A 72,089-nucleotide genomic window follows, 5' to 3' on the forward strand; every position below is an offset into this window, starting at 1 on the left:
AAAGTGCAAAATAAAGCCTCACAAAATGTGGGCATAGTTCCAATCTAATTTATCAAATTTTTTTTGATAAATGAACTTCTACCTTCAACTATAAGAATGACATGATCAGTAGAGTTGACCACAGGGCTATGAAAGCAAATTGATTCCCACCAACAGTGTAGGAGGGTTGCAAGCTGGTGCAGCCACTCTGGAAAACAGTACGGAGGTTTCTCAAAAAGTTGAAAATAGAGCTACCATATGATCCAGCAAGTGCATTACTGGGTATTTACCCCAATTATGCAAATGTAGGGATCCCAAGGGGTACATGCACCCTGATGTTTATAGCAGCAATGTCCACAATAGCCAGACTGTGGAAAGAGCCAAGATGTCCATCGTCAGATGAATGGATAAAGAAGATGTGGTATATATATATATACACAATGGAATATTATGCAGCCATCAAAAGGAATGAAATCTTGCCATTTGCAATGATGTGGATGGAACTGGAGGGTATTATGCTGAGTGAAATAAGTCAATTAGAGAAAGGCATGTATCATATGACCTCACTGATATGAGGAATTCTTAATCTCAGGAAACAAACTGAGGGTTGCTGGAGTGGTGGGGGGTGGGAGGCATGGGGTGGCTGGGTGATAGAAATTGGGGAGCGTATGGGCTATGGTGAGAGCTGTGAATTGTGTAAGACTGTTGAATCACAGACCTATACCTCTGAAACAAATAATACATTTTATGTTAAAAAAAAAAAACAAGATAGCAGGAGGGGCAGAATGAAGGGGGAAAATCAGAGGGGGAGATGAACCATGAGAGATGATGGACTCTGAAAAACAAACTGAGGGTTCTAGAGGGGAGGGGGGTGGGGGGATGGGTTAACCTGGTGATGGGTATTGAAGAGGGCACATTCTACATGGAGCACTGGGTATTATACGCAAACAGTGAATCATGGAACACTACATCAAAAACTAATGTTGTAATGTATGGTGATTAACATAACATAATAATAAAAAAAAGAAAAAAAAAGAAAGCAAATTGAGTAGCATAAGATTTGGTGTTCAGGATAGGGTAATAATTTTTCAGCCATTCAAACTGATAAATGAATAAATATATAACCATTTATTTCATAGGCAGTTGTCACTTCTATCATGGAATTTCCTTTATTTCCCCCATTCCTCCCTTCCCCTCCTCCTCCTCCTCCTTGTTCTTTTTGAAATTTCTCTCACATTTGATCAGAGAGGGACCACTTTACATTTTGCTGTAAATGAGAGGAGTTGTCTGTGAGGTCATTAGAACCATATTTCTGAGTTTTCCAGTGATGTCTTCCACACCCTTAGAGTTTGGTGACCCAGGCCATCTAACTTTCTCCATAATTTTTTCCCTCCTAAGATGACAGGGTCATGTGGGTGATATAAGGTGGGAAGCGCCTTGGCTATTTGGAGAAGGTGGCTGGGCTGGCTGTGTAGCATGAACTAGGAAAGAGACTGCAAATGCCATCATTTTATTGTTTCCTGACTGCTTCGTATGTGATTATCTGCCTGATCCAGATCTCCAGCTTTTTTCGGGTGCTACAAATCATACCACTAGGCAATTAGTCACATACATACATGAAGACTTCATGTGTCCTGCAGTATGAGAATTGGAGTGCATGTCAGTATTCATTGTTTTGCTTTTTCAGTTCTCTGAGGGCTTGATGTTTTTCCAAATAGAGTTTGGAGAAAAATTAAGAGGGAGGGTGTAGTGAATTTCTGAAATGCACTAGATCTGTAAGTATAGAGATGTCGCTATTCTCTGGTTTAATCCATGGGAGGCCTCCAGATGACCTATATAGCCTACTGAGAAACTTCAATTTAGAGAGAAAAGAATGATCTGACTGAAGGAATGGGTGATTTAAGAGAGAGTATATTGTGATATATATCAAGTACATACTCATTCAAATCTTTGCATGTTGTATTATTTTTTTAATGTAAAATATTTTTATTTATTTATTTCCTTATTATTTTAATTCCAGTGAAATTAACATACGGTGCTGTATTAGTTGCAAGTGAAAAACATGGTGATTCAACACTTCCATATATTACTCTGCTCATCAAGATAAGTGTACTCTTAATCCCCTTCACCTTATTGTACTACTTTTTAAAATTCTGTGTTAGTCTAATTAAACAAATTTGCAGTGTTGGTGATAAAGATGTAATTCAAGACTCCATGCCAATGAGTATGTTGAATCAAGTCCAATTATTGTAATATATATCAAAAGTTACCTCAGATAACATTTAGTGTGTTTTTAAAACATTATGTGTCTGGACAGGAGTAGGTAAGTTACACTACCGAGTAATGAATGATAGGGTGTTACAATGCCAAAAAAAGATATGGAAAATAATGTGTGTTTGCAGAAATATATCATTGCCACATTTTGTTCCTTCTAGGACAAAATCCATTCTGTCATCTGCAGATGAACATTCACAGTTGCAAATTTAGCTCAGTTTTCAAAAGAAAAATCTTTCAAATGTATAAATAGTATACACTGGCATAAACATATTTATTTTACTGTGCTCTTATTTTTTCATTAGGGCTAAGGTTTGTAAGTGCTGGGACTAGACTGACACCTAGAGGAAATCAGTTTTAAGTATCACTTATCTCCTGTGGTTTTCTGGTCCCTTGTTAGGTAAATTTCCCACAGTTGGGGCTTATTTACCATGTTTTTTTTTTTTTCCCCTTCTTTTCTAAGCAAACTTTGAATTTAGTTTCTGTAGAAGTGTCTCATATCGTAAGTTATAGCATAAGCCAGAGAAAAGAGAAGGAAAAATTAAAAAATCTGATCTATTGATTGATCTATATGAACAGAAATTCATACCGAAATTAAACTGTATCCTTGTTACTTAATAATGTACTATTGCAGATTCCACTGTGCTCTGGGAAGTTAGCAACTTGAAGATAATTTTAAAAATTTGAATCGTTAGTTTTATTTTTTTAAAGTATCTATTATGTAGTATATTTGGAAAAATAAAGTTTATATTGGAACAAAATTGTAATATTATGTATGTATGTATGCCTGACAGTTTAGGATTCATTGTTTTATGTCTCCACATGCTTTAAGAATTTATTTATATATTTTAAAACTAAATTGGGGAGTCAGTCAAGGAAATGCATTTCCCGTTAGCTTGGAGAACTAGATATGCATAGTCTGATTCTGTCTTAAATATATGTTCTTTTGGAGTTTAAACAGAAACATCACAGTCACTGAACAGGGTGCATTAAACGTACCAAGAAGAGTTTCAGTTTTTCCCTGGTAAAGGGACATAAATACAGCAAGAGTATGGGAGAGATCTATTTTGAGGTTGCCTCACAAATCTGTGAAAGCACAAAAGAGGCAGACGGTGCAGCCGCAAATGAGACTTCTGAAAGGAAATGTTGCCAAACCCAGGAGCTCCCACAGCTATTTGCATAAGTGCTCGCAAAGTTCCTCAGCCGATCTGGTCCTGCCCCCAGACGCAGAAAAGCAGATGAGGCAGCAGATGACCGTTTACATTGCCAGGGTGTGTGAACCAGCGAACATCCCCCACATTACTCACGAAGTAATGAGGAGGGGCCTTAGATATGTTCCACAATTCAGATGGGCCTGCCAGTTGGCCCCTGGGCTTCATTCTGTGTGATCTGTACACAGCAGAGATACTCAGGAGGCAACACAAATGAATCAACAGACAGCACGGAGGTCCCAGCAGCAGCAGGCAAGGTACTGCCTATGCAACAGGGCGTGATGACAGATAATTAGCTGTGACATGCCCCTCGATGGCAGTGGGATGAGAGCGTTCATTTGGAAACCAGTGTGCAACATGGCATCGTGAATCGCGAGATTTAAGTTTCGAGTGTAAATTCTTTTTGGCCAGACCATTTTTTATGGACATTGTTGGAAAGCATTACATTTTCATGATGGTAGGGATGAAAGTTACAATTTATTGAGCACTTACTACATTCCAGGCATCGGGGGCCGTACTTGACATACACTGCATTTTTAATGTTCTAAAAATCCCTGTTTTGTAAGAACTGCCCTTATTTTATGGTTAAGAAAACTGAGGCTTATAGAAGTATTGGAACTTGTTCAGTGACACATGGCTAATAAAAAGACATGAAATCAACCTAGGGCTGTTTGGGTACAAAGTTGGTTGGTCCTCTCATGTTGCCTATCACAAACAGATGCTGATTACTTCTTCTTCTTCTTCCTTTTTTTTTAAAGATTTTATTTATTTATTTGCCAGAGAGAGAGAAAGAGAGAGAGTGGGATCACAAGCAGGGGGAGCGGCAGGCAGAGGGAGAAGCAGGCCTCATGCTGAGCATGGAGCCTAATGTGGGACTCGATCCCAACCCTGGGATCATGACCTGAGCCGAAGGCAGATGCTTAACCGACTGAGCCACCCAGGCGTCCCTTCTTCCTTTTTTTTTTAAAGGGAATTCTGTAGAAGATCCTCACCTTTCCTTTTTCCCTTGCCTCTTTGGATTTTCTTGGCTTTGTTCAACTTGAGTTATAGAAGTTTTTCTTATGTTTTTGATATTTTTATGTCATGCTACTTTTATTCAAGTGGTTGTATTTTTAAAAAAATTAGCCTAGAGGACCCCATTGGAACAATGAGAGCATTTAATATGGACTATATAATAGAAAACTGTATTGTATCATGTTAAATTTTCTGAATCTGACAGCTGTGTTGTGGTTATTGAAGAGAATGCCATTAGTCTTAGGAGATACATGTAAATACAGAGAAAAGGTCATGGTATCCACTCCTTTCAATCTGTTCAGGAACAAAGAAATATATACTAGATATATATGGAAATAGAGTGACTAGAAAAATGTGCAAAATGTTGACAATTCGTAAATTTAGGTGCAGCGTATGTGGGCGTTCATTGTATTCTTGCAACTCTTCTATAAATTGGATTTTTTTCAAAGTCATTTAAAAATGAGTTTTCTTTGTTTGTTTTTTAACCTTCTATTAGGCCAGTTTTTCTTTGAAAGCTTTAGGTGTACATTTACAAAGTTAACCGTGACTTTCATTATTGGTAGTCTCAGTGGCTGAATGGAGCCGATTCCCACAGCTAACTAGGCCCTTTCACTCTTGTCACAAATTATCAGTGTCTTTGGTGCTGGCATAATCGTCTATTGGATGTGAAACCATTTGGGGGATATGACACTCACTCTTCACTTTGTGGCCCGGAAGGGCCTAATGATAAGTGATCACGATGAAGGAGGATAATGTATACGGGCAAGTTCTAGTCAATAAGAAGACATGTTTTGGTCATTATTATTTAGTTGAAAATCTCAGCGACGTGCAGATAACTAGTCTCACAAATAATTTTTCCACCAATTTTCCACCAAATTTCATTCAAATGAAAAATTGCATTTCTTCTGCTTTCAGGGATCACATGAACATTTTTTAAACCAGAAGAGGAAGAGCAGATGTCTCACTGTTCATTTCAGTTGGAGGCATCTGATGTTCATAATCAACATTTTCAAATTCAAAGCTGCCATCTTGTGGTAATGTTCTATTCAATTTTTAACAGATATATTGACAAGAGTCTGACTAAATCTGAAGACTAGAAGGAAAGTACATTGCAGAAATACATTTTAGGACATGTCAGAAACCTGTATTTTGAAGCCTACATACAAAGATGACAAGAGTGTATTTCCATGTGTAACATATTTAGTCTATTTGATTAATAACAGTCTTACTCATTTTGCTAACAGTTTCTATTGGAAAGGTATGACAGATTTTTTTTTTAAAGATTTTATTTATTTATTTGAGAGAGAATGAGAGATGAGAGCACGAGAGGGAAGAGGGTCAGAGGGAGAAGCAGACTCCCTGCCGAGCAGGGAGCCCGATGCGGGACTCGATCCCGGGACTCCAGGATCATGACCTGAGCCGAAGGCAGTCGCTTAACCAACTGAGCCACCCAGGCGCCCGGTATGACAGATTTTATTCATTGTCCTTTCTTTCCCTCTCCCCAGAGTTAAAGGTCTAAAGTTTCCTATTCATAGAGGAAAAAATTAGGAATAAACTTCTGCTCAGTGATATACATTTTGAAATTAATCGTTCTTTACTGAGATTTCCAGAAGACTCACTCTCTTCTTTAAAATTTCCTTTCAAATAGTCAAGATTCATGAAGAACCACAAAGGTCCTCTGCTGCCCCAATCCTCCCCCACACAAATCATACTTCCTGGAAATAATCATTTTCATCTCTTCAAGTTGCTTCTTCTGATTTTGCCTCCACATTTCTAAATAGTATATTTAAAATTCTATTTCTTATCTTTAAAAAAAATAGAGGTAGCATGTTTTCATATTCTACTGTGGATAATGAGGCCTCGGCTTTTATCTTAGCCCTGTTTGGTTAACTCTTCCAGCAGTGTTTTGTCCCCTAGTTCAGCTTAACTTCACTTCTTTCAGTCACCTCTCTAAATTAAATAGCTTCCCCTGGATTTTTTTTTTTTTCTTATGGAAAACATACTCTGTGCTTTTTTCATACTGCTCTAATTATTGTCTTGATTTTTTGCTTGTTTATTTGTTGTGGCAATACTCCAAGTTACCACAATCCCAAATTTATTCTCTCTTATTCCTTACCATTAGGATTCTGACTTTATTTAGGAGAGTAACCAACTAACAAACAAAGAAAAAAAAAAGACCCTCAATCTTCTACACTCCCTCTCTATGTAATAAACTTCTAATGAGATACAGGCAGAATTCTTGGATGGATATCCATTTCTGAACAAAAGGAAAACTTCTGTGTGAGATAGATATAAGGTCTGACAATGGAGTAGCCATTTTGCGGCCCTGACAGTGTAAATAAAAGGATGAAGACCACACGCTAAAGGTAGTAGAAGAAAATTAGAAAGAGCTTGAGTCCTTGAAAGTAGCATTGTGCTTGGACTCTCTACCTTTTTAAACTGATTTTTTGAGGCTATAATGTATTCCTAATAAAGTACATTGTTTTTTGTTGTTCTTTCCCACTTAGGTACTAAGTTCTAGGAAGCCAGGAACACTGTGAAACTTGTTTATCCTTGTAGCTCTGGATCACATTTTCTTAACCTCAGCACTATTAACATCTTGGGCTGATTAATTTTTCAATGTGGAGGCAATTTTGAATATTGTGGGATGTTTCGCAGCACCCCAATAGAGGCCAGTAGCTGTCCCACACCAAAATGACTCCCAGGTGTAAATTGCCCTCCAATTGGGAACCCCTACTTTTGATGATGGGTTCAATACTCAGGATTAACAAACTTGTTAACTAATTAGATGTGAGGATTGAGAGGGATGGTAGAATTTAAGAGTGACTTTCAAGGTTCTCTCTTGGGCCGGTAACTGTAGCATTGTATCACGTGAAAGATGAGGAAGCACCTTCTAGTTTGTCAACGTTTCCCTTAAACTGTGGTTTTAAAGTGGAGTAGATACTCCAGATGTGACGCTTAACACCATGGATTTCTGTTTCTGTATTAACGAAGCACAGCATATCTTCATTTGCCCACTACTTTTCCTCACTTTTCAGTAGCATAGCATTTCCCCCCTTTATTAGTTTCATTGCACTATTGGCTTACACTGAACTTGAAATCTACTAAAATCTCCTGGTTATTTTGTAAAGAGTCCTGCTAGTTCCTGTCTTCCTTCATCCTTTAATTTTGCACTTGTGCTTTTGAGGTGCCAGATTTTGCATTTTTCCTTTTTACATTTTATTTCTTTTATATCAGGCTCTGTTCTTGGTTTGCTAATAGATTTTAAATTTTTTTTGTTCTTTTTCTATTTCATATTAGCTATCTCTGCCCAACATGATGTTCCATTGGTTGGTTGGTTAATAAAAATTTTGCCTAGGCAAAGGACAAAATACATAACATTGATGTATAGTCGTGGGCTAAGCTCAGAACAAAGGTCTTATGACCGAATCTTGGAACAGATATTTTAACAGTCAAAATCTTTTCCCCTGCATCCAGTTTTAAAGTGAACACTGTCTCTGAAGTCTGCTTCTAGGAATGAAGATAGTATATACCTTCAGAGGGGCATAAAAGTAATAGCTTTTCATTTTTGATTATATAAGAAGATCCAGTCAGGCTTCTTACTCTGTTTAGACTATAATGCTTAGCTTAGTTTGTGGCACTGGCAAATAATGGGTGCTGATGCAACAGGGCAAAATCTATTTAAGTGGTGTGGAATGGGCTTTCTAGTGAGTGCATAATAACTTCATTGACTATGTTTTATAAGAGAACTGAAGGACTGAGAACAATAGAAAATATCCAAGATTGCAAACAACTATTATTTGAAGAGAATGATATGACATATTACAGAAGACTAATGGTCACCTGATCAAGATAACACATAAGATCATATATGACATATTGCAGAAGAGTAATGGTCACCTGATCAAGATAAGTCATAAGATCAGACAGTGCTGTAAAATAAATCGAAGTCTTTGAATGGAAGAAAAATAAAGCAACATATTTAGGGAGAAATAATCAAAGCTACAGTTACAATATAATGGGTGTAGCTTTCTCTTACAATTAGTTTTTAAAAATTATTTATTTATATTTTATTTTAAAGATTTTATTTATTTATTTATTTAGACAGAGAGAGAAAGAGAGAGCACAAGCAGGGGGAGAGGGAGAAGCAGACTCCCCGCTGAGCGGGGAGCCCAATGCGGGGCTCCATCCCAGGACCCTGGGATCATGACCTGAGCTGAAGGCAAGCACTTAACTGACTGAGCCACCCAGGCACCCTGTTTTTTTGTTTTTGTTTTTAGAATTAATGTTTATGTTTAATGATAGGCCCTCCTCCTCTTTCCCATGAACTACTTTGATATTAACTAGTCTCTTCGCTTCTACTTTAACCATTCCAAATTATTCTTAATAGATGTTATTTACAAACATCACCACCATCACTATCTTTGTAAAACATCCTTTATTTGTCACTCTTCCCTGCTCCCTCTTGCCTGTAGAATGAATTCCAAATTTTTTAGGACTTCATAAACGACACGGATTTTATTCCCAATTTATCTTTCTGCTCTCCCCATGAAAACTATACTCTAACCACTCTGACCTACTTTTATATTTTTGAATGTTCCATGCTCATCCAAACTTCTGTCACTTTGCTCCTGCTGTGATTTCTGCATGGAGTACCCTTCTCTACTCCTGTATTTGGTAAGTCCATTAACTTTCCTTGAAGCCCACATCAAATATGACCTTCTCAATTTTATATTCCTTACTTTCCCCTCCCCAAATCCACAGTACCTAGAACTATGTCTGAAATCCAGGATAAGCCTAATAAATGTTTATGAAATGAGTATTTAAAAAATCTCTGGGGGCGCCTGTTTGGCTCAATCCTTAAGTGTCTGCCTTCAGCTCAGGTCGTGATCCCAGAGTCCTGGGATCAAGCCCCACATTGGGCTCCCTGCTCAGCAGAAAGCCTGCTTCCCCCTCTCTCACTCCCCCTGCTTGTGTTCCCTCTCTTGATGTGTCTCTCTCTGTCAAATAAATAAATAAAATCTTTAAAAAAAAATCTCTAAAAATATGATCTGGTAGACTTGGTTTTATTGATGTTTATATGAAAAGAAACCTTACATTATACAGTAAGTTATCTGAAAAGCTATGAGTATATATTTTAATAAATCAAATGTATTCAGAAAATCAATTCAGTAATGCTATTTGAAAATTTAAAAGATACTGTTAGTACATGCATTCTCTTTCACTATCACATTTTGTCTATTTATCTTGTGTACATAGCCTTAAGATTGCTTAGTATAGGGAAAACCAGTAACCAATTGTTTGTACATCACCTTTTTTTAAGTTTTTAAAAAATATTTTATTTATTTATTTGACAGCAAACGAGAGAGCACAAGCAAGGGGAGCGGCAGACAGAGGGAGAAGCAGGCTCCCCACTGAGCAGAGAGGCCAATGCAGGACTCGATCCCAGGACTCTAGGATCATGACCTGAGCTAAAGGCAGACACTTAACTGACTGAGCCACCCAGGCACCCCTGTGTGTATATAATGTTAATCTTATTTCTTTTTCTTGAGTTGGGAATATCAGACTTCCCATTTTCTGTAGTGTATGATTACTATTGTTAGTATTTCTTTTTGCTGATTTTATTGAAAATGTTTGTTCACAGTGACCAGCCTTTAAAATTCTTCTTTGGGAATATTGTTTCAGTAGCCCAAGATCAAAAATAGTAAAAATATTTTATGTTAGAAGATAGAAAGAAGAAAAGAATTAATGACAGTCTTGCATGAGTGCATAGAAAAGGGGGCTGAGGAAATAATATTTTTAATATTTTATTTTGAAAACATACAAAAGGCTGGTAAGTGATAAGAGAATGCTATTTGGAGTCAACACAATGAACTGAATGGTAACTGTAGAACACCATATCGTGTGTTCTCCACCTTTGTGGCTGGCTTGTGGACCTCTAAGATACCGGAAGATGAACTGGGAGGTGAAATGTATAAATGGGTAGTTCCTTTTTCAGTGAATTGAGAGGTAGAACATAGTAGCAATCAGACACAGTATCAATTTTTCACTTATAAACAAAGTGAAGTTTTTATCACTTCAAAATGTGACAATGATTATGATTTTGTTGTGACTTTGACCTTACACTAAAATGTATGCCGATGCCCAGGGGGAATTCTAGTTTGAAAAAGTTAATTGGGATCCCATTTGTAGCTCCACATAATTGATTTTAATTAATAAATGTGGCTTCCTATATATCTGTTGTTCATTGTCAATGAACAAACGGAAAGGTATTTACATTTTAACATTGTAGAAATTCCTACTCCTGTATTTTAATCGGAGATTTACTATCATGATTTTTCTTTATACACAAAGCACAATAGCTTATTTACATTGTCATATAGTTGACTTTTAAAACGTGCCCAAAATCTTCACACTCTCTGCTTAAATACCATGGAGTTGGTGCAACCTATCATTATTTTTTTTTAATCTCTACCTTCACACCCATTTTCAGAAATACTACCAGTTCTTAAATGTTGGGGTCTTCTCTAGGATAACTAGGCTGCTTCTCAGCTTTTCTTATCATGTGTTCAAGAAGCCACTTTCTCAGATTCAGGGTTAGGGTTAGGGTATGTGCTTGATATTTTGCCATTCAGGGACCTCTCCAGAGGGTTAGGGTTAGGGTTAAGGTTACTGTTAGGGTTAGAGTTAGGATTAGGGTTAGGTTTAGGGTTACGGGTTAGGGTATGTGCCCACAACCTACCATTTTATTTTTTTATTTTTAATGTTTCAAGTTTTTATTTAAATTTTGGTTAGTTAACATACAACCTACCATTTTAAATAGAGTTGAAACACAGAACCCATTAAAAAAGGTTTTGACTCTTCCTAGTTTTGAAAAACAATCCTTAGAGCTCTAATTCTAATGTGCACGCATAAGGAAGAAAGTAACAGAGGGAAAGTAAATGAAGGAAGAAATTTAACCTATTATTTTTCAACCAGGTGTTTTTGTGATACAATTCATAAGAGAATTGGTCATTTGTCATTAGACCATAGACTGATTAGGATTCTCCATTTTTTCATAGTCTTCAACATAGTGTTGATATTGATCCGTGAGAAGAGGCTGATTTGCTTCATCCATGTTGTTTCTGGCCCTAATCAGGCAAGAAGCACCCCCAAAAATGACTGCAACCAGTAATAAAGCAGCAACTACTGCTATGGTAACAATCTCAGAAATACTAAAATTCCGACCTATTGGAAAAATAAAAGGGAAACAAAGAATAAACAGTAAAATAGTGGCCACTGAAAATCGGATACCCTAAACTTAGGCACTGTTGCAGGCATTTTACCAAATTCTTCATATATAATTTTTACTGGTCACATTGCTGATGATAGCACCTGTCATCTTGAAGGCACTTCCCAATTTCTCATAATAAGTGGATCCTATTGGGATAGTTATTGTTAATTCCATTCTAAAGTTTAAGAAAATGGTGCTGTAGGGTTTGAGCCACTTGGGTCACTTGGTTAGTAGGCACTAGAGTTGGTTTGGGGCACAAGTCTTTCAGAATCCATGTGCTGTGCGCTCTTCCACCCTACTGCCTTTGTTGAGAAGGGACTGGAAATTAAATAAGAAACTTTTCAATTTCAAAATCTCAGAAAAAGCAATGAGGAGTATCTCACTCCATTTTTTTTCATAATAAAGATAATGAGGCACAATTATGTAGTAGAAAAATTGGGGCATATTACATAGGCCTAAGCTCAAAGTTCATTCTCCCTGCCTACTAAAAATGTGATCTTTGACAATTACCCTTTCTAAGCTAGTCATGGCTAGCCCCTTCTACCTTATTTGTAAAGTGAGGATTACACTTGTTACCTCAGAGAGTGGTAGGGATTAATGGGATAGTGTGCTATATAATCAACTTAATTCCAGGTCAGAGCAAGCTCTCAACAAATATTAAATTCAATCTCTTTATCCTGAAATAAAAATCCACATAACATCTTCTAAATCTAAGTGGAAAATAGAGGCCACAGAATACTGTGACTACCTTAAAAGGCAACAGATTTGCTTTGGGAAGTTTCCACAGTAAAGGTACATTTTCAATACTCACTTGGCCATTGAACTTCATAAGTATAACCCAAATTATCTGGAGCAGTAACAAACATTTCTATGTTGGTAACTGGGGGCCAGAATGGCACCATGTTGTATTGTCTGTTGTGCCCAATTGGGGCATTTTCCAGTGGAAACATGGATACATCTACAATATGCCAAAGACATCTTGTTAATAGACATAATAAAGTTAGTATTAATAGATTATTATGTTCTGAAGGTGACCTGAAATATTCTAGGATAACATAAAAACTTCTTTTATATTTTACACTGCATAAAGACATAAAAATAGTTTTGCTACAGCAGAACAGGGAATTGCATAAAACAGAGTTCAAATGCTTTGAATACAGCACTAGCATATCATTCAATAGATCAAAAAAGTTTAAAAGCAGGGAAGTTTTAGTATTTTATCATCTATGATGATCACTAATTGTTTGATTTTTAAATTACAAAACTTATTTGAAAAAACTCATTGAACTTATTTTTCCAAAGATGGACCTGTAGTTTGCTGTAGCTTCATCTTAAATTTAAATTTGAGAGGTACTGTATCTAATGGAAGTTTGTCCTTGAATGTGAATATATCTGTTTAGTATTCTTCACTTTTTCTGTTTATTCAGAGATATAAATATTAACTTATGTCCAGATTTTACTCTGTTAGAAAAAAACACAATTTTAAATCAAGGTCCTGGAATATTATTTACTTCCTGCCACCTCTCCTCTTTCTACTTAAATGCAAGTTACAGGTGTTTATATTATTAGTGAGTTTATGTCATCAGGGATAAAAGGACTGATATGCTCTTTGTGGCAAAAGCTTATTCTTTTATGCTATTGTTGTTCTGCATTTATGTTGATACAACTAAACCAGATGGGATATCTCAAAACCAGAGTTGGAAGCGGGCTTGGGCAGGACATGAGTGGGAATATATTTAGAAGAGCTGGAATATGTGAGAAGGCTAATGGAGTATTAGATTTTTCTGTTTGCAAGAAATATATTATCTGAACAGTCACTGTGATCCTGGGAAGCACAGAAGAGTGTTTTAGCATCTACTCTGAAAAAAAAAATCGATCATAAAAATGGTATGTAGTGTTTATATTTTTGTGACTTTAAATTTACTATGTATTAATGCTAATTAAATATTTATCTATTCAAATCCGTTGAGCTTTTACCAATGCCAGATACTGGTCTAGCGATGGAGGTGATGGCACTGAACAAAACAGATAAAATGCCTGGTCTCAAGGAACTCACATTTTGGCGTATTATTGTTAATTATTTATTAAAGTTAGATATTAAAGTTAATAATTCAGATAAAATTTTAACTTTCCATTTCACCTTTCTACTAGAACCTGACTTGATCAGCCTCAACTCAGTTCAGCATCAGCTGTGTGATAAAGTCATACCCATTAAAATGAGTGGAGGAATAATCATAAAAATAACAAACAAAAACAGTAGAATTGTCATGAAACTTTCCTATGCAAGACCCTTCAGTGGCTCTCCATCTCAGAGCTTCATCCAACATCCCTCAGGATCTCCCCCTGTTGTCCTTCTGACCTTATTTCCCATCATTTTCTTTCCACTCTGCTCCAGTCTCAGTGGGCTCCTTTGTTCATCTAGGGATGATCTTCCTCCATGCATTTACCTCATACTCCCTAACCCCATTCCTGATTTTCTTTGTCTACAAAGACCTTCCCTGATCTAACATACTATATATTTATTTACATATTTTTACTATCATTTCTACTAACAACTAAGAGAGTCCCAGGAGGGAAAATATTTTTGTGTGTTTTTTATACTACTGTATTTCTGGTACCTAGAAGACTACGTAAGGAACAGTAGGTGTTCATACTATATTTTCCAGCTTTACTAAGGTCCACCTGATAAAAAATTGTCTATATTTAAGGTGTGTGACATGATGATTTACAAATGGTCAGCAGGTATGTGAAAAAGTACTGAATATCACTAATCATTAGAAAATGCAGATTAGAACCATAATGAGAGATCACACGTCTTAGGATGGTGATTATCGAAAAGAAAAGAGATAACAAGTGTTGGCAAGAGTGTGGAGAAATGGGAGCTGTTGTGCACTATTGGTGGGACTTGGTGCAGCTACTATGGAAACAGAAATGGAAGTTCCTCGAAAAATTAAAAATAGAACTACCATATGATCCAGCAATGCCACTTCTGGGGGTATATGTAAAAGACATGAAATTAGTATCTCAAAGAGATGTCTGCACCTGTGTTCATTGCAGCATTATTCACAATAGCCAGGATATGGAATCAGATAATATTTGTGAAAGGATTTGAGTGTCTGTGTAATTACTTCATTTCTCTCAGGGCAAAATAGTAGTGATTGGTCCTAGGAAATATATAAACTGCTTCTTCTGAAAAAACTGAACTTCTGGAGTACTATATTTAAAACTTAATTCACATAATTCTCACTTAAAAAAAAGAGACTTGAATTAAATGTGCACATGGATACAAAATGTTAGTGAATAAAATTTAACATTATATTAAATAAAGTTTGAATGTTCTATACTGTTCTACCTCAGGTCTAATGAGAGGATTTTGTAACAGACATTACCCTGCCAATGACCATAATTTCCTTCAGCTGTAAAATGTAACTCTTATTCCATTCTGACCCTAATAATTTTATAACCCTATAATTTTTGAAGAGTTCTCATTATCTATAAAAACCTTGAAGAATAATTCCATCCTCCACTCATAGAATCATTTTCAACAGAGACTTCTGCAATAAGGATAATTTTAGAAATCTTCCCAATCATTTTATTTTTTTCTCTAACATAGTTGTTCTATGACATTGTTTTTCAAGGGACATTTGCAGATACATGGAATATTTAAGCAGGTGGTTAATTGTTAGTGTTTAGTGTTCATGCAATTTGTAAGTGTTTACATTGGCTTGTCCTATAATTTTATGGCCATATTTTGTCAGAATATGCTCCAGGTACCCTATTTTTCATTTATGGTGCTTTTCCCTCCACTACTCTCCAGGTAACTGAGAGATCTTATGCTATTTATAGCACAAACAAAAGGAGCAGGAAGAAAATAAGAAGAAAGGTGTTTATCTGGTTCATCAGTGACTTTTAATGGATTGTTATGAATGTGAAATAATGATCTTTTCAATCAAGATATGTAAGGCAAAGGAATACTTGTTTTCATGGTTGAAAGAAAGCTCCCCTTAAGAGACTTGCCAGAGTAAGCAAGATTCTCCACTTCCTCTTACTTCTTAAGTAAGTGCTAAGTAAGAAAAACTTACTAACAGCCCTGGCATTGTGAATGGCTGCATAACTACAATTTGTACATGGTTGTCTCGTTCCCAGAAGTGTATGTTTAATGGAAGTTTTTGTTCATTCCTAAACCTATGAACTCCAGTTTACTTGTTATTGTCATAAAAGTAATATAGCTAAACATATGTAAAATGATAATTATGATTGTGGAAAAAGAGGGATTTTGTGTTCTATTAAATATATGAATGCTTAGGAAATATTTGTTGAAGATGAATGCCTGAGATATTGGGTAAGAATTAGGAGTGAGTACTATGGTTGTAAAGATAAGGTAGGCATTATGAAAATCTAGAATAATACTGCACTCATCGCATCTCAAGGGTTGTTAATTTCTTGTCTTGCTTAAAAAATAGACATTGTGAATTGTAGATAATTCATTATGGTTGTAGGTATGTATGTAAATATGAATGAAATAAGGTGGCACTCCAATCAGTGAATTCATAGCAGGTGATGAATGAATATTTACATGTAAGTTCTTTGTTTCTTCAGTGATTTTCTGATGGAACATATGATTTTGATCAACACATTAGTTAATTCTCATAATCAGGTTGGATTAGAGGTTTCTACTGTACACACACACACATAACACACACACACACATACACACACAAAGAAATAAGAGACTGGTCGAATTGGATAGATAAATCAATAGATAGTTAATCCCCAACATTATGTTTATGTGTGTGATGAAGTAAAGGCACAGAAGGCAAAATTTAGAACAGTTTTGAAATATGAAAATGTATAATGTTTTAACCAATAGAAGCACTGTCATTATTTGAAAAGTAATGTGAGCCTCTCGGCTGAATAGAAGTGAAGCGAAAATGGCCTTTTAAATAATATTTTTTTAAAAGGCATTAAAATGAAGTTGAAAGAGATTTTCTATGCTGTGATAAAAACCAACATTAACTTTTCAAGTTGGACAAAATTTCCATTTATAGGAGGCCAGAAGTAATAAAAGTCAAAACATGTGGATTGTGAGTATAATTTTTTGTCTTTTAGGTATCGAAGAAGAGCTCAGTATGATTTTTTTATTCACAATGAGAATGTTCCAAAAAAAAAAAAAAAAGACAATGCCAATGTTCATTGGAAGATATGGGGAAGAAAAAATGGGGCAGCATGATAGTCATCTTTTCATACTAAAAATGAGAAGAGATTACGTGCTTAGTCCGAGTGAATGCTAGTAAATATCCTCTTCTAAACATTGTAAGGGATGTTTTGTCTGCATTTGCAAAGTAGTTTGGGATATTTGGAAATGGCTAGATATCATAGCTATTTTATCCTTATTTTGAAGTGCAGTTTAGATGTGTCAAGTGCTTAGTCTATAGTGATAACTATAGCACCTAAGCAGTCTTCTTGCTGAGCCTGCAAAAAATCATATGAAAACATCTTACCAGCATGATATCTTCTCAGCCATTCATCAAAGACCGCATCAGTGAAAGTATGTAGGAGGACAAAAATAGGGTCATTTGGAGATAAATGGGTTTGTCCCCCTGTTCCATTCAGAAATAGATGAGCCAGATTGTGAAGGCTTCGAATAGCAGGGTCATACTTTCCTGTGGGATCGCTGTAACCTAGATATAAAAATAGGGATGAGAATAGTAAAAACCGTCACAAACATCTTACTTTTCCAATCAGCAGCAGTGATTATATTGGGAAACAATTTTTCCTAAGCTTGTCAGGCCAATTTTTACCTTAACATAGTAGCATTGCTTCTCTGTACCTATGGTTGGTGACATTTCCTGCTATGCCCGAAGCTAGGTTAGCTTTAAGCTAGTGGCCTGACATGCTAAATGTAGCCTCTAGGTTAAAAATAATGACCTGCAAAGGATACCAGTCAAAATATATAGAACACACTCTTTTGACAAGGCAAACATTGGTCTAGTGGAAATAAAGACGATGGAAGTCTCTAGCTCCTTCTAAAAACTGCTGACACAATTGGGAGAACATCCCTCTGATTGTCCTAGAACTTACATTGTCAGATGTTACTTTAGTTTCCTACCTTATTCCTTTTGACTGTCAGCAGATTTATTTTTGAAAATTATCTTATTTTTGTGGATAAGTCACAATTTCTCAGAGCATTCTTACCATGTCTGTACTAGTTTTAAACATCTGGAGAGCCTATTGGTTGAAACATTTATATAACTTCTGGTAATTATAGGTATTCTCTATATATAATACATTTCCCATATTCTATATGATATACATATGCTATTCCCATATAATATGTACATATTCCGTATTACATGTATTATATATATATTTTCATGTTATATATCCCATATTATATATTATATGTATTTTCCATACATATTTTCATATATATTATACATATTATATATATCATGCATATATATATTGCGCAGAAGGTGAGGATAGATCACAAATAAAAATGGAGGTTCTATGATGTGGGATGAAGTTATAAGTGTGCGTGTTTGGCTTTAAGAAACGGGTGGGAGAGCAGGGAAAGGTTACATATTATAAAATAAAATTAGAATTTAAAATACATTAACCCATTTGTATAATTACACTCACTCATTTATTTAGCCATGTTTCACACATTTATTCCATTATTTTATTTACAAAATGTTTAAAGATTGCCTATAACATACAGGGTATGTTGGTAGGCTCTGGTCCTTTCATACGTTCTGTCAGGAAATCAGAATAATTTGTCTTTTCATTGGGCTTCAATAAGATGCAATCTACACATTCTTTTAGAAATTAGCGCTTATGGCCTTAGTTTATATACACCAGTTTAGTCAAAATAGAGCGATTATTTATTGAATAATCTCCGAATCAGTGCATTCATATTTAATTATTAAAATTAACATAAAGATAGAAGAGAATGGCATGCAGTTTTGATGATAAAAGGGGAGAGAATTGAAAATAATGATGAGATATCTATATCAAGTATCTCAGATCATGGGCACAGAGAGATCCATTCCCATTCTTCCTTAGGGGGAAGAGTCTAACATGTTTAATGCTATATATAATGTGAATTTTGACAGTAAGAGGTTTATAATACGTTATATGTGATTCTGTTGTTTTAAAACTTTAAATATGTTTCAATAATGATTTAGAGATATCAAAATTTATTAAAGACACTGGACTTAGAAAATTTGGATTTGAAATTGTGCTCTGTTACTGAGTATCATGGGATATTCATTTTAGCTCTTTGGTCTTTAGTTTCCTCAGCTTTAAAGTGCTTTGACTTAAATAAGGAGAATCAAATTAAATATCATTATATGGTAGTTGAATTTTTATAGACCTTTAAAAAAAGTTACAGGATGATACAAACTTAAATGAAATATATGCGCCAACCAGGCTTTATTGGCTGTCAGCTAACTGTTTAGAATTTTTTGTTATTTTTTAAGAAAAAATTTTAATAAGCTCTCAAAGTCTTCAATATTATTTGACTCTATTAGAATTTGATATAGTTATACACCTATTGATCAGCCACCTAACAGATTTGAGTTTAAATACTTTTTAGGTACTTAAGAGATTGAAGAATAATTTCCAAGGGCTTCTCCTATGATAATTAAAAAGAGTTTCATGGACTGACACTTTAACAAGTTCTTTCTTGAGCAGAGAATTGTGACTGCATAGTAATTGGAGGCAACATTCATGTAAATTCACAGGATCAATGTGTCTTTCAAAGATTTTTTCAAAGAGATCTGAATGTGAACAGTTCAGTGTATTGTGATAACCAGATGAATTCAAAGCACTGATTTCTTTTACTTACCTTCCACAGTGTTTCGGAAACTGTTTGTAGAATTGGAATAAAAAGGAGGGGTGTCGAATAAACCAACTTCCAAGCACTGAGCGACATCCTGTGGTTCTGGAAGACGTTGCACCATTGGTCTAGCCACATTTCCAGCTGGATTTCTCCTAATTGGCCCACCCTCGGTACCTGGAAAAAGGATGGGCTATGTAAACATTTATAGAATATTTAGAGATCCTATCTTTGCTCTTTAATTTTTATACATAGCAAGAACATGGAAGGATAGGTTCTCCTTGGTAGAAGAGAAAGTTTTAAAAAATACATACTTAAGGGCATTACAGTGAGAAAATTTAAGTTATCATGCAAGCAGAGTTAGATTTGTGATACATAAAATCACCGGAAGGAAAAAAAGGTCACAAAACAGAGGTTCTGGTATTTGTTTAATCAATGTATACTTCTGTAATTAGAATATATTAACATCAAAATTCCTTGGAAAATTGAATTTTACCAAAATAATCTCATAAACTAAATTCCACACTGAAATCTATATTTCACATATATGTGAAATTTTGTACTCAAATGCTATTTGTTTCAAGCCTTCAGAGAAATAAAGAAAAACAATCTAAAATTTATTTGGGAGGTGGTCTATATTTCAATTGATTCATATTTTACAGCAATTGATGTGAGCAAATAATTAAACTTTTTAAAAGGCAGTAGGAAAAACAGGCAAACAAAGAGCTGTGATACTAGGGGTAATAAGATAAGTGCCTTAAGGGAGAGAAGGAAGGAGAGAAAGAAAGGGGAAGAGGCAGACAGGAAGGTAGAGAAGGGGGACAGAGAGAGAGAGAGACAAAGAGACAAAGAGAGACTGAGAGAGAATATCAGTCCTTTCCTCTTAGATGACCCCAGAAGGGCGCCATTAAAGAAGAGAGATTTGCAAAGAGTCCTGAAGGACTGAGGAGAATTTTCAGGTGAAATAGGAGAAATGTTACAAGTCAAACATTTTAGGCAGAGGTAATAACGAGAGGTGCTAAGCTTTCTCCTATATGTAAGATAAGCTCTGTCAGAGCAAGAACTCTATCTGTACTTGCTCACCAATACATCCCTTAATCTTGGCACAGTGCCTGGCATAGAATAGATGCTAAATCATCATTTGTTGTATGCTGATGTATGGAAAGATCGTGTTGGCTGTAAAAGAGGTCCGTGTGGGAAATGGCTTGCCTGGAGTAGAGGGGGATGTAAGAGAGTAGTGGATGGTGAGAACAATGAAAAGCTAAAGAGCAATAGGAGAAAGTTATATTTAATTCAATAGGAAGTGAAGAGAAGTCTTAGGTAGGTGGAAGGAGAGGAGATTGGTTAGGAGCATTTTGCATTTGTCTATTCCAGTGGTCTCCAGAGAAGCGTGTGTGTCCTAAGAGTATATGCAGAATAATCCACTGGGGTGAGAAAGGTGATATTACAACCTCCACTTGTATTCATTTTATCTCACTCATAAAGCTTACTCTGTTGTAATGTTTATTATAATTAACATAACGATTAGTACCTGATGAATTAGCATAGCAAATTTATTTATATAATATAAAAATAAAACATACGCCAAGATTGAGATTTGGAAAGTAGATGTACATTTTTTAGGCATACATTGTTATGAGAATTTTCAGATACCACTGGGTAAACTATCAATTCAAGTTTATGTTTTAGGGATTATTGTTCGGGAGGTGTCAATAAATTCCAAGAAAAAATTATAAATTACATGGGTTTCAAAAACACTACATTTCTAATTTGCTCTCATGGAGTTTCATAGTGGAGAATTCCAATAGTAAAGAAACTAGTTTAAACCAGTTTAATTTAACCCAGGGCTATTTAGATTTGTTTGCACATGGACAACCTCTGCCAATGCGCCTAAAAACATCGTATGGATTGGAGTCTTGTGGAGTTTTCACGCAGGAAGGAATAAAAAGTTCTGAGTGTCTGGAGGAGAAAGTAGATTTAGGAAATACTGTGTAGAAACAACATTTTTCTTGTGATGAATCAGTGATGATATCTTACTGATTAGAAGACGCTTAGGTGTCACTAATTCACTCTTTCAAAGTTACCAAGTTTGGTGCATTAATGGGACATTGGAGAGACATCGTGCAACAAGCCCATGATAATACAGGCATGGGATATGCAAGGAAGATTTGCCCTAAAAATGTTCATGCATGGCTGTCCTGTAAAAGATGATCAATGGAACCATAGGAATGGATTATTTCATCCAAAGACAGTAGAGAAAGGAAAGAATCTCTAGGATAATTATTTTTTTTAAGATTTTATTAATTTATTAGGGAGAGAAAGAGAATGTGCAAGCACAAACAGGGGAGCAGGGCAGAAGGCAGAGGGAGAAGCAGGCTCCCCGTTGAGCAGGAAGCCAGACACAGTGTTAGATCCTAGGACCCTGGAACCATGACCTGAGCAGAAGACAGAGGCTTAACCAACAGAGACACCCAGGTGCCCCTTTCTAGGAGAATTATATAAGCTATCATATTAAAGCATTTGGTACCGTATCAGATACATAGTATGTGTTGAATCAACTATTAGTTTCCTTTTATCTTTCACTGGCCTAATAAATAAAATGCTTGGTATTTATATCTTGAACTAAGACAAGGAGTAATCTTCAAATTTGTTTCATTTAAAATATATAATCTTAATTTTTCATGAAACTTTGTGTCCTGTTATGAGACTTAGACTAACTGACCAAAAGACTGTGATGAAACAGTATCTTCTTTCCAATTATCCACCTAAGCTGTGCTATACTTTGGTATCCAATCATCTGTATGAGCAGAAAATGTCTGGAAAAAAATCCCAGGCCAAAATATAATAGCCTGCTGAGAGATTAATGTTTTGGTATCTAAAGATATATTGATTCTCAATTTTATTTCAAGGGGGGGATCACTCATTCAGCATGCCAAACAAATAAGAAATTTATTCTAAGTTTTAAACTTCTATAGAAAAAAATTAATACACTGTCACTTCTCTTTTCCGTTATTCTTATACACAGGTAAACAATCTTCTAATGTGAAAAAAATCTACTGATTTTTTTGTTCTATTTAGAATATTCTTTTTTTAAGAATATCCTTTTTTAAATTTATAAAGGAATTTAATATTTTAAACTTAAGAGAATATATGTAAAATGTACTATGAAGATGTTAATAAAACAAATTTCCAAAAATCTAGTTTTTACATGGAAGAACAAGTTTAAAATAACTGAGCATGCCTGAAAAAGAAAAATAAGACGAGGTAGGGAGACTCTAATAATTAAGACCTTGTGTTAGTACCACAGAGACTAATAATGTGATCCAAGTAAGAGAATGATACACTCAGGAACAGATCCACATATAACAGAAACTTGGCCTAAGGCAGAAGTGGCATTTAAATCACTGGAGAAAGGATGCTAGCTAGGACAGCATTCTCTTTACATGTTCGCTTTGAAAGAGATGGAAAGTAGTTGTAGTTAGCAGGCAGACATTTTCTGTATAGTATCTTCCTTTTCTTTTCTTTTTTTTTTAAGATTTATTTATTTATTTCATTTATTTGAGAGAGAGAGAGCACCCAGGGGGAGGGGCAGAGAGAGAGAGAGAGAGAGAGAGAGAGAGAGAGAGAGAATCTCAAACAAACTCCCCTCTGAGCACACAGCCTGATGCCAGGCTTGATCCCAAGACCCTGAGACTATGACCTGAGGCAAAACCAAGAGTCTGACACTTAACCAACTGAGCAACCAAGGCACCCCAGAATCTTCCTTTTCTTAAAGATATCGTTCACATCATCTTTTGGTTTTGACCCTCTGACTAGAATTGTACTCTTTGGGCGCTTCAACTCTTTCTGCACATTTCACATTTCCCAGGGAAATGATTTTCTATGAGATTCTAGCATAAGACACATGACTACTAAGCAGTGCTGAGTGTGCTAAAAGGATGAATTTTATATAACCATACATTTCCAAAATAAGAGAGTGAATGTTTACAGAATAAGAGAGTGAGCAATGCACTAACCAAATTGCTTAAGGGAAGCAATATAAAAATGTATAGACACTTTCTGTCTGCCCTCGAACCTTAGAGATTGCCTTGAATAGCCCCAGTGTTCAAGGAATATATCTGTACATTGATTCTCTAAAGTAAAAGTAGATTTTCTTCTGAAGTCCTTAGTAGAATGAAGGGCCTTCAGGCGACACATTTAACCTCTTTATCTAGTAGGGAATTCTGAATCCTGGATGTCATTTGGAACTTACTATTACAAAGGGTTCCCAGGGTATCATAATCCTCCAAGGATTCACAGACCACTCGCCATTGAGAAAAGACTGAATTCAGGCTGATAAGAGTGGGATCAAAGTTGCTTCTGGATCCCATCAGGTCATCGGTGCAAATGTCACAGATGTTCCTCCCAGTCGCAAAATTCCAGTAGGGAAGGGAGAACGAAGGATCCTGCAACATTTCCTAGATCACAGAAACTCTTATTAGCATTCTCTGCTTTTGTTTAAAATTCTCCCTCTTCGCTTGGTTTTCTCCCCAGCAGTCTGTTTCTATCAGCTCTCTTGGGGCAATTAGAACCAGTGAGTATATCCGTGGTGTCTGAGGAGCCAGAGGAATTAAATACCTTTTTTAGCAAAGCTTCTCATATACTACAAGGAGTCAGTGAGGCATTAGAGAGAATGAAACTCAACTCATTATAGAGAAGTTTCTGCATAAGATTTTTTTTTTTTTTTAGGGGGTGGGGAAGTCTTCCCTTTCATTTTTAGGCAGGTAATTACATTTCTATTGGTTATACCAAAAAATGTCAATAATAACTTTCACTCCTTGACACTTTACCTCCTTCTGTTTTCATATCTTTAATTCAAGCATCACCAAGTCTGGGTCTGTAGCCAGATCCAGGCTTTAAATATGTTATGTAGAGCAGTACTTTTTGTTTTGTGTCTGTCTTTTAAAATTTAACTTAAATGACTTTAGGCAGTTGGAGTCTGGTCTTTAAAATGTTTTGGGGGTTAGCGAGGGTGGTCGAAGAAGCCTACGGATTAGAGCGAGGCAGACCTCAGTGGTACATTCCAGGTTTTCCAAGCACCAGATATATGGATTTGACTTTTCACGGGTTACACAGGCTCTTTCACACTTACCTTATCTGCCTGGGCACTGAAGGTGTTTTACTTAAAGACCCCTGCTTCAGAATCTAAACTGTGAAGCCTTGGGTTTCTGCTTAAAACAAATACCGTCAGGAAATATTAAACGGAAGCAAAATATTTCTTTGTGCATACTGTTCTTTAGCCCAGGAACCAAAGTTTCCCTTCAGAGCTGACCTCAACAATTTTAAAAAGTACTGGACTCAAGATCACATGCTTATTTTATCGAGTTCCCTAAAACATGTATTTATTGTACTTGTTCTCATTCCCTTAAGCCTTTGGGGAGTTATGTTTAGAGTGTAGAGCGTGCCATTGTTTTATCTCACCTCCAAAGCATTTAGTACATTTCTGCTTTTTTACTCTAAGCCCTTTCTAGGAAGCATCTCCTTGTCCTCGGGGTATTTTAGAGGACCAAAAGCTTTCCAAGGTATCCTTGGTTATTGATCTCCAAGGCTTTAGAGTCCTTGTTTAGAAGCCATTGTTCTGGTTCACAAAAATTAGTGACAGCTTCCAAGGGATCATTAAGAGTCAGTTTGTGGTTCAGAACTGACATTTGGGAGCTGGAGCATATTCATGTGGCATTTCAACTGTGCATTACATTTAGATTGTAATTTGTTGGATTCCTTGTGCTGTCGGGTTTTAAAAATGTAAGTCACAGAGGTCGAAGTTTACACAGGAAAAATCGAAGCTTTCAGATACTTTCCACCTGCCCTTTCGTTTTGGTGTGCCCATGGGAAAATGACTTGAAGGCACAGAGATCTGGAGTTGATTACAAATGACAGATTTATCTACTCATGATCTACTAAATGTCTTACTTGTAATCAGAGCTATAAAATATGAAGTTCAGAGTAGCAGATGAATTAATTTAATCACTCTCAAACTGCATATGTTTGGACTGCTTTCATACCAATATTTTATTCTGTATTTTAGGGCATTAATTCTCTCTCTTCTAACCATTTATTTTCTTGTGATAATGCTGAACACAGGCATACTGCAAATCAATAGATGAATCTAAGCACCTTTTCTGCCCTCAGATATTTTTCAGATTAATTTTTAGATTTCAATTTGAGGGAAGGAATCCATTTCACTTAGAAAACAGGTTCACTTTATGGATTTCCTAGTTGAGATCTAATAATTTAAAATTTCATTTGAAAATTCCAATACTTTTCTCAAGAAAAAGCAATTGGCAAAAGAAACTATAATAATAAAGTATCTGTGTTAGCGGGATGTTTTAATGTGGTTTGAGACTCTCTGCTTAAAAATAAGCAGGAGATACTTATGTTTGGGTTGAGGTTCACTTTATGCCAAAAAAGTTGATGCTTTTTAAGTAAAAATGCTATCTGACTGATGAGATATTTTATTAGGTTTCTTCCACAAGCCTTGAAGTGGCAGGGGGCATGGGAACAAAATGGCATTCAATGAAAATATGAGAGTATAAATGGAAAAGGTTTTTTTTCATAATTTGAACCCTGTACCATATTAGAATCATCAGATGGTCTAATGGGGGATGTATTTGGGACTTGGTAGCCTGAGAAGTGTATGTACACTTGTTTCATCCAAACCAGGAGGAGGGGGAATTGGTTTACATTCAAGAAGGAAGACACAGCAAGTGATATTCTTTTGTTGCAAGCTATATGAAGATCATTTTTTTCAATTACAGAATATGTAGAATATGCCTAACACTTTAAATCACACCTACAAATGTCCCAACTGACTCCCTCATTGTTGATGTTATTTTCTTTTCCCTTCATAAAAGATAAAGATTAATTAATGAGTAAGTAATCTGTACAGACAGAAACTTCACAGAATGTCAAAGGCAGATTAATCACATGTTTAGATCATTGAGAACCAGTGAATTAAGATGACTTACAAACTGGACCTGAAAACTGAAATGTTTCATGGATACCTGCATGTCTCTCTCCAACTGCAGGAGGTGGTACCTGTGCCACGTGAGAAAAGCTGGTCCTTCATGAGAGAAATCCACTTCACCAAAGCTTTCCTGGCCTGGCCCAAGGAAAGTGTTTTTGACTGAGTAATAGTGTGTCCAAACAAAGTAGTTATAAATGGAAATGTTCTCAAATTGTGGCGTGTTGCCATCGGGCCCCAGTATTTCTTCTGATCTCCTGGTCGCAATGACAAACTCAGGGTGAATTGTGCGCTTTGCCATATCTAAGGCCTGGACGAAGTGGTTCTTCTCTTCTGCACTCAAGTCCAGAAGGTTTCTCCTGACTTCAAGAAGATTCAAACATGAAAACATCGGCCTCGTGAGCATAATCATAACACCATGTCCCATTTACCCACTAATGATAATTTGCATGCATGCTTAAATCATGTTATACTTTTTAAAATACCCCTTACTAAAATGCCTTCTTTAGGTCTGTTTTCTTACCCCCCCCCCCCAGGATTTCTGTTAGCTTTCTTTAATCTGACTGTGGACTTTATGATTTTGTGATCTTGTATTTATTTCTGCTCATCATGGGCATATTTTGGGAACTTTCTACCTTCTTAAAATCATAAACCTTGCAGAAACATGGCAGAGTGGTTAAGACCAGAGACTTATTCTACGACTCTGCACACATTTTTCTGTCTCAGCTTTTCATCTGTAAGGTGTGTGTAAAAACAATATCTGCTTTACATAGTTGTAAAGATTAAAAAGGACACACATAAAAATTATATCAGAGCCTGGCTCATAACAAAGACTCAATAAAAGTCTTGTTAGACCCTTGGTCCAATGTTTGGCACATAGAAAATAACCAAGTATTGCTGGATTTACTCTTTAGAGCTTTGTTATTTATTATTATTTAATAGGGCACAGGCGAGGCTTGTCATCTCAAATGGCTAAACTTGATCATAACAGTGGGCAGGTCTATTGTGGGTTAGCAAGGGCAGTGGAAGAAGCTCATGGTTCACTGACCTCAGGGGTGAATTCCAGGGTTTCCAGGTCCCAGCTCTATGGATTAGACCTTTCTGAACCTCACTTACGACAATTAACATAACTACCTTGAGATGTTTCTGAAAGGTCTAGTCATAAACACCTAGCACAGTTCCTCGAATAGCGTGATCGCCCAGTAAGTGTTTCAGAAGAAAATCCCATTACTCAGATCTGAGCCTTGACTCTTTAAACTGTATAAACTTATTAGCCTCTCTAGGACTCAGCTTCCTGAACTGAGTTATAGGATTTCCAGGCATTCTTCCAGTTCCAATGATTTAGTTTTCTCTTAAACGCACTGAGTCTCAGGAAGAACTAACTGTGTCTCCACTCATATCCCCACTTACCTGTGAGAACCCTCTGGTCACAGGCAGCTCCTCTCCATCCAGGACGGCAAGTCCCACAGTTGTGTCCTGAGAAATTGCCATTGCAGAGGCATGTTCTGTTGAAGAACCGTGTGGGCCAAGCCTCCCGATCATCTCTGCCGTCGTGGGGGTAATGGGGGCTGTGGGGTCGGAAGTCTGCAGTCACTGCCTCACACCTGCCCCGCCCCGATGAGGAACCACAGCGGTCAGTCCCGGGCCTAGACAGGGGGGACAGGTCTGGGCAACACACACCATTTCTTAAGGCCTCAACAGTGGCACACTCTCTTGGGAATTGAGCCCAGGTCTGATGAAAAAAAAGCAAGGGCAAGAAGATGCATCCTAGAGAGAGGAGTTTATGAGCTTTCATTCTGCTCTAAGCAAGAGTGAAGAACAAATCTCTGGTTTGCAGCCCTTTGTGCAGAGACTGAAGCACATAAAATAAAAACCAGGCTGAAAAGGAGAAAACACAATGAAATTATCTAAGTTTTCCTTCTGTGCTGTTATAAACAGGCATGAGCCCTTCCCAGCCCCCTTCAAAATGCTTTTCATATCTGTAAAATGACATTTCTAGCGAATCATAAAAATAGTAATTTACCTTTAAAAACTTGACATATTTAATACCTACATAATTAAATCCCCTGTCCTAGCATTCAGCTTTCTTCATCTTAAATTTCTATTTATTAAAAAAAATACTCATCATAGGTGTCTCTTATCAAAAGCACTCATTAACAGGTCACAGCCATTAATTACATTTAACCATGAAGCTGGAAGAAGAATTGGAAGCAGATCTTCAGCAAGTTCATTTCCGCGACTTGAAGTCTCCCATCCTAATGGAGCTTTGGCGAGAGTCCACCCACTCCCCATAGAGCTTCTCTCCAGTACCTTACACTCCGGAGGGGATTCTCTGATGAACCCCTCTTAGAGCTGAGTGTTTTATATTTGCTTCTCCCCTGATGTCAGAGCTGTTAATTTCATGTGGGTTTCTGCTTGATAACTAATCCTGAATCTGCTCACCCGAACTGGGAGGGGCTGGTCCTCTTCCCGAACCTTTTACTAATCCCCTTTCACTCCAGTGAGTTTTTCTGCCCTTTAAGTACTTGGTTAGCACATGATTCCCTTCCCACTGATTTCCTTGTGATGCTTAAGGTTTTAAGAAAAGGTCAGAGGCACTAATTTGGAATACAAGTCAGAGAAACTAGAGAGCTTTTGTTTGCATTGTAGAGATTTAGATTTTTCCCCTTTGATTTATAACTTCAGAGGATGAAATGAGATTAGTTACATTTTCTTAGTGACACAAGGGCTAGACTCTACTTGTATCTGACGGTCGCTTTTGATTGGGCATGGTCTTGAAACAGATGCTACCATTCTTATAATTTCTATGGAGAATAATTGTAGTAGAAAAGTCACCAGATACAATTACATCAAATCACATGGCATTGCCTTCCATGGTGCCTGCTGGTGTTGACAACCGGGTGCTCCAGCTCCCTTCCCTCCATTGGGGTAGGGTCCATCTCTGTGGCAGAACATCGAGGGTCACTACTACTTCTGCTGTTTAGGAGATGACCACTGTCTTCTTCTTTCCTGCTTTCTCTGCAAGCAGTCTTGAACCAATGGCACTAATTTTAAATTTTAAATATGTTGTGGGAATCTTAATGGCTTCATACAAACATTAGTCAATATCTCAAGTTTTCATATGCACTCGGCATATTTAAGGACGAAAAATAAGGTATATAGAATGATATTTAGATAGTCTTTTGCTTATTTTGATTTTTTAGTCTGACTTTTTACTGGATCAAAGTAGATTATCATTTTTCTCTCTCAAATAAAGGTGGTAGTACTGTACCATTGGTGGTTTCTTATTTTTGACAAAGGAACCGAGGCCTTGTATGGTAACATTAGGAGAACGGAATGATGGATATATGGAAACTCTATTATCTGTGTAACTTTTTTTTAAAGATTTATTTATTTATTTATTTATTTGAGAGAGTGAGAAACAGCATGAGAGGGGAGAGGGTCAGAGGGAGAAGCAGGCTCTCTATGGAGCAGGGAGCCCCATTGTGGGACTCAATCCCAGGACCCTGAGATCATGACCTGAGCTGAAGGCACTTGCTTAACTGACTGAGCCACCCAGGTGCCCCTCTGTGTAACTTTTCTGTATATCTAAAGTTAATACAAAAATACAATGTTTATTTTAAAAAGCTATTTTAAAAAACTAGGTAATCTATTCATATATATCCACATATATATTCATGTGTGCAGATATAAGTATATCACAGTGTGTCACATTATGTTGAAAGAAAAAAAATGAGGCTTTACCCTTTACACCTTCTGGTTATGTAATTCCTACAGTTACCTCAGGATACCCTGAGTGCAGTGTGATACGTGATAGGCACAATGTGAGGGCATTGGTATCAAATCATGTAGTATTAATTAAATACAAGAATAAAATATAAAAATGACGTTCTGATCTTTTCTTTCTGGACCTCATTTGGAAATTGTGAGAATCCCACCCTGGAGATCACTACTAAGGGTGATCTCATCATGTCACATGGAATCCATCTATGGGCTGGTGAATCCCAAATTAGGAGCTCTAATAACACTCCCTCCCCAGAGGTCCTGACTTAGATATCTAACTGCCTGCTCGCTAAATCCACTTTGGTGCCTAAGAGATTCATCAGACATTTATAAAATGTGTTCCTCTATCTTTCCCATCTCAGTAAATGGAATCACTGTTCATCCCGTTGCTTTGGGAAAAAACCAACACACAGAAGTCATTGTTTTTTCTTCTTTGTTTTATGCAAACTGCATTCATTAGTGGAACTAACAGAGTCTAACTTGAAGCCGTCATTAGCTCTTTCCTGCCCTGTGGCCACTAATTTATCTCCTCACCTTCCATGCTTAACCACACAGGAGTCTATTCTCCACACAAGATTTTATTCTCCACTTAGCAGCCTGAGAGAACTTTTATTGCTGATACCCAATTACCACCGCTCTCAATAAAACCCTTCAATGGCTTCCAAACACACATAGAATAAAATGCAAATGCTTACAGAAGTCTACATGATCTGGCCCCTTCTATCTCTGACAACCTCTTAACATCTTCCCTGTTACTTCTTTATTCAATCGCAAGCTTATTACACCCTCTGCCATGGCCCTAGGTCTTTGTATGACTCGCTGTGTCACTTCATTCAGGTCTCTGTTCCAATGTTACTTCTTCAGAGAGGCCTTGCCTGACAACCCCACCTGCTAAATCCTAACCCCATCATTCATCATTTCCTTTTTAAGACAACCTTCATAGTACCAAACACTGCCTGTAATTTTTATTACCTCGTAAATTTTCACTGTTTCTCTCTCATCAGAAGGCAAGTTTTTGTCTTTCCTTTTCAATATTGACCTGAGAGATCTTTAGAGAGCCGTTTTTTTTTTTTTAAAGTGAAGAAGGACTAAATATCTGATTTATTTACTCCCAGCCTAGTGATTAATTCATATTTCCACTAAAAGGAGTAGATACAATCTACCTCCAGTATTTTTATTACTTACTATTTTTTTAAGATTTTATTTATTTATTTGAGAGAGAGAGAGAGACAGAAAGTGAGAGAGAGAGCACAAGTGAGGAGGAGAGGGAGAAGCAGGTTTCCTGCTGAGCAGGGATCCGGACAATGTGGGGCTCAATTCCAGGACCATGGTATCATGACCTGGAGTCGAAGGCAGACGTTTAACAGACTGGACCACCCAGGCTGCCCTTTATCACTTACTACTAATGCACATCTATTACTTCTTAAGTGTATTACATACACCGTTATATGTTATACGTTATATACACTATATGTTATACATTAAATGTTACACATGCATATATCATTTTTTAAAAATATTATTAAAATATTACTTTTACTCCTGTTTTGCAGATGAAGACACAGAGACTTTCGGAGATTAAGAATTCTTTAAAAATCATGTAGTTTGTAGGTGGCGGTTTTAGGTTTTGAAGTCAACTTAGCTTTGTTCCAAAACTAAATGTTTGTGCTTTGCAAGTACTGCTCACATTCTAAAAAAAGAAGGCTGGAGAATGGAAAAAGCGCTGTACTTTGAAACATAAAATATACCAACTTTGCCTCAGTAAACAAGTACCTTCATTTCTCTGAGTCTCTGTCCTTCATCTGTAAGTTATATATAATAAAGATATATTGTTGGGGCAAATAAACTCAGATAAAAATAACCAGCAGAATGCAGATAATCAATCAATACTAGTTTAATAAGTAAATGAATCAAAGGTAGAAATCTTAAAGTAGATGAAAAATACTGAAATTAATACCTTATTCATAACTATCTTAGTAGACTGGAATGCATTTTACAGTGTCTTCATTATTAATACATATCCAATCAATGTTACGAGTAGTCCTGTGGAACAAGAATTTCAGGCACTGAAGAGAGAAAAATCTGAAATGTCAGTGTCTATTAATTGTGAAAACCTGGAAGTAGATGACAAGAAGTATGTTTTACTGCATATGCTGGCGTCATTTCTTAGCTTACTGGTGTTTTCTAATGTGGGAAGCTGGTGCAAAATGTGAAAAGAAAAAATGTACTTATGTCTTTCCTCTTTGACTGAACATTGTGGAGTGGTTAAAATGCCATCATCTGGCAAAATTATTCACAGCATAGTTCAGAAATGAATGTTAAAATATGTGTGCAATACTCCTTGACCCACTACAGAAATTATTGCTTAGACTTCTTTAATGGAAATTAAATTTTATACAGTAATTTTTTAAGAACTGGGCTGTTCAGAAATCCACATGTTACCAGCATAAAAAAACTTGTCAGGAATCACCACTGGTGGGTGTGACTTACACTCATGGCTGATGTGAAAATCATATCTCAGGAGAAAGGACTGATTCCGAGCTTCCTGTTTTTCCTTTCAAGTCTTATGTATGTCAATTATAAAATAAGTTATCAGAAATCTAAATGATAAGGACCAGGAATTGAGGTTAAATTGAGGAGAAAAAAGTTTTAGGAGCATCTTAATTTTCTCATAACAATTGCTAATGAATATTAATATTTTTTGTGATCATTTGTGGCAAATGATTCTGAATATATTCATTGTCCAATTGGATTACATGTTATTAAATTGTGTGCTTACTTGTACCAAGCTTAGATTAATGGCTGGAATTCCAAAGGCATTAAGGCAACTCCAAGTCATCTGTTAGGCTGGTCATGTGCTTTTACCTCATGGAGAAGCTTAAATTCAGTGAAAGCAAAGCGGAAGAATGTTAGGCCTGTGTCTTTGTGTCACTAAGCAGAGTTTCAGTCAAACATAACATTTCTATTTTAGGGCAGAATATTTGAAATTGAGGTCTCAGATAAAATGGTCTCTGATAAAACCTGCCATTAGTTTCTTATTTGAATTTTCAGACCTTTACACAATATTGCAAATACTGGCATAGGACAGTTAACAATAATTCAATTTCCTTATGGTGAAATCCTTTCTTGCTAAGTTAATTTTAAAACATTTAAAGTATTTCTTTTGCTGATGGTTTATATTCTTCTTGTTTCAGCCAATGATATTGTAAGAGTTCCCCATAGAAAAATTTCTAAAAACATGTGTGTTAGGCATCAAAGTCAAAATAATCAGAGATACTTATGTTGGACTTGAGTTAAGTAGTGCATTTGTTTGTAGTTAAAATTATTGTGCTTATTTCCAAAGATTATGTCTGCACTGTAATATTGGTAAAATATAAAGTTTCTTTTATCTTGACATTTCTAAACTTATCTCTGTGGTCATCATCATAGTCATCTTCCTCTTATTTAGCATCTACTGTATGCAAGTAGCTGGACCAGGGCTGATGCTTAGAAAATGATGGGTAGTGTGGCCATTATACTCCAAATGCTTATAAAAATAGTTAAATGTGCATATATACGTGTGTGTATGTGTGTATATATGTATGTATATATATGTAGAGAGAGTGAGTCAGAGTGCATATATTGGCTCATTTATTACTTTTTAACTATATTTTGAAATTATGTAGAAAAGAGCAAAATACCAAGCTTGTATAATCTATATCAATAATGTTGACACTGTTTTTTGCTTTAAGTTCTATTACAATATTCATAATATAAAGTAAAGGGATAGTGATAAATTTTACTAGTAAAAAATATTTAAGAAGGCACATAGTGAAAGAGATGTCAATGTGTACATAATGAATATTAAACCATATTTTTCTTGCTCACTTCTTCAAAAATCTAATGTGTATGCTGTAATTTTAATTTATACATATAATGTACTATTTATAATAGTTACATATATAGATGTCTAGTATATAATAGCTATATATCATATATGGTAAATAAATAGTAAGTAAATAAATATAGTATGTAATGTATAATATGTATGTGTATATACACATATGTATATGTATACATATGTATGTATGTATATGTTTATATATAATTTGCAGAAGTGACTGCTCTGGAAATTAGTCTCTGTGTTTAATTTGATGTGCATGTAAAATGGACATCGAGGCTTTTCCTTTTTTTTTAAGATTTTATTTATTTATTTGAGAAATAAATAAAATTCTTTCTCATTTGAGAAAGAATGAGAGCACGAGAGGGAAGAGGGTCAGAGGGAGAAGCAGACTCCCCACTGAGCAGGGAGCCCGATGTGGAACTCGATCCCGGGACTCCAGGATCATGACCTGAGCCGAAGGCAGTTGCTTAACTGACTGAGCCACCCAGGCGCCCGAGGCTTTTTCTGAGATATACCTTACATGCGAGGTCCTGTAATGTCTGTGGTACACTGATCGGGCTTCGTGGATGAGGGTGAGGCCTGAAGCTGGTTGGTAACATTTCTTCCTTCTCTGCTTTCAATAGGATAACTTGTGCAGTATATTTTTCTAACTCTACTTAACAGTTATAGACAAATTTCACTCAGTAGCTTATCAATTTCCTCCTCATGTGATGTGTGAAATGGATGTTTCTAACCACAGTGGTTCTCCTTGAAGAGAGAGAACTTATATTCCTTCCATTTATGAGTCTTTCATCTTTAACACAATGGCTTCAAAGATCACCATGATTTGCATTAATATAGTGAAAAGGAAAGGAATATGGAGTATTATATGGGAATTTTTTTTTTTAATGGGCAAGACCTGAAAGGAGCTTTCATCATTTCCTGCAAAATTCCATTGGCTAGAAACTAGTCATTCGTCATTAGTCAGTGGTCCACACTACTACAAGGGAAAATGCAGATGAGTTATATGCCAAGGAAAAAGAAGAAGTACACATAGCTAGTAGTCTCTATTCCACTGACCAACCATTAAGTACTTTTACCACTCCAAAAGAGCCAGCATAATAATTATAAATATAAATTTATTAATGTTGCATATGGAAGATTCATATTTTTGAGATGTAGATTTCATTAGTGATTCAAGTGTTTCACTTGATCCTTTTTTCTTTGACCTATGGTCATGCCACTCATTAGAAGTCCTGTGAGAGAATTTCTAAATAGTTGGATATATCTCATGGGTAAAATTCTTCATATACCAGTCAATGTCTAAACCATAAAACAAAAGTAGGAACTGCCCCTCTTCCTCAATGAGCATACATCTAGCTGAGAAAATTATGATCCCCAAAATACATTTGCTGAAGTACCTGATTGTTACTACATAAGACGTGGACATTTGGCAAACAGTGAGATCATTATGAATTGATGTATGATCAGTGTTCTTTTTCAGAGCAGAGTCTGAAGAAAACAGTATTGGAGCTTGGGGATTGATTGTAGCGTGCATGGCTCTGGTGCCAAGATGATATTCTGAGCTTATGTTGCTGTTGCTTCGATGGAACGGATATCACATGCTTGCACTACCACTAAAAGTTTGTTAGCACACTACCTAACTGCTTCTGTGGTAATTGTGTCCACTGAGGAAGAAGCCCAGGAGGAGGTGAGGAACTCAGTGACCCAGGCGACAAATAGATGTTGAGTAAAAAATGTGACATTCAAGCCCTGGACTAGTATGCACATTTGGGGAGAATTCTATGGGCTAGAGAAGCTGGGGACATTTTCAACCGTGAGAAATCAATGTTCATTCTCTTAGGAATCCTCTACCAAACCAGAAGCCCAGAGATGGGTGAGACTTCTCAGAGGTGGCAGAATCATTTTCCCGTTTCACAACACTTCTGGTCCCCCTTCACAGATAATGCAATGACAAGCATTAAAAGATGTACAAAAGGTTGTGGCTGTTCTCTTTAGAACACTGACCAGACTGCTACATTGATTTTTAGAAGTATCTTCACTAAAATGCAATAAAATGGGTGCTACCAGAAATTAAATACTGCTAACCAAAGGAGATGCCCTGAGTTTTGGATTCAACTCCTGCTTCTTACAGCCTACTTGAAGAACAATTTTTTTTCTTAACAGTTTTTTATAGAAACTGCCCCTATGCTAAAGGACATGAGATAATTCTGAGGTCAGAAAAAATGATTAGTTTTGGGAAGTGTCAGAGAAACTTTCAGAGAGAGAGCAGTTCATGAGAACTTACTGATAAAGTGGAAATAATATGTTCCAGAGCAGGAATGGGAGGAATTTGGAGGGAGAAGTTCACTGCCTTTAGGGACAGGTTGTTTACTTCCTTTAAAAAAAAAAAAGACTTTGAAATCCTGTAAGAGGTTAAAGCTTTTTAAAAAAGTAATTCCCTTAAAAATTAAATTTAAACTGAAATATGCAGATGCACAAGTGAGGCTGTGGAAAGGTTTTATCATAATCAGCGTCAAATTTACTAAGAAAATAGGATGAAATCCATATGCAGTCATGAATTGAGGGAAATCAAACTAGCTTATCTGCATTTCAAATAAATTTTTTCATTGAATTAACATTATAATTTTCCTATTTATAGAATGGGAAAATGAAACATTAAAAAGTTAAAATTAGGGGATTCAGAGAGATAAATTAAAAGCAATGTCAACATCAAGGGATTTGTGTTGCATGTGTGATTACTGATATTGTTTCTTATAAGTAGTTTTGATATGTTTTGAAGGGTTATCACTCCTCCCTTTTCCCCTTTACACAGACACACACTCATATGTAGACACATTACTTCCTTACGCTGAAATTTGTCTGAGGGGATTTTGGTAATGTGAATCATATTTAGAGAAGACAGATTTGCTTTTTTTTGTTTTGTTTTGTTTTTTATTATAAGAAGTTTAAAAAATGTTTGAAGAGACAACTAATATTTGGTGAATACTCACATTAAAGATATCCCTTTAATTTTTAGATAACCTTTGAGACGTGAGACAATGGTGGAGTATTCCCATACTCTTTCTACTTCTTCCCCAGAACCAAAATTCACCCTCTTTTCCCTCCATACTCCCTCTGATAATCCACAGGGGAGGCTGGACCTCAGAAGTTACACCACAAGGGGAGGGAATGAAGAAGTTGGCAGATCTGAAGTGCTGGGGGCCAGGTGGAAGGTGGTAGGGAAGGGTGCACAGAGTTCTGTAAGGTGACATTGGAGGACCAGGACGGTGTCAGAAGGGTGTCCCGAAGCTCATGTTCTACCCTGGAGAAGGCATTCCCAATTGCTGCCACCCCATGGACTCTGTATGGTTAAGAAATATCCCTTATATTTAAATTAAGCAGATGGTTAAAATGAGTTCTGTCTAAAACAGAGTGAGTTTTATCAGTTAAAGCTTTTATTTGGGAGTGCTCAACCACCTTGCCCTTGCAAATTAGGGTCACAGCAGAGTTACAATTGTTATATCTAATGTAAAAGAACTTTCTGCACTTGATTATTTTCCTGGAATGTTCGGTGTGAGGGTGGACGTATGTAGGGAACATAGTCTTATTTTTTTTTAAAGATTTTATTTATTAGAGAGAGAGAGAGAAAGAGCACAAGCAGGGTTAGCGGCAGACAGAGGGAGAGGGAGAAGCAGGCTCCCCACTGAGCAGGGAACCTGACATGGGACTCGATCCCAGAACCCTGGGATCATGACCTGAGCCGAAGGCAGACGCTTAACCTACTGAGCCACCCAGGCACCCCGAGGACAGTAGTCTTCAGGCAGAAATGCACACCATAGGGAAAAGTAGAAGAAAAAAATCTGTTGGTTTTGTGGGTCACATTGAGTAAGTGAGGCAGATTGTAGTACATGACTCATTGTAAATGTCATACCTGTTTATTCACATGTATTGCTTCCAGTATCTTTGAGATTTTTGAGATTTACAAAAAGGTTTTGTTAATGTCAACGGTGACTTCTTACCTTTTTAAAAAGTTTGTAAAAATTCCTAAGTGGGATTCTAAGAAAAGTGCTTATACAGACCCTATAGGGAAAGGTCTTTTGTTTTTATTAGGAAATGACCTATTAGCACTGCTTATTTCATATTTTATATCTTTCAAGAGTTCATTAATAGTCATTTTTCAATTTTTATATTTGTCTTTTGTTGTTCCATAATTTAACTCTTGTCTGGGCTGTTGGTAGTAAAAACATGCCTCGCTTAACCGTTCATTATCTACTCTTTTGTTTCTGTGGACATCAGTTAGGGAAAGGAACTCACACTCAAAAAGTACTTATAATATTGGGGGCACATTTGTAACCCATTTTACAGTTAAGTCTCACACAAACTCTATAAGATACATATCCTTACCCATAGAAGTTCATAAAACTGAAATGATTTGCTTAAGTTTGTACACCAGCAAATAGGCAATCTGGGATTGAATGTGTTTTACTAGTCCCATTTTCAGCAATATTTCCATAACATTACAGCTATTGTGTTGTTATATAGTTTGTGTTATTATATAACTTGAAATAAACGGGACAATTGTGGCAGGATATGGGGATGAAGGGAGAAGAGAGGGAACTATTAAAAGCTGTCTAAGGGACTGAGATATTGGTTGATAGAAGACATGTTTTTTTATTTATGAGCTCTTAAAACTATAAAAGGTCATAGTCCCATAACCTTTTAATATCAAACTCCTTGTCTAACCACAGTGCAATGTTCCAGGTGTCATTTGAGTCTCCTTTCTGTCAGTGGTCATTATTAAATGTTTTCCTGTATTTGGAAATGAGCTCTACCACTGGATTGTTTTCTTATGCAGAACTACAAGTAGGTCAGTAAAAATAGAGCTCTGTATTCTTTCTGAAGTGCTCAGTGATTTTCCCCCAACATGCATAAAAGGTTTAAATGAACAAAATAGGAACTTGATGAGAAGGAAAATTAAGCCCAGATACTAATCAGTAGGAAAGATCAAATGGAAGCAAACAGAAGTTTTCCTTTGAGTAGATGAAGCATAGTAATCCAGTCACAAAATAATTTGTGTTCTCTATTCATGGAGGTATATATTAAATACTCTGATTATTATTTTGATCCCTGCATTTAAAAAAAAAGTCAGGTCCTTAAAACATTACGTACTTCTGCCACTGCAGTTTATTATCATTTTTAAGACATAATGTGGTAAACTAAATCTTTTTACCTGGATAGTAGATTAAGAAATTTAGCCTAAAATTGACCAAAGCTATTAAATTTTTTTATTCAGCTGGAAATTTTCCACATAAGAACTATTCTTTCAAAATAAAAATGGAACATACACTCAGCAACCCAAACAAAAAGCAAAAGGAAAGGCATTAAGTACCTCCTGCAGAAGACTCACTTATAAGAAATTAAGAAGAAAACTCTGATTATATATTGTGATTTTCCTAAGCTTTCTTAATCTATGTTATATAAATGGAGGTCTTGGTCCTCTGATTCCCTAGGAGAAGATTTAATGGGGATCCGCAGGTGAAGAATGACAGCCAGAAGGAAAGTAGCAAGCACAAAGCAGTTTATTAAGGGGAAGGCACACTCTCCAAGTGGGAGAGGGCACAGGTTCTGCAAGGTGGAACTGGCCCTAGGTTGTTTCAGGATTGGAGATTATTGGGTCTCTCTGGGCTGGGAGGAGCTGTGGGGTGGTGTCTAGTGAAGGCTGCTTTCAGTCATTTGGGGACACTCCTCTTGCAGGTTGGGAGAGAGGGAGTTTTTGACCCTACAAGTTTTATACCTGACCCCTCCTCCTGGCAGCCCTTTCCATCAGGCAGGGCAGTTCCCGTAGTGCAAATGCATTATCCAGAGTCTAGGGGTTACCCTGGGGCAGAGGAGCAAGCTCTGCACCTGTGGCTCTTGATCTTTCTGGCCTAAGATCTTGGAAGCCACAAGCTCAGGATGTTGAGCCCCCAGGCTTTCAACGTGTAGTTTATTTATCATTGTCCTTGCCTCCAGCTCAGGTCTCTATCACTCCCCTTGAAGGACATGGGACTCTGCCTCGGGGCATTCCTTCCACTGCTTTTGTCTAGCTTCTACCTAGCAATACCATGATGAATATTGGGATGAAGCTTTCTCCCACTCTTGGTACCGTTTCCCCCCAGGCATGGGTTTATATTAAGCTGCCCCCTGGTAGCTAAGTAGGGCTATGCGATGAGTTTTGTCTGTGGATCATGTATGAAAGTGAAGTGTATCACTTCCAGGCTGAAGCATTTAATTATTGGCACAATTCTTACAGCTTTCTTGCTTGTGCGGGACACTTATGAAGGAGGCTCCATACTGAAATAAATGGCAGGGCTACAAGATCCATGCAGTCTGGATTACACAGGATACCTGGAATCCAAAGTGGTACTGCAGGCATGAGTTAGGAGACTGAGTTGGACATTGTTTGTACAGTATCTGCTTAACCTTACCTTGACTAATAATATGCCTTTACATTTATCTCAAAAGCTGGGCTCCTGAGTGGCTCAGTCCATTAAGTGTCTGCCTTAGGCTCGGGTCATGGTCCCAGAGTCCTAGGATCGAGTCCCACATTGGGCTCCCTGCTCGGTGGGAAGCCTGCTTCTCCCTCTCCTACTCCTCCTGCTTGTGTTCCCTTTCTCGTTGTGTCTCTCTCTGTCAAATAAATAAATAAAATCTTAAAAAAATTATCTCAAAAGCCATGCAAGAAAGATTTGTTCATTCTAATTTTCTATATAAGTGAGGCTCAAAGAGGTTATAAATAACTACCAAAAGGTAGTCCAGGAGAAAAATTGGAATTTGAACTTAGGGTAGAGTTGCCAGATAAAACACAGGACTCCCGGATAAATTTGAATTTCAAATAAACAATTTTTTCATTGTAAATATATTGCATGGGGCATACTTTTTTACTTAAAAAACTGTTGTTTATTGATATGCAAATTTACCCAGAAATCCTCTAACTTTATTTGCTAAATCTATCATTCCTAACTTAAAGTCATAAGGCACATACTGTGTCTAAGATTCCATAGTCAGAGTAGATGCTATTTCATGAAGAGCTGTGTAATTTTTTTCCAGATCAAAAGGTAAAGAAGGAATTGCTTATTATCCTTCCAGATTATTCTCAAACAAAGAATGTGGATAATTTGATCTGAATAAAACTGATACAGTCATTGCTCCTTAACTGAAGTACAAAGAACCAGCTGCCACCACTTGGCCTGAGCCCGCATTTGATAACAGCACTAGACAGACCATGGGGCCCCTTTCCCTGCCAGCATTCACCTCAATGTAGGACTTTCACCAATTCATCACCTTCATTGCTGTGGATGCTGCATTGTGTCAACTTGTTAAAATATCTAACATAAGCCATCTATGTGTCCCAAATCTTTGGTTCTCTGAGGTGGAGCAAGATTTAAGCTATCTGTAAGTTCCATAGCATAATCAATTTTCCAGCTTTCTAGAAGTTGGAAGAAACATCAGACTTAGGTCATAGTATTCTTTCTTTGTCTCCTAATACAAAGTATTTAAAATATATAATTAGAGAAACTCAGACAGCAATGTTTGTGGTTTGTCAGTACTCATTGCTGGATTTTTCATATGACTTTACCGTGAGATTGTGCTTTCAGGCAGAAATAATTTGCATTCTTTTCTTCCTTTTTTCACTGTAACTCATATGATCCTGGAATATGCCCAATGTTTTGAGACTGAGATCCAGTCTCTGAGTAGTTAAGTATCTCAGTGTCTGGCCAAATAATCATGTCTTTGTTGTCGGAAAGTAGTAGAAGCAGCTTTCTCTGTCTTCCATTCTCATTTCAGCTAACATTTAGTAACTTTGTCTGTGGGTTTGGCACCAGGTAATGGAATGGCACACAAGAAAATGAGGTGTACCTTCTATTCCCAAAGAAGCTCAAATCATTAAAAAAAAGGCACAAATTATTAATTGCTAAAATGGAGGTAAATGACAAAAGAAATGGAAATACAGAATATGGAGTGATTAATTTTGGTTAATGATCTAGGATTATTATTTTCTTCAACAAATTATTGATCACCTATGTTAAGCACTGTGAATACAAAGGGACTACTGATTTGTACAGTGCAAAAGTCGCCTTGGTCTCAAGAAGCTTGTATTCTAGAAAAAGAACCAGTACAAATATGCGCACGCGCGCGAGAGAGAGTACAAGTAAAAAGTAAGTCCCAAACCCTGACAATTCAACAAACTGATGAATGAATTAAAAACATTGCAAATTGTGATTCTCAGTATGAAGGAAAGAGACAGAGGGTTGGGAAAGAAGATCACAGGGGAGAGTTGGGAAACCTATTTCATTTTTAATGAGGAGATCAGGAAGGTTTTTGTGAAGAGGTGGCATTTAATATAAAACTGTTAAAATGCTGCTTACACTGAATTTCACATTATATCCTTCATATATCATCTGTAACATAGGTAATTAATTTCATTTTTCTGCTTTCAATATAGAAAGAAGAAACACTTGAATTTACTTGACCCAACTTCGCCAGCTCACAGAATGGTATTTATGTGGTTACAGACATAATAGTTGCTACATACCAGTAGAGTTGCTGCTAGTTACTAAAACATTGAAACATTTCTCTATCAGTAGGCAAATAGTTCCCAGAGCTCAGTCCCACTCAAGCTCCTTTCTCAGGACCCTGCATACCTTCTCACCGTCTAACAAGTACTGCATTAAAGCCAGGCACTACAGGACTCTGTTATTTATATCTGTCCAATTGATCAGTGAAGCTTTCTCATTGCTATTAAATATTTTGAAAATTACTCTTTGTCTCATCCAATCAGTATTAAAAATAATTGATCTATAATGGGATACTATGGCTGACTCTGATACAGAAGGCCCCTGGAATATTCAAAGAACCACAGATACTGGTTTTATAATCGTATAATCAGAGACTGAAGGCAGAAATTGCAAATTCACAATTAATTTCCTCTAAAACTCATAAACGTCAGGATTTTACATTCATTACCTTACCTATGGATAGTTTTATTCCTTTTACTCCCTAGTCCTAAAAAATAGTCTGTACCTTCTATACTTTCTTCGCTAATTTGCTATGTATTTTTACGTAATGTCTTGTATTTTTTCTTAAGTAAATGACATTTATAATAAAAACGTAAGTCATCAAGGCACATACTGTGTCTACGATTCCATAGTCAGAGTAGTTCTGAATTTAATAGGAAGAAATTCAAAAGGCAATTGTGATTTATTAGTGACTTGCTGCCACAATTTTTGTATGATTTTTAGAATAAAACCATACTTTCAGACAGAAATGATTTGTAAGAGATACAATATGTTATTGAAGGAATAGTTTTTTTTTCTTAAGATTTTATTTGAGAGAGAGAGAGAGAGAATGAGAGAACGAACAGTTGGGAGGGGCAGAGGGAGGAAGAGAGAGGGAGAGAAGCAGGCTCCCTGCTGAGCAGGAAGCCTGATATGGATGGGGCTTGATCTTAGGACCTGGAGATCACGACCTGAGCTGAAGGCAGACGCTTAACTGAATGAGCCACCCAGGTGCCCCTGAAGGAATAGTTTTCATTTGATCTTAATTTATTTCTCTCTTCCCTCACATTTGAGTAAACCAGGTTCTGGTATTGAAAGGATTCCATTTGATTTACTGCAAGAGAAGAAAGGGGGGTATCTTTAAGAAGCTGTTGAAAAAGATGCATTATGTAAGGGAATAAGGTAGGTGGAGATGTGTGGGGATAAATTGAGCGTTATTTAGGCAGTAATGGGTACCTCAGAAGTGGGTAGAAGAAGAGAGAAGTGGTAAATGAAGGAGAAACAAGGAAGGTGGAAAGTCCCACAGGGGTTGGTAGCATGGTATACCCAAGGAGGTAGGACTTGGATCATAGGATCCTAATATTTCTATACCCAATGTGTGACAATACGTGGAAAGCCACATCATTTTGGGTAGTCATTCTGAGCTAAGAAAATGAGGGTGCCAGCCGTGATATATATATTGTGTGTGTGTATAAACATACATATATGTAAATATGTGTGATATGTTTTATATATATACACATATGTGTGTGTATATATATATATACACACACATAGAGAGAGAGAGATTTAAATATTAAACTGACAAGACTAGAGAGCAAAGAAATCAGAATAGAAGATCAAGATGGAGAAACTAAGACTGTACATGCTTATATATACATATCTAAGATTTCTAAAGAGTTGACAACATTATAGAGTGATTGATTGTTTTAAAGACAAGACATAGATCATGCTGTCCCCTGTTTAAGACTCTCAAATGATCTCTCCTCACACATGGAATAAAGCCCTGATTACTTCTTCATACTACAGCACTGGCATTGCCTTTTCCTGCCCATCTCTCTGACCCACCTGATTGCACATTAAATCCAGCCACTTTTGTGGCCTCTTTCTTCTCCTCCGCTTTTCTTTTCTTTTTTTTTTTTTTAAGATCTTATTTATTTGTTTGACAGAGAGAGACACAGCGAGAGAGGGAACACAAGCAGGGGGAGTGGGAGAGGGAGAAGCAGGCTCACCGCCGAGCAGGGAGCCCGATGCGGGGCTCGATCCCAGGACCCTGGGATCATGACCTGAGCCGAAGGCAGATGCTTAACGACTGAGCCACCCAGGCGCCCCTCTCCTCCCCTTTTCTATCAATGGTTTAGATTGTTGACTTTCTTGGGGCTTTTGTTCTTGCTGTTTGCTTTGTTTAGACACTCTGGTCCAGAGCTTTGACAGTCGCCCTGAATTAGGGCTCAATTCTCATCTAAAATGCCAGATTCTCTCAATCATGTCAACGTATTTAATTTCTTTCCTAACATTCTCTTTACAGAAATTATTTTGCTCAGTTATTCCTTTTCTTCTTTGTTTCATCTTTCTCCTTTCCGGGTCCACAAGAATGGATGTTGCAAGAGAATGTTCCTTGCCTGTCATTTTCACTGCTGCATTCCCAGTACCCAGACCAAAACGGTTTCTGAACTGTACTGGACATTTATAATAATTCCACACAGAATAAATGAGTGAGTGTGTGAATTCTGTGTTTGCAAGCAATAGAAGGGAAAAGGGGGATATGATGAGTTACAGACATTTTATTGTCCAATAAAGAAAAGTTCTCCTGATGGAGGGTGAAAGTTTTTCTGTCAATAATAATGAAGACATTTCTCTGATGGGGCTTCATATTGGGCAAAGACATTGTATGTTACAATGTTTTCAACAATATCCTGGAAACATTCTTTTTTGTTTTTTTTTAAGATTTTATTTATTTATTTGAAAGGGGAAGAGAGAGAGAGAACAAGAGTAGGGGGAAGGAGAACCAGACTCCCCATTGATCAGGGAGCCCAACACGGTGGGGGTGGGGGTTAGATCCCAGGACTCTGGGATCATGACCTGAGTTGAAGGCAGACATTTAACTGACTGAGCCACCCAGGTGCCCCTCCTGGAGGCATTCTTTGGTTTCTTAAATAGTTATCCAGCCAGGGCTTAAGCTAATCAGATACAGGCAATGAAACAGGGATTTTTTTTTTTTCTCTCTTATTGTAGGTACAGCATTTAAAGTTCATCCACAGAAACAGATTAAGTCTCTTAGTAACTTCTGCTCCATGGTGTCATGTACAGCATCACAAAGGATTGGACCAGCTTAAACTGGGATGGCACTGCAGCTTCATCTGCCCCCACCTACCCCTGTTTTCTTTCTTCTCCACGATTATTCCATGATTATATATACATACACATATATACATACATACATATATAGTTTTTTTTTTAACTATTCCATTTCTAGGACTATACTCATATCTATCCAACATTCTCCCTCAGGTCAATGCACCGTTTAAATTGTAGTACCCAGCATTATGTCCAGGTCTTTAAGCATGTTCATCCCACCATGGAATAATGTGGGACTTCTGTCACCATTTTTTTAAATCCTATTCTTTAATTAAAATAAATCCTAAGATTGTGTTATTGTTTGTTTTAGCAGCTTCATCATCCAAACCTGAATTCTTTATACATGGAGCTGATAGAGAAATCACTTCCTTCAAATTTCTTTTACCTTAGAATTCTGCTGTCGGTGTTTGATTGTTCCTGTTATATTTCACTTGTTCAATTTTGCCAATTTTTATGGCCTGATAAGATCCATTCTGAGTCGACACTATTATTTTCTAGAATTTTTATCCAGTTCTATGTTATTTGTAAATTTGGTTTACATATCTGTGTTCTCTTTATTCAAAATTTTGACACAATTTTAATAGTTAAAGTTAGAAGAGAGTTATTCTTCCATGTAGACCTTGCCTGGTTTTAATGACTCATTAAATCAGCCACTGAAAAGCCACTTAATACTAATTCAGCACTCATTATTTTAGTTTTTGCAAGATGGAAAAAGACTATCAAAAGGACTTACTCAAAATCAGCCGCACTATGCCTATGACATCCTAGTAATCTTACAATCCAGTAAAGAGGTGGATATCAAAACACGGAGTTGTTAAATGTTTATGAAAATTGTGCACACAGGAAATTTTATGACAACTGAATAAAATTTAACTAAAAAGAATGAGGGGCGCCTGGGTGGCTCAGTCATTAAGTGTCTGCCTTCGGCTCAGGTCATGATCCCAGGATCCTGGAATCAAGCCCCGCATCGGGCTCCCTGCTCAGCTGGAAGCCTATTTGTCCTCTCCCACTCCCCCTGCTTGTGTTCCCTCTCTTGCTGTCTCTCTATCAAATAAATAAATATAATCATTAAAAAAATAAAAATAATGATACAGATTATGTATCTGTAGCTTCTTTTTGCCAAAAGATACTTTATACAATGCCCTCATAGACAGTAGTACTTGATTAAGAGCATCCCCCTCGATATGAAGGAAGACTAGTGAAAATAATAGTTATTGAACACCTACCATGTGCTAGGTAATATGAAAGTATTTGCAAACCTATCTTTTTTTTTTTTTTTAATTCATGAGAGACACAGAGAGAGAGGCAGAGGGAGAAGCAGGCTCCCAAGGAGCAGGGAGCCCGATGTGGGACTTGATCCCAGGACCCTGGGATCATGACCTGAGCCGAAGGCAGATGCTTAACCATCTGAGCCACCCAGGTGCCCAAACCTACCTATCTTTTAAAATTTTCCCACAATTTTATGAGGTTGAGTCTATTACCATCATTATTTTCCATATGAAGATACACAGAGTTAGAGGATTTAAATAAGCTATGCAAGTAAAAAAACAAAACAAAAAAAAAACAAAAAGCAAAAACCCTGAATTTGCCTTCAGGTCATTAATGTGAACTGCAACGCCAATATCTTCTATCATCTACAAATTATAGTATGTTACACAGGGTTTTTCAGATCTTGGAAACCATGGAATACATGGAAGCTATTTATTATGAAGAAACTGAGACTCAAAAGACGTGAAAGGAATTAATTATATTGACCAACTCAAATTGGAGAAATTCCAAAGAATGAAAATTGAAACCATTCTACTTTTTTAAAATTGAGGGAAATGCCGAGGGAATACATGCAAAAGGGAAATAACTGACTGAATTGCATAAATGAAGTTCTCATGGATGCTTTGATAACTTGGCATTGTTCATTGAGCCAAGTGACGTTAGTTATGTACGCACGCATATGTGCGACTAACCCATGACCTGCAGGACAAAGAATGCAATATTGTGTTTCCCTCACAAGTTTGAAAGTCCCTCACCAGTTTAAACTTTGAAAAGGTTGTGTTCTCACAAGTCCAACAGGATCATATTTCCTCTTTTCTAATTAAGTTTGCCATGCCTCAGTCAGGCACCCAGTCAGAGCCTTTTCCCTGGGTCTTTATCTGAGATTTAAAGGCATTAATAAAAAAGTAGCACCTTGAAATAAGTGCAAATAGTTGGAGAAACAGATTATTGATTTTAAGGACATTCTGCCAACTACTTAAGCAATACCTTACCTTCATATTAGTTCACTAATTATACATTCATAGCAATTAACTTCTGGAGAATAATTAATGCCAATCCAGAAATCACGTTAGTTATTTAAAAGGAATATGGTAAAACTGTACTTTTTAAGAAAAATAAACTCATTCTATATAACTCCAGACTGGAAGTGTTACACTATTGAGTACAGGGAGTTAAATAAATAAGGAAGGAAATGAAACAAAAAACAGGTAGTATGTTGGTACGGAAAGGCAAGTATAAAATCTGTGTTGTATGTTTATTATGTCTTATTTGGAGTCCAGTTCTCCATTAATGAGATACCTTCTATAAAAGAAAAAAGAGAGAGAGAGAAACCTTCTGACTCAATGTAAAAAAAATATTTTATATAATTACATAAACATATTTATGGTTGTTAGTTACCTGAGACTAAACTCTCTGCCATACAAAATAATATTGCATGTATTTTAATTTTTTATTAAAAAAATTTTTTTGCACATATTTTTAAATAATAGCAATTTTTTAGGTATGGAAAGATTTCTTTGGAGTCCAAATGCCCTCTTTATTATTTGATGAGAGATTAGGACACCCTGATAAACTTAATTTTTATGATTATTAAAAACTTGTAAGAAAAATTGGGATAATCCTAGTCCCAGTTGTGTTCTGTCACAGAAACACATTGTGTAGATTTTCACTAATCCACCAAATATTTTCAAACATCTTTCTACTTTTGATAAAATTTCTCATCTATAAATAGAAAGATGTAATTAAGTTCATACAGTGATTTAAGATCAGTGAAAACTATTAGCATTCTAATTTATACTATAAACATTGAATTTTTTCAAATTTTTTACATGAAACTCTTTAATCTCTTAATCCCCAAACCTCATAAAGATAGCACATAAAAACAAAATTATAGACCGATCTCATGTAGGAATATAGATGCAAAATTCAAAATAAAATACCCAGCAAATAAATTCCAATACCTTACTAAAATACAATACATTTCAATCAAGAATTTATTTAGAAATACAAATGGGAATGTAATTTTAAGAAAATTTTAAGAAAAGTAACAATATATTCTATAAGTAAAAGTAAGAAACATCATGGAGTTCTTAGTAAATGCTTAAAAGACATTTAAAAAAATTTAATACTTTTCTCTGATCAAAATAAAATTTTGATTACCGAATAACAGAACAATATTTCTTTAACTTTATTTAAAATACATATTTAAGGGGCATCTGGGTGGCTCAGTCGGTTAAACTCTGCCTTTGGCTCAGGTCATGATCTTGGGGTCCTAGGATAGAGCCCTGCATCAGGCTCCCTGCTCAGTGCAGTGAGACATAGGGCTCCCACCTAGTGCAGTGAGACATGAAATAGAAAAAACATATACTTACTGGAAATAAAGAGAGAAGTTTATGATGCTGCTGCTACTCTGCTGGTGGTAACTACAGGGGAGAAAGTCAAGTTAGATATTTATATACTGAATCAGTAAGAACAGTAGATTAAATGGATTAGTTAATGTAAAATATAAATCTCTATTAGAAAGAGATAAATAATTGACATAAATAGGAAAGTATTTTCTAGCACACAGCCATTTTTTTAAAAGGAAAATATTTACAAAAATTACAAACTAAGCTATAAAATTGCACTTATAAATCCATAAAAGATACCATCAACTGACTAACAGGCAAGTGCTTTGCACAGGATGTTTAAATAATAGAAATATGTAAGAATTTAAGAAAATTTATGCAATCTTATAATCAATACATTAATTGATGATTTCAAATTTTTTATGATTAAATTGGCAAAGGCTTTTAAAAACCTTTATATCCTTGAGTGTGTAATACTGTCCACATTTATACACAGCAGGTGGGCATAATGGATACTTATGAAATTCTTCTTTAAAGAAATTTTGTGTTATGTATCAAATATATAAGCTTTACATGCTTATTTATGACATGACATTTCAAGAACTCTATCATTAAGTAACAGTCAAGTATATGATGACATATGGATTTTATTGCACTTTCTTATTGTAGTGATAAATAATAAATAGGTTTTCAAAAATAGTGAATTAAAGAACTAATTATGGTGAAGCCATATGAGCTACCACAAGACCCCTAAGAACAAAGATCTCACCTGCTTGTTCCCTGCTGTATTACCTGCATCTAGAATGGTGTCATGAACATAGTGTGCCCTGAATAAGCATTTGTTGAATGAATGAATTAGAATAATATAAAAGCATTAACAGTGGTGCTTGTGAAGATTTATGGGGAGAATAACTATGGCTACAGTGTTCGTTCATTGACTGAAAGAACCAACTTTGATTCTGATGATCATATTTCAGAATCAACTTCTTTAGGCCAGAATACCTTACAAATAAATATCTTACAATGAATTTAGTATTGTGTCAACTCAAATTATATACTAACCTCATATTGATTTTATTTACATCGTCCCTTCAGATGTTTTATCAATTTAATTTTGTGAGATGCTAAATTGTTCTTGAAAATTGACCTTGACATTTTTTATGATTAACAAATAGGCTTCTCTATGAGGAGTGGTTTTATTCCTTTCATTAACAGGAATCTCCTGGATCTTCCACATTGCTTGCTGTCACAATATTTTTCTGTTGTGATAATTGTCATCAAGTCTGTCCATCAATCACTCTGACTTCTCTGTAGCCATCTATCTGCTTTCTGACCTCTCCATAGCCTGTGATTTCATGGTAGAAGGGACTACCTGTTATTTGTCTTTTAATCCCACATTTTAACACCATCTGTAGCATACAATAGGCTAGTTGTTTGTCATTTTCATCACCAAACAGCAGTCAGTGTTTTTCTAGCCTATCAACAAATTCTATCAGTAACTATTATATCCTTAATATAATATTAATTATTCCATAAATAATTTATATATTTCCACTAAGGAGGAAATGCTGATGTATATGAAAGATTAGCAAACAATATAGGCATGAATAAGTGTTAAATGGCATGAAATAGACCACAAGGGTCATTGAAGATAGGAGGAATTGGTGGCTGACATTCATCAGGGCTGCCCTCAGAATGGAGGTAAATAGAAGTGTAAATTGAAGTCTACTTGCTAGACTCCAAGTGTTATTACAGCCTGGGATATTGATTGTTAAAGAAATCAAGTGTCTCATTCACTTTTGAAAATGAAATATTAATTAGAGTTCACAAATATCCTTCTAGTGGGTAGATACTAAAATGTTCATTACATCACTAGTGTTGAATTTTAATCAGTAATTCAGAAATGGTATGTGAATTTTCTGATGAAATTTTAATGGAGCATTACTTTCTTGCAGTGTCCTCTGGTATCATAGCTGATACTGAAGTTCTAGCACCGATGGCAAAAATTCGAGTGTAAAATATGCTGTCTTGTGGGTCCCTTCCACACGTAGTAAATTATCTCCTCCAGGGAACCATGAACTGATATTATTGCGTATACTATGTCTGGTATACTTTCTTAGGATCTCACAGTGCCTCACTTTTCAAACATCTTTTTAAAAAATATATACTTACGTAAATGAGAAACTGATGGAAAACATTTTTCCTTTAGAACTGCATATTTAATTTTTGATTGATAATTTATGTTAATTATGTTAATATAGGAAATTATTTTAGCATCGTATTCTACAATCAGGAACTGTCAGTCTTTTCAAGTCAAATTCTCCAGGTACCATCAGTGACTTACAAGTAAACCTACTATAAATGATGAAACTTTGAAGTCTAGTAATATTACATACATTTTAAATGTTTGAAATATGTAAAACTGTGTGTATAAAATGTGAATGAACTCTTTTCTTTGGACCGCTAGTGATAGAGCTTATGGTAGATTTTTTTTTTTTTGTCTCCTGTTATTTTATAATGGGTCAGAGGTTACTTGGTCCTCATATGCATATTTCTGAAAGGGCAGCATGCATTGAAAAAATGTCACTGCATTAATGTGTGCCATTCTTGGCTTCCTTGGCCATGCCCACTTGTCACAATTATTGCCAAAGCAATGCCATTGTGTGTCCTGTGATTCTCTGCCCATGCAATTTAGACCAACCCATTTCCATGTTCTTAAGGTAATTATGTCCCTCCAAATGTCAGCTAAATGACTTTGACATTCAAGATTTGTAACAGCTCTTGAACACCATATTATCTGTGCTATTTGTAATTCATATTCATGCAAATCTCCAGCCCCAGACACATTACACCATCCCATCTGCTAAGAAGGTTCCCACTCCTTCCGCCTTTGAATTGTAGCTGGCTAGAGAGGCTATATACCTTTTGAAAATGGTTTTAAGGTATTTATTTTTTTCTATAGATTCTACTACAGGTAAGATATTCTGACCATTGTCAATGAGAAAACTCTTTTTTAAAAATTTAGCAATTGTTCTCTTATGAAAATACATACTATTTTCTTTCTTTGGGCAGTAGCAATAACTTTCCCAGATTATGCTTTGGCTTAGTTTATCTTTGGTTTATTAGTAAAATAAATAAAGATGTACTTGTAAAAAATCTCAAAAGAAGAAAAATATGTGGAGATGTGTCAAAACAGGGGGATCACCTCTACATTCTTATATGACACATGTAAAGTATGTGTCTTTGGAAGATACACATACATATGACAACTTGCTCGATGTAAACCAGAGAGTTAGTGAAATTATGTGGATAATCTAGGCAAGCTATTGTGGTTGTCATAAGATCTCTGTGCTACATGTGTTTTGAAGTCCAGTTAATTTTTTTTTTAAAGAGCAGTCATTGTATATTACTAAAAAGTGACCCAACAACACAATGTCATGTTCATAGATGGCTAAACCCTTGAGAATGGCTCTTTCCCATAACACAATTATACACCCCTCAACTCTTTTCTTAGCCATTTGAATTTATGTTTGATTAGCTGACCTCTCCAGCCATTCCGGAGGAAAATAATTTCCCATCATAAAATGAATATATTCCTGATGCTACTCACTAGAGAAATATACTTCATCGAGTTGCTCATGTGAGCAGCAGGTTAATCACAAATCAATGCTAGTAATTTTCTGTCTGTCCTTGTGAACTACAATTTAAGGCTCATATTGGAATCATGCCATTTACTTCTGATTGGGAAATACAAGAGCCTCTCCTATTTCTCCTACTTTTAATGTTAATTGTCTTATCTCTTTTAAATGTAACCTTCCCTTGCCCTAGATCCATGCAAAGAAGACGCAGTTTATGCCTAGAAGTAATTATAATAGAAACAGAAAGAATCTTAGTAATGGCTTGAGAACATCAGTCTCTAACTCACAGATTCATTTTTCAATCCTTTCAGGATTGAATTGTCTAGTCCAGTTAGACTTCCATCACTCCTAAACTGTTTGGAAATATTTTCTATTATATATTTTAGCTATTGTTCTTTAACTATATTTATTTAAAAAACAAAGTAAAAGAATGAACTGTTATGCCCCAGATATTAATTGTATTGCAATGATTAAAACAGATTGTCCTGGTTCACCTTAATGGAAAGCTCATCATTGTTCAAGCTTTTGCTATTTGACCACTAGCACAGTGATTCTGTTATACCTTTGAATCATACTTTATGAGGAAGTCATGTTATTAAAAGGGATTATATACCACAGTGCATTTCTCACAGAGAATTCTGTTATAGAATGAAAGAGGCAGTTTGCTGTAAATCCCTGCATGTTAAGCATACAATTAGCTTGTGTTGCTATGAAAATAGTATTTTTAAAAACATGCTAGTTCCAGATACTGTACTAGGTTATATATTCATAATCGATGTTATACCATTTATTTCTCACAATCATCTTTTAGGTTTATTGTTGTATATATATTACATGGCAGGCAATGAGTTAGATACAAAGGATACAACAGTAGGATCTTAAGATCTGGTGCTCTAGTCTCATGGAGTGAATAATCAAGAACTGAAAACATAGATAGATACTCACCTATGTAACAACTACCTAGAGCCATATATACAACATTCCCAGCAGACCTTGAAGGCCCCCACATGCCTCCTTCCAGTTAATATGCCTCTCTAGCTAAAGACTATTCTGAACTCTTCACTCAGCATGCCTTTGAGATTCATCCATGTTGTTTTGTGTAGCAGAAGTTGTATTCTTTGTTATATCTACATATAATAAATAATTATATACAAATACATTCTACAGTTTATTAGTTATTCAACTTAAATGGGCATTTGTATTATTTCCAGTTTGGGGTTATTACAAATACACCGGTATGAATGAACATTTTATGTATTGTATTTGATGCACAAAAGTTTGCATTTCTCTTGGGTATTTACTTCAAAGTGCAATTGCTTGGTTATAGATTATGTGCATTACAAAGTTAAGGGTTATTGCTAAGTTTTTCCTAGGACAATGTACAAATTTATTGTATTTAAAATTTTTTTATTTGGTATAGTTGACACAATGTTACATTAGTTTCAGGTGTACAACATAGTGATTCAACTAGTTTATACATTGTACTGTGTTCACCATAAGTTTGAACCATCTGTCCTAATACATCAGTATTACAATATCATTGACTATATTCCTTAAGTTGTGCCTTTTATTCTTGTGACTTATTCATTCCATAACTGGAAGCCTGTATCTTTCAATCCTCTTCACCCATTTTGGCCATACTCCTCTTCCCTCCCCTCTGACAATCATCAGTTTGTTCTCTGTATTTATAGATCTGATTCTGTTTTTTTTTTTGTTTATTTTTTTTTTTATGTTCTACGTGTGAGTAAAATCATACGGTATTAGTTTTTCTCAGTCTCACTTTATTTCACTTAGCATAATACCCTTTAGGTCCATCCATGTTGTCTCAAATAGCATGATCTCGTCATTTTTTATGGCTGTAAAATATTTCATTGTATATATACATCTTCCTTATTTGAGAATGCACAAATTTAGACTCATACCAAGCATTATATGGAACTTACTGTTTGCTATACACCTTCCATTTATTTAGGTCTTTAATTTTTCCATGTTTGTGATTATTAGTTTAATAGCCTTATATATCTTTCTTTATTTTTATTGATAGATATTTTATATGTAATGATGGGATTTTAAATGACATTTTAAATTTTTTCTATGTTTTGTCTCTTGTATATAAAAATGCAATTTACATGTACAAAGTCATTTTTAGTTCTTCTTTTCAAACTCCTTCCCTTTTATTTCTTTTTCTAGCCATACTGCATTGATAAGCCCCTCCAACACAGTGTGACTGGAAGTGGTGATGGTAGGCATCTTTGTCTTGTTCTTAAATGCAGGTGGAAACGTTCAATATTTCACTAATAATTATGTTACTTGTGGATTTTTTTAGTAGATACCCTTAATCAAATTAAGGGAATTCTTTTCTATCACTGATTTACTGAGACTTTTTAAAAATTTTATTTTATTTATTTATTTGAGAGAGAGAGAGAGAGCATGAGTTGGGGGGGGAGGGCGAGAGGGAGAGGATCTCAAGCAGATTCTGAGCTGAGCTCAGAACCTGACCTGGGACTCAGTCTCATGACCCTGAGATCATGATCATGAGATTTAGTGGAAATCAAGAGTCAGATGCTTAAACCAACTGAGCCACCCAGATGCCCCTACCAACAATTGTTAAGATCATAAAAAGAAGTTGAATCTTTTAGAATCTTTTAAGATTATTATGTAGATTTTCACCTCTATTCTGTTACTGTGAATTACATTGATTTATTTTCTAAAGCTAAATCAATTTCGCTTTTATTAGATAAACTCACTATGTGTTTACTTATTATATATCACTGGATTTCTTCTGCTAATATTCTGTTTAGGAATTTTTTTTGTAAATATGTCCATGAGATAGGTTTACCTGTTATGTTATTTTATTTTCATATCCTTGTGAGGTTTTTGTGTCAGTATTATAGTGGCTTCATAAAATGCACAGTGTCCCCTCTCTTCTCTCAAGGAGTTGATGGGATATATTAAAATTCACCTGAGGCTCAGATTTTTCTTGTGGAGGATTTTTAATTATAAATTGAGTTTCTTTAAAAAGTTATATTATTATTCAGATTTTGTATTTTTTTGTCACTTCTAAAGTTGTACTTTTAATTTTCTCCAATTCATCTAAATCCAAATATTTTCATTTCTCCTTGTGGTCATAAGACATACTCTATATGATTTTAGTCTTATAAAATTTGTTTAGGCCTGATTTACGACCCTGGATATGTTTTGATTTCCAGTAAATTTCCATATGCACTTGAAAAAAAATTATAATCTGTACTTTTTTATGGAATGTCTGATAAATGTCCATTAGGTAAAGTTGGCAAATATTGTTCAAATCTTCTATATCCTTTCTGACTTTTTAAAAGCCACTTTCTAAACTGTGCAAGAAACTTTACAATAAATTAATTTCTTTTTTCCCTTCTCACATATTTTGGTATTATTGTCTTATATCGAATTCTATGGTTTTATAAACTTCATTTTTGAATAACATTTCATTACCTCTAATATAAAATCCTAGGTTGCCATTTTCTTCCAGCATTTTGTTTATGTAGTTCCATTATGTCTGGCTTCTAGTTTCTAGATAAGTCACTTATAAGTTTATTGCTCCTCTTTTGAAGGTAATGTGTGCTTCCCCCCCCCCGCCCCCGCTTTCTTTTCTGTGGCTGCTAGTAAGGCTTCTTTTCTTTAGATCTTTGGTTCTTAAGAGTTTCACTATGAAGTTTGTATATGTGTGGTTTTTACTCTGCCTAGGATATGCTGAGCTTCTTGAATCTCTGATCTGTCTCTCTTTAATCTTGGACATGTTCCAGCCATTATATCCTCAAATATAGCTTCTGTCATATTCCTCCATCACCTTCATTCATATTTATCCTAGCTGATAAATCTTGACTGTCCCACATAAGTCTCTCATGTTCTTTCTTGATTTCTTCTCCTTGTTTTGTATGTGTATTTTGTTTGTTTTGTTTTTAATCTCTGTTTCATTATGGATATTTTCTATTTTCTGTTGATCTCTTTTCCATTTATTTATTTATTTATTTATTTATTTATTGTTCTTAAGTAAGCTCTATACCCATTGTGGAGCCCAACATGGTCTTGAACTCCCCACCCTGAGATCAATACCTGAGAGGATATCAGGAGTCACACGCTTAACCTACTGAGCCATCCAGGCATCCCTCCAATTATTTAATCATGTAGTCCATTGTTCCACTCAGCTTTTAAACTCATTTAATTAACTCTCAGTTTCAGATATTCAATTTTTCAATTCTACAATGTCCATTTAAAAATCGATTCGGGGCGCCTGGTGGCTCAGTCATTAAGCGTCTGCCTTCAGCTCAGGTCGTGATCCCAGGGTCCTGAGATCGAGCCCTGCATCGGGCTCCCTGCTCAGCGGGGAGCCTGCTTCTCCCTCTCCCACTCCCCCACTTGTGTTCCCTCTCTTGCTGTGTCTCTCTCTGTCAAATAAATAAATAAAATCTTTAAAAAAAATTGATTCTATTTATCTTTTGAAATTCTCCATTTTTCAGATATTCTGTTTTATCTTATCTTCTGCTTTTTGAAACATATGAATCCTAGTCAGTGCATAGTCCTCACCTTCTAACTGTGATATTTAGGTTATCCTTGTGTCTACTTCTACTGTCTCACCTCTTGACTTTTATTGATTTTTTTCTTGTCTCTAAGTATCTAGTAACTTTAAAAATTTTTTTCTAGATATTGTGTAGTAAAGAAAACTAGAGGTTATAGATGCAGTTGATGCCCCTGGAGGGCCCCCAGGCTCAGCACCAGCAGGGTTCTTGGCTTTGCATGAGAAAGAATTCAAGAGCAAGCCATTTAGAGTAAGGGACAAAGATTTATTGAGTATGGAAGTAAGACAGGGGCTACTTCATAGAGTGTATCACTCTCTCTTCCTAGGTGAGGAAGAGCACCCCCCTACTTTGCCTTTAACACAGGATTTTAAAGTTTTTAAAAATTAGCTAACCATACAGGGAGGGACTTACTCTTTAATTTGAAACTTATCATTTACATTAGGTGGTTAGTTTTTCCAATGTCTTAGCATTGTGTAATTACCCACAGGGAGCAATTTCAAGAATATCCAGCCTATCTGGCTTTTACTGCCAGAGGGAGTGGAGTCTTACAGTTTTTCATGAGACAAATCTTATGAATTTGTTTATGACCTGCTGACTTTTAGGTTAAGAGTCAGCCTAAGACCAAAATGGGATTACTTTGGTCAACCTGTCTCCTGAAACTTCTTTCCCTCCTGCCTCACTATTATTACTCACCAGAGAAATTTTTCTTTCCATTTATAAGCATGTAAGATAGAGAACTGATCACCTAAATCCAATTGGAGATTGATCTATTACAAAAATATGCTGATGTTTTAGTATGACTCAGTGTACCTCAGTTCATCTGGAGTCTGGCTAATAATCTGTCTCCTTAGCCTTGAGCTATTAGAGGTCCCCTTCTGCTCTTGAGGTTTCCTCAGCCTAGCTCTCTAGATCCCTGTACTAGTCAAGGTTCTCCAAAGAAACAGAACCAGTAGAATATAAATATATATATGGACACAGATACAAATAAAGATGTATAGCTATTTATTCATCTATCCACATATAAACAGATATCTATCATCTATCTATCTATCTATCTATCTATCTATCTATCTATATCTAGAAAAAAGATTTATTAAAAGGTATAGGCTCATTTGATCATGGAGTCTGAGGAGTCCCATGATCTGCCCTCCACAAGCTGGAGACCCAGAAAGGCCTGTGGTATAGTTCAAAGGCCTGATAGCCAGAGATCTGATGGTGTACATTCCAGGCCTAATCAGAAGGCTTGAGAACCAGGAGTGACAAGGGCAGATCAGTGCCCCACCTCAAGCATCAGGCAGAAAAAGAATACAACATTCCTCCCCTTTGAGTTCTGTTCAGATCCTTAAAAGATTGGATGATGTCTACTCACACGGGGAAGGCCACCCACTTTCTTCAGTCCACTAATTCAAATGCTAATCTCTTTTAGAAACATCTTCAGGGACACTTCCAGAAACAATGTTTAACCAACTGTCTGAGCATCCCTTGACCCATTCAAGTTGACATATAAAATTACCATCATAACCCGCTCCCCTCATAGTTTTAAAATCTGTCAGATACCTTGAGAGACTGGGAATGTGACTGAGGCATGACCTCTCTCCCAGAAGTTCTGTGCTTAGAATAAGCACTGTGAGACTGCAGGGAGTTCACTCTGATTTCCTGTCTCACATGGAAATCCCACATTTCAGCAAGGGTCTAGAGGGTAAAGCTGAATATGCATTTGTGGCCCACCAATCACCCAGTTACTCCCAAGGGGTCTGTTTAACTGCTAAAAACTTAACTAGTTTTCCTCAGTAGAATCTCTCTGCCTTTTAAAGTCATCCCAACACACAGCCTATGCTTAGAATTAGCAAATGCTTCAACGGGAAAGATGGATGGGATTAACAGTTGAGCTTGGAAGTTGAGCTTAGAATTTTAGGTCAGCTATTTTTTTAAATATAATTTTTGTAATTTATCCTGCTTTCTTCATTGATTGTCATGGGAACAATAGTTGATTGCACCCTACTTCTTCTTTTGAGGAAATAGCCAGATTGATTTTTCTTAGAATAAATGATTCAGATCATCAATTTGGGGTGATTTGGAGGGTTTGGGTACTCTTCTGCCTAATCTCAGCTATCGTCTATAATTATCTGAATATTTATGTTAGAATTTATGCAGGAGTTGACAATAAAAGGATAAATAGGAAATAACCTCTGTCTTGAAGGTAATTCTAGTCCAGAGGGTGAGAGAAATATTGCTGCTAATCTCCATTTGGTGTGGTGTGAACTATGATAAAGCTCAACACAGGCTGTGATAAGAACCTAGAATAAAGTCAGGTCCATCTTGGAGTATGATAATGCTTAGAAGGAAAACTAAGGTAAAGTGAAGGTGAAGAAGAAAAGGGCTGACATTCTAGATAGAGAAATATGAAAAATAACATGTGCCAGTGACTTTGAGAAATTTAATATCACTGGGGCATAAAGAAGGATAACGTTTCCAATGAGTGGCTATACTAGAGAAATAGAGGCATCGCTTTTATGAATTGTTTTTGTGGGCACCAAGGGCCAGTGTGTTGAGTACTCTGCTTCAAATTTGAAAAGCGTATAGCTCAACCTCCAATGCCATTTGACATGGATTGTGGTACCATAATGGGCAGGGGCAGAATTTACTACTTATTTTTTCCTGTTGCACTTGGAACATTTAAAGTACCCCTCTTCCCAAAGAAACAGCTAAATTCGGAAGAAGACACTTTAAAATTAGTTTGGGGAAGATTACTCCTAAATTCTCTAACTTCCTCCCATCCTTACTACAGGAGCCTCTTCTATTTTTTCATCTTATGGGAATATATGTTTCTGTGTAAGACTTAAGAGGAAAACTCTTATATATAGATATAAGCCATATATATATATACCAAAAATTTGGCATAATAAAATCCTCTTTGTTACTTTCCCAACATTTTTTCCCTAACCATTCTTGTCTTTAATGTCTCCATCCTGACCTTCTTAATTTTTTTGGCATTCTGGAATGCCTTTTTCCTAAATATTTTCATACTTATGTCATCCTTCTGTGAGAATATTGCTAAATATTCTATCTAAATAATCACTGCTTTTCATCCCTGTTGGGAATTATTTTTTCTCTAGAGCACTTAATATACTTTACTATCATATTATATAGCTACTTATTTATTTGTTTACTCATATCTCCCAGTAATATTTGAACTGCTGCCTAGGAACCTACAAAATCCATTGAGTAAAAGTTATGTAGGCAAGGATTGGTTTTGAATTCTTTACCAGAGTATCTTTGTTGTCTATAACAGTACCTAGAGTAGGGATTGGTATGTAGTAGGTACTCAATAAATATCTTTGAAATTAAGGTATGGAAAAATAAAAAAGAAATAAAAATAAAAAGAATGGAAAGGAAGAAAGAAAAAGAAAAGAAATGAAAAATGAGAATTGAGAATGGAGGGCAGGAAAATAAATGATTTAGTATCTGTCTGTAATAAACTATTAAATTACACGTTCATATGCATCCTGTATGTTCCTTTCCCACTAGATTATTTTAGATATGGATCATTTCTCTTTTATCTCTCAAGTAATTTCAAGTGACATTATATGATATGGGAGACCTTAAAAGAAGGGTAGAGAGAATAGAATAAACAACGAATGATGCAAGAAATGTTAGAATGTGAAGGGAATGGTCACTCTTAGTTTCAATGAAGCATAAATTTCATAAAGGAAGTTGTAAACACTAAGATAGATGTCAATTTATAGATAGATAGTGTTTGATACCAGGAAATGTATTTAGAACTTTATTGTTTAGGTCATGAAAAGGTCACCAAATATTTTCTTCAGGGAAAATACTTATTAGAGAGTATTTCCATGTGATAGCTTAGCTTTCTTATTGTATGATATTTGGAAAACTTTTAGAGACTGTCTAGGAGAATCAGATGTTGAAACCCCAAAACAAGAAAACAAACCAAAACTAAAATTGAATTCATAGATGCAGAGAACAGATTGGTGGCTGCTAGAGATTGGGGGATGGGGAGTGTGCAAAATGGGTGAAGTTGCTCAAAAGGTACAAATTTCCAGTTATAAAATAAGTCCTGGGATGTAATGTATATGATGACAATAGTTTATAATACCATATTGTATATTTGAAAGTTCCTAGGAGAATAGATCTTAAAAGTTCTTATCACAAGGAAAAAATGTGTAATTAAGTGTGATGAAAGCTATTAAGTAGACTTATTATGGTGATCATTTTGCAATATTTACATGTATTGAATCATTACCTTGTACACCTGAAACTAAAGGTTATATGTCAATTATATCTCAAAAAAAACCCCCACATAAGATTACTGATAATTTTCTAGTGCAATATATTAGCCATTTGGTAGACATTGTAAAAAAAAAATGTATTATTTTGTTGTTGTTGTTGTTCATTTGAAGCCTCTTTTTCATTGAGCTTCAATTGTTTTTATAAATATTAAGCCAATGAGAGAGATGTTTTAGAGTCTTAAGACTTGCTTGATAAAATAAATCATGGGTAAGTAGAATTTCATAAAATGTTGCATCATTTAAAAATTAAGTTGCAAGTTGTAGCCAAGAAAGGGCTGCAATTTAATTTGATATCATAGAAATTGTCTCAGTACTCTCATTTTAATGTGGAACAATTACTATAAGCAATTTCACTGTAATTCTAGAATATTATTTCATTACAGAAAATGCTCTATAATTTCCAATAGCAATGTTTGGGTGGATATTTTAAGTATTATAGAAACAATCTGGTCTCCATATGTAATCATAGATACTTTATTTTTTGCCCTAACATATTCTCCCTAATCTCAACCCCCTTAGCAGCATGTGCATATTTTATAGTAATTTGTGTTGAGAATTATTTTACTGATCTCCATCTGCATATTATATTACAAACATTTAAAGGCTGGAAATATGTCTTATTTATATTTTTAAATCCAACACCTAATAAATAGTGGATACAGTGAGTATTTTTTTAATAAAGTGCATGTTTGGAATGGATTGTCATTCTCTGAAATCAGGTCTAAGTGTACACACATTTTAATAATTGGTGGAATAGGCTGATTTTTCAATAAATCAACATTTTAATTCTATTATCGCCACCATCACTATTACCACTAAGACAAAAGAGTCTACAGTTTCTTTTCTCCTTTCTCTGACTACAGATCAATTATGGAGGGCTTTCAGCATTGAATACTGTGTGAATGTCTGTGTCTCATTTATTCCTAACACCAACCCTATGAAACGAGAACTGTCATCATGCATGTTTCACAAGTGAGAAGACTGAAGCCTAGAGAAATTAAGAGTCTTGTCTAAGGCATATCGTTATGAATAGTAGAAAAGGGAAGCAAAGGCTGTGGATATCTGGGGTTGAGACTTTTATGAGCACAATGTTCAAGTATATGCCCTTGCTCTCGAGTAGAAAACACGGAACTTTTTATAAAGTAGGGTTGCTTTCATAGCAGTATGGGTGAAGGAATACTGATTGAGCAAATATGTAAATGTGTCAGCATTGTCGGGAGATAGAGCTCTCACTGAGGAAAGAGGGAGAGAAAAATATAAAATGTGGGAAGACAAGGGTGAACCACGTGAGGATGGATAGCAATTGAAGGATGAGAGTGAACTCTTGATTTCTGAAATGTGTATGTGTATATTCAGGTATATGTTTATGTATTTAGGTATCTATATATTTGTATATGCTTATAAATTTATGTATGTTGGTGTATGTATGGCTTTATAAACATGCATAGGTTTCCTAACTCTGTCCACTGAAAAAGTCTAGAAACAAAGACACCTGGGTATTCAGGAGCACACGAAGCACCCAGATGTTGGTTTCTAATACCACACTCCAGTAAAAGGAATCAGGATTCCTTGAAGGGATGTTGAATACAGCGCTGGGGCAGAGAAGATAAGCCTGGAACATCTTGTTATGCTAGAAAGTAAGAAAGTACTAAAAACAATGATGAGACCTGCCACACTCCCTCCGCCAAAGCAATGACAATTTGAGCATTAAAGAAAAAAGGAGAGTAATTAATTATAAACTATTGGAAAAATTAGAATCCATGAGTCCTTATTTCCACATCAATAATAGATTAAGAATAAATGTGGGAGAAAGGAGAATGGGGATCTTGTTCACAGTAGATACTAATGGTGACTGCTAAATATGGGGGAAGTGTTAGAAGTGGAAAAATCCCCCTTTTTAAGCTATTTCAGTAAAAATTGGGTCAGCAAGAATCATCAATAAATGCCTAATCTAAGAGAAATCTTGATGAAGATCAGGATATGTGTTTGATTTTAAAGAATGTCACCCAGGGGCGCCTGGGTGGCTCAGTTGGATAAGCGTCCAATTCTTGGTTTTGGCTCAGGTCATGATCTCTGGTTCATTAAGATCAAGCACCGGGGTTGGGCTGCACGCTAAACGGGGAGTCTGTTTGAAGATTCTCTCCCCCCGCCTCTCCCCACACTCACATGTACATGCTCTATCTCTCTCTCTCAAATAAATAAATCTTTAAGAAAAAAAGAATGTCCCCCACAAATTCCTTGTTAGTAAGGAGGGGAAAACTATATAATAGGGGAATAGAATGGCACCTTGAATAGGAAATCAAAAGTAATCTCAGAAATAGGGACAGATGGACTTAATGTACCTCTGAATGTGGTATCTTGAGAAGGAAACATCACTTATGTTGTATTCTAGCTAGAAATGTATAACCTGAATAATCATGAGGAAATATCAGACAAACAAAATGAGGAACATTGTATTTAAAAAGGAGATGGGAATAGAGACTTTTCAGGAAAAAAATTCAATGTCCTATAAGACAAAGAAAGACTGAGGAACTTATCCAGTTAAAAGGAACTGGAAAGATACGACACCTAATCGTAAGCTTGATCTTGGACTGAAGAAAAACTGCTATCAAAGAGATTATTAGATTCAGCAAAAATAAAGTTCTAATAAATTCTATGAGAATAGAATAGCATAGAATAGAATAGAATAGACAGTTTTCTTCAGTGATTCTTTTCATCCTCCAGAGTATGAATTCTTATTGGGAAATATCTGATAAAGTTGATTTTAAAATCTAAATCCCTTTTTTAGGTGAAATTCAGAAAGTAAAATTCATACTCTTTAAAATGTGAAACATGTGATTACATCTAAAGAATTGCTAGAGATAATTCTAAGACTCAGATCAAGTCTCCTTTCCCTTCATATCCAAACGGGATTTGTTTTTTAATTGAAGGAAAATTTTTTGACTAACAAAACTAGAAACTAGATGTATGTGATTATGATAATTGAAGCATCTAATTTTGGGTTCTAAATTATTCAGATAGTCATTAATGATTGTCACTTTTTTTGTAATTTCAACATGAGTGGGGCAGTTTTTTTAAGATATGTATTTTTTTGTCTGTGGAAGAAAGTCTGTAATTTATACAAGAAGCACCATTTTCATATTAAGAATGAATTTCTGTGTATGTACCCCAAAAGTTGAAGACAAAAGGACTGAAAATCCTTAAGAGGGGCACCGGGGTGGCTCAGTCCATTAAGCTGCTGCCTTCGGCTCAGGTCATGATCTCAGGGTCCTGGGATCAAGCCCTGCTTTGGGCTCCCTGCTCAGTGGGGAGTCTGCTTCTCCCTCTTCCTCTGCTGCTCCCTCCACTGTCTCTTTCTCTCTCTTTCAAATAAATAAATAAAATCTTTTTAAAAAGTGTACTTTAGGATTTTGAAGAGAAAGGAAATAATAAAACAAATTTTATTCATTCCTTAAGGCACTTTACCTTGGTAAATTAGTTTACTATTAAAGTAAATGAATTTGAAATGACATGTATTCCAATTACTTTAGAAATTTTAACATGAAATTCAAAATATTTTCATAGTCATTTCCATTTATTTATTTATTTATTTATTTATTTATTTATTTATTTATTTTTAAAAGATTTTATTTACTTATTTGAGAGAGAGAGAATGAGAGAGAGAGCACATGGTGGGGGGGTCAGAGGCAATGCAGACTCCCCACCGAGCAGGGAGCCTGATGCGGGACTTGATCCAGGGACTTCAGGATCATAACCTGAGCCAAAGGCAGTCACCCAACCAACTGAGCCACCCAGGCGCCCAGTCATTTCCATTTAAAATGAAAATAGATTCATTCTTTTCTATTATTACTTACAGCACCAAGACCACTGCATTCTTTGTGGGAACATAAAGGCACATACTACTGCCCAAATTCTATGGCACAGTTCTTAATTTTCCATGAGTTTCAAGTATATTTTTTTAAGATTTTGGCATGAGAGAGAGAGCATGAGCAGAGGGTAGGGGGAGAGGGAGAAGCAGACTCCCTGCTGAGCAGTGAGCCCAACATAGGACTCGATCCCAGGACCCTGGGATCATGACCTGAGCCAAAGGCAGATGTTTAATGGACCAAGCCCCCCAGGTGCCCGAGTTTCAAGTATTTTTTAAAAAATAATTTCATTCTTTGAATATCTTATTAATGGACTTTCTTCATTATATAGAAATGGAAAAAGATAGCAGCCTATGAAGGTAACTTTTGTTCTTGAAAATTTAATGCTTTATAATTATGTTACATAAATATAAAAATAAGATATATATTATATATATAATATTTATATATATATATATATAAATTTTGGAATTGGAGACAGAGGACCAAGCTTCAGTTTGAGCTCTGTTAATGATTTCTTGCCTGTAGTTTGCTTCTTTATTTCCTCTTTCTTCCTTTCTCCACCATGCTTTACGTCTTAAGATTGCACCAAAAGGGCTGCCATAACCTCTGGTGTCCATTTGGGTTCAATCAATGCAAAGTGGGATCAAGGTCTTCATTTCCCCTGCTCCTTTCCTGCTGGTCACAGTGGGCAAGAGATTTCTGTTTACTGAATGTCAGATGGCCTCTCTGTGTATCTTTTCTCTCTGGGTTCTGGTAATTCTTTGTTCCCATGGTCCTTTCAGCATAGAGATGGTAAGCACTTCTACTTAGACCTGCACTTAATTGATTTCCCTACACCCTGAACTCACCTTTATAAATAGCATCTTTATTCAAGTCTCTTCAGTCACCTTATTGGAGTATGCCATCCGTTTTCTGCCAGAACTCAGACTGGTACACCAAATTACCTTGAAATTCACATTTGGTTTTTGACTTTCAAGTTCCTTTTTGTATAATACACACGTTAATGCCCATCACTGAGCATTGTTAAGATGGCTCATCTTTGTTCTTAAGATAAAGTTCAAACTTGACAAGATCAATTCATGGCCTTCTTAGGTCTTCAGTTTTATCTTTTGCCAAATTCCCACTCAATATCTATACTTTAGCCATATTGAAATACTTTTAACATCCACATTTGCTCAGTGCTCTATGCTCAACACATTCTGAGCAATTTATATCATCTGGAACCCTCTCTTCTCTCATCCTTCTCTCTATTCCCTTCTGTAAAGTCTTCTGAGCACTACTTAGACTACAAAGACTACCCTAAGTAGTCTCATTCCCAACCTAAGTTGAACTGAATATATATATTTTTAATTTTCCCAATTGTCCTTTATTACATACGTTATGGCACTTAGTTGCCCGTCCAGTTGTCAGTTTCTCATTCTAGAATAAAATATCCTAGGGTCAGGGATTAGGTCTTGCTCACTAGATCTTTCAGTCTCCAATACAATTCTGCTCCAACAATGGTCAGTAAATAAAAATTTATTGTATGACTATATATACATGAAAACATATATTTTCTTTGAGGTATTTTTTGGTATTTTCAGAATATTAGCCAATTAATTTAAATTACTCTAAGACAAACAAATATATAATCAAAACAACAAAAATAGGCAAACAAACATGTCTTACCAATCTATTCTTTGTCACTTTGAATTAACTTAAACTTTATGTATCTTTAAAAATTTATATCTTCGAGGGATATAAGGGAGCACTCCCATCCCTGGTGTTTTTTAAGACTTGGGCCAGTGTGGCCCTGGCAAATCACCTGAGGCTATTTCAGAATATACCTGACCCTTAGCCTGACAATCCCTCTTTAAGAGGGTTATACTGTGGCATCAGGAAATAAAACTTGGCGAGACTATGCCTCTATAGGTAGTGCTCTATTGAGAACCAAGCCCATCATTTATTAATCCTTTTGAATTTTAACAAGGTTTGAAACTAAACTATCTGGACAGTTGGCTCATTGCTTCAATTCCTACTTTCTATCAAATTTGATATGTTTAGCATACGGCGTGAAATAATTTTCAAGAGGCTTGGAAATAGAGTTTGGCCAGAGTTTCTTAGGCATTTGTTGCATTCTTGTTTATGCTTGCATGGAATAGATTGAATAAGCAGTGATTTACCATGTAATCTTGATTCACATTCTAGGTGATGGAGAAAAGTCTGCTGTGCATGTGGAACTCATTCAAACAAGATTTTAGATTTTTTCCCCCAAATTAAAAAAATTGGAAATTTTATTTCCTTTTGTTTAAAATAAGTGTTTTTTGTAGAAGTCTATTTTGTAGATAGTATTCAAAAATTTCTTGTGATTTTAGTACTGTTTTTGGGCAAAAAAAACTCCACAATTTTTAAAGCTTGGCCACTGGCTTTTAGATATGACTTTCACATCATTTCACATCTTGGTTTGAACTCGTTTTCATTTATTCCCAGAGACAGCAGGAAATGACATTAAATGCACAATAATGCTTATGTTGTGATAGGAAGTCATTGGAGAATCTTTTAGTAGGTGCTTCCAAATAAAGATAAGGTTTCTGGGAGCTGAGAAGCATCAAATAACCAAACATGGCTGTCAGCTGAATTATACATCTTTATCTTCTTTTTATTGTATTGTTGAATCTGATATTCGTGCTGATGGGTTTTTGTATCAGATGTGACCTTTTCAAAATTTTGGAGGGAAAAAAGCATGCAGCAAAATTACTAAACAAGGCTAGGATTTCAGAACCACTTATTGACATTTTAATTTTTTATTTCATTCACTTAAAAGATCTTTCCTGTAACCTGGCTAATAAGAATGAAGGGGTATTTAAACTATTAAAAAATCCAAATAAGCATGTTATTTTTAAATAATTTTTTTAAAACTAACCATTTTCAGGTAAGTGAATCCCAAAGGAAGGAAGGAGACCCCTCTCCCACCTGCCTTCTCTACTGCCCCATACACAAACACAATAGTGTTGCCATGGGAGAAAATATCACAGGCACGCTCATCATTTAAATGCAAGACTAGCTTGTTTATAAGAACTGCTGCAGGAAGGCAAGAGAATGCTCATCAATAGGGGTTGGAATCTTTACACCCAGTTCCTTAACAGATTACAATTTTAGGTTCTTTCCAATTGCACCAAAGGCACCCTCTAAGATGTGCATGTGGTTAGTAGTGGTGGAGAAGGGGGTGTGAGATTCTGTCACTCAGTAAAGGAAGAAAAAGTATACTGTAGACTTCTAAATTAGCAAAATCAAAAAAGGCTCTTTGAACGGGAACTAATGGCATACATTTTAGAGGTCACAGCGTTTCTCATAAAGATTTAAGATCTTTAAAGGGAGGACAGTGTGTGTTCTGGGGAATAAATCATTGAAGATCTCTAAAGACACAGGACTTGTCCCAAAGATTATCTCACATTAATGATTTCCTTGTTAGTTGAGTTTTCAAACTTTTAGAATAGAGAGCATGAAAATTTGTTGATCATGAGGGTGTGATCTCAGACAAAATGTTCTTTTGGGATATTTAAGGAAATATTAGACTTTAAATTTACATATATTTTAGATGATATGAAAGCAATTCAGCATTACTAATATTTACTATATGGATTAACATTCCTTCTTCGGGTGTATTCTATGGTCATATTTCACTCAGCTCAAAAAATGTAAAACAAAAGCTGTTAGAAGTAGTTTCCTATGACAACTGATTGACATCAGAAAAAATGTCTATTTAACTAGCCATATTCCAGCACATTTTTTGAATAGTGTGTGGCTAAAATTAAAGAATGAATATATTAATTAAGAACAACCAGTGATGGCTTTTTTTGAGTTTGGGTTTGCATAACTTTTTCCAGCTATGGGAATTATCAAATCAAGCATTAAAATATACTCTTCTTAGACTCAGATATTTGAATTGTTATATTGCAAAGAGTTAAACATTTTTGATGAAAAAAATAGCAGTTCTACTTAATCTTTTTGAAATAGTTTATACATTTACCAAATACTATAATTAAATATTACTCATTTCATCCTATCAACTATTATAAATTGCTCATTTCTATATGATTTATAAAAATATATTAACAGGTTGCTAAATATGTATCATATGTAAGTAATTATATTTACATGTATTATTAGTAGGGCTTCTAAGAAAATTTTTTTTCTAATGAGGTACCTGACCAAAAAATATTGGCAAGTCCTAAAACAAAAAGAGATTCCTTATCTTACCCCATCTTTCAAGTAACCAAAATTCAACAAAAATGTACTAAAATGTTTTTACTCATTTAAATATAAAATATAGTCCACTCTAAAGTGGGAAAACTGAAGGAGAATATTTAACAAACTAGCTGAAAAATTTATAGCATGCTATATGGTATTTAGAGAATAAAACAAAGAATGTAAGGACTAAAACTATTTTTATTTTAAATATCTATTTAAGTGAATTTATTCAAATACAGTAAACTTTTTTTTGAACTAAATAGAACAATAAACATACACACACATTTTTTTGTTGTCTCTCCTAATGAAACATATATTTCTAAAGGGGCTGGTTGAGAATGTCATTTATAATTCTCAGCTTTTTTTTTTCATATTTAAACAAATTCAAATAATGAAGGAAATTTTCTTGAAAATAAAAGAAAAATGATTATATGATTATAATTGTAAGAGAGAGAGAGGGGGACCAGAATCTCTAGGAGTATCTCAATATTTATCACCAAGATTCACCAAGAGATTTCTTATTTGGAAGACATTCACTATCAAAAGCATATCTTGTCACATTTGATAATGGAGTTATTTATATTTCCAAAGCAATATTGCCAGCCTACAGAAATATAATGATCACTAGTGTTTATAAAGAGTATCATTAAATGTATATTGTTTGTAATACACACTAAATCAATACACTGTATGTGAGAGTTAAGTTTCATGAAATATGCAATCTTGTTGGATGGATTTATCTTTATTAGATATCTAGGAGAGAATGTGAGGGAAGGGGAGAGAGAGAGAGAATGAGAGAGAGAGAGGGAGAAAACATGTGGTCAAGGAGGTTACAGGAGCTACAGACAATGGCAGGGGGTAGGAGTGTGAAGTCCCCTTGAAAGGAGACCTAAGTACACACAAATTATATAAAATGATCTGGGGAAGCAACTAGCCTTTATGTGCCTTACTGCTTGTACTACATAGTTCAGAGAAGGGTGTCTGCTATTCATTGGATATTATGGTGTTTCCAATATGTGCATGTATTGGGCCCTTTTGGTCTAGTGTTAAAAATCTCTGTGTAATCCAACATTTGAATGGCTTGAGCTTAATAAATGGTTATGGGAAGGAGACAGGTAATCCAAAAATCATAGGTTGAATTTGAACATACAACACTCCCCATGTAAATGTATATATACTTAAGGGGGCTAAAAACATTTTAGAGGATCCTGTAAGAGGTACCCATTTCTAACAAGAAAAGATGCATTAAATGCATAAAGTCCTTATCACAATACAGTCAGATGGGTTGTTACATGGCCCTATAATTATCTAAAATTAAGACCAAACCAGTTTTTCCATGTCTTTTTGGGATAACTACGTGGCATTAGCAACAATCAGGGATCTAGAATCAATTTGAGAAATTCATTATTTGTTATAGTCACAGTTTCCATCATCTCAGGTATTGCAAACCTTCTAAGCTTCCTGACCACCAGAAGCATGGTACCCTTAAACCTAAGCAGTTGGGGGAGAGGAATGAAGTTATACCATGTTTACTGTTCTGACTGCTGTACCCTGATAAAAGAGGATGTGTGTAAATTCTTTGTCCTTGATCACCCAGATTAGGAAGAAAGTGGGAAATAGCCTCAGAACACACATATCCAAGCACAGGCACTCTGCAATCTAGCACAGAAGATAGGACCCACTACTAAGGGGTGGGAACTAAAAAAGCTAATTTTTTTTTTAATTTTTTTATTGTTATGTTAATCACCATATATTACATCATTAGTTTTTGGTGCAGTGTTCCATGATTCATTGTTTGTTCATAACACCCAGTGCTCCATGCAGAACGTGCCCTCCTCAATGCCCATCACCAGGCTAACCCATCCCCCTACCCCCCTCCCCTCTAGAACCCTCAGTTTGTTTTTCAGAGTCCATCATCTCTCATGGTTCGTCTCCCCCTCTGACATACTCCCCTT

The 72,089-nt window shown here is 35.7% G+C and overlaps 1 protein-coding gene across 1 annotated transcript; it reads right to left on the reverse strand.

Annotated features, from left to right (window-relative positions):
- Positions 1–10,272: 10,272 nt before the first annotated feature.
- On the reverse strand, positions 10,273–28,954 carry TYRP1 (tyrosinase related protein 1). Its single transcript, XM_027616079.2, has 8 exons — positions 28,615–28,954; positions 28,002–28,469; positions 26,632–26,954; positions 23,844–24,048; positions 19,601–19,768; positions 17,253–17,432; positions 12,563–12,709; positions 10,273–11,705 (listed from the first exon to the last, which is right to left on the reverse strand). Exons 2-8 carry the CDS (start codon positions 28,384–28,386, stop codon positions 11,500–11,502), a joined length of 1,614 nt encoding a protein of 537 aa, XP_027471880.1. The 5' UTR covers positions 28,387–28,469; positions 28,615–28,954; the 3' UTR covers positions 10,273–11,499.
- Positions 28,955–72,089: the final 43,135 nt, after the last annotated feature.

Source organism: Zalophus californianus, chromosome 13 (genome assembly GCF_009762305.2).
Source record: "Zalophus californianus isolate mZalCal1 chromosome 13, mZalCal1.pri.v2, whole genome shotgun sequence".
In the NCBI taxonomy this organism is placed as follows: domain Eukaryota; kingdom Metazoa; phylum Chordata; class Mammalia; order Carnivora; family Otariidae; genus Zalophus; species Zalophus californianus.

Excerpts from the sequence above, each read along its gene's own strand:
- TYRP1 (XM_027616079.2), bottom strand. The coding sequence starts at position 28,386 with ATGAAAGCTCATAAACTCCTCTCTCTAGGATGCATCTTCTTGCCCTTG. Across the intron at positions 24,049-26,631 it reads AGTTGGAGAGAGACATGCAG|GAAATGTTGCAGGATCCTTC; the intron begins GTATCCATGAAA and ends TCTGTGATCTAG. Across the intron at positions 11,706-12,562 it reads TTATGAAGTTCAATGGCCAA|GTCGGAATTTTAGTATTTCT; the intron begins GTGAGTATTGAA and ends TTTTTCCAATAG.